The sequence below is a fragment of the Equus caballus genome, chromosome 12 (genome assembly GCF_041296265.1).
Source record: "Equus caballus isolate H_3958 breed thoroughbred chromosome 12, TB-T2T, whole genome shotgun sequence".
Lineage (NCBI taxonomy): Eukaryota > Metazoa > Chordata > Mammalia > Perissodactyla > Equidae > Equus > Equus caballus.
In genome coordinates this window covers 15,797,638-15,869,726 of record NC_091695.1, presented here as the reverse complement: position 1 = coordinate 15,869,726, position 72,089 = coordinate 15,797,638, and the positions used below count along the sequence as shown (strand labels likewise).

The window sequence follows — 72,089 nt, the reverse complement described above, 5'->3', positions numbered from 1 at the left end:
TTGTTGCATTTTGTCACTTTAATCATTTGTCATATATCCATGTTGTCACTTTTTTTGCTTCTTTCCTCATTACAGTCAATAGTATATAATGCATTTTATGAACCTAATCTTTATTGGTAGATATTTGTTTGTCTCCAAAGTCCGTTCTCATTACCGGCACTACTACAACACACAGTTCAGTGAAAAGCCTTGAGCTCAACATGCTAGTATGCTGTAAACATAGTTTTCCATGATAATTATTTTGCATATCTGCCTCTGTATGTGTTGATATGCATACAGATATACAGATCCTACACATTCACTCACCTGCACATCGACTCACACATAAGCACAAACACATTAGTGAGGTCTCTTGGAAGAGAAAATGTAAGAAGACATTTAATTTTGCTATAGTTCAGTTTGCTTGTTCCTTTTCCACCAGCAAATAGATGAGGTTCTTGGATCTTCAAATCTATGACAAGTACCAGAATTATATTCTCTCTCGTTAATTGAATAATATAGTAAAATGTGTGTTCCTATTATTGACTTTTTTTCTTGTTTTTGGTTTGATCTCTTGGCGTGGTTAGTAATTAGGTAAGACAACTTTATAGAGGTGCCATTGAAAATAATAAACTGTAATTCTATAAAGTTGTGAAATTTGATTCGTTTTGAAACATTTGTGTTCCTGAATATCATCAAAACAAGATAATGAACATGTCCATCACCTCTAAAGTTCTTGTGTCTCTCTATTTAATATTTCCATTCTAGTCCTTTTTGCCCCACACTGTCCCAGATAGCCTTAGATATATATTTTTTTTAACTTTTGTTTTGGAACATTTATAGAATTATAAGAAGTTGCAGAAAAAACAGCAAAAAGAGTTCCCGTGTCCCACTTCATTTCCTCAAGTGATAACAACTTGCATAAATGCTGTACAACATTATGACCATGAAATTAAAATTGGTACAATTCACTGACTTTTCAAACTTCACCAGTTTTGCATTCACTTTGTGTGTGTGTGTATGCTTATTTATATATGTATTTCTATGCAATTTCTTCATATGTGTACCTTTGTGTAAACACCACAACAGTCAACATACAGACCTATTCCATCACCACAGAGGTCCCTTATGCCCATCCTTTATAGCTACATCCCCTTTCTTTCTCTCATTTTCCTGCCTTTAACCCCTGTCAACCACTGATTCATTTTCCATCACTACAACTTTGTCATTTGAAGAATGTTGTATAAATGAAATACTGTTTGTCACCTTCTGTGATTGGCTTTCTTCAATCAACATAATTCTCTTGAGGTCCACTCTGTTTCTATGCATCAATTGTTTGTTTTCTTATCATAGCTGTATTATTATTGTTCTTTTATTATTTCATGTGACTTATCGTGCAGTTTGTTCAACCATTCACGCATTGAAAGATACTTAAATTGTTTCTAATATTCAACTATTACAAACAAAATCTCTGTGAACTTTTGTGATAAAGTGATTGTATGGGCATATGTTTTCATTTCTCTGGGATGAATGTCCAAGAGACTGATTGCTGGTTTGATATAATTTTAAAGTGCCATTCACAATTTGTACTTTTAAGGATCATATTTTTAATGTCATGTCGATCAACTGTTCACTAAGCATTAGTTCCTGGTGACAGATTTTCTCTTATGATTTCTCTAAAATTTTATAGTTTACACTTTACACTTGTGATGATTTATCTTCAGTTAATTTTTGTGCAAAGTTTAGGTCAACATTCTAAGTTCGTTTCTTTATTTTTTTTTATTTTTTGCCTATGGACATCCAATTGTTCCAGCACAATTTGTTAAAAGTGGCTATCTTTCTTTCGTTGAATTACCTTTGCACCCCATGAAAACTTAGTTGGCCTTTTCATAAGGATCTATTTCTGGCTTCTCAATTCTATTTTATTGATATATGTGTCTGTACCTCGACCAATACCACTCAATCTTGATAACTATGGCTATATAGTAAATCTTAACAGACTGATCCTTTCCACATTATTCTGATTTAAAAATGTATTTTAGCTATTCTACGTCTTTGGCACTTCCTACATATTTCAGCCTAAACTCATCTATTATCTACAAAAAATATTGGAACAGAATTGAAAGCCCAGAAATAAAACCACACATCTAAAGACAGCTAATCTTCAACAAAGAATTAAATGTGATTTTAAAACACAACAACAAGAATAATACATCTTGGAATACATTTAAGCAAGGAAGTGCAAGATCCATAAAATTAAAACTGCAAGACTTTACTGAAAGAAATTGATGATGAAATAAAGAAATGGAGACATTCCCTGCACATGGATTGGATGAATAAGCATAGTTAAAATTTCCACACTACATAAAGAAATCTGCAGATTCAATGCAATCCTATCAGAATCTCAACGACATTCTTCAGGGAAATAGAACAAAGAATCCTAAAATTCATATGGGACAACAAAATACCCCAAATTGCTAAAGCAATCCTGAGAGAAAAGAATAAAGCTGGATGCATCACAATCCCTGACTTCAAAATATACTACAAATCTATACTAATCAAAACAGCATGGTAGTGGTACAAAAACATACACATAGATCAATGAAACAGAATTGAAAACCCAGAAATGAAGCCACACATCTATGGACAGCTAATCTTCAACAAAGGATCTACGAACATACAATGGAGAAAGGAAAGTCTCTTCAGTAAATGGTGTTGGGAAAACTGGACAGCCATATGCAGATGAATGAAAGTAGACCATTATCTTATTCCAGTCATAAAAATAAACTCAAAATTGATCAGAGTTGAAGATAAGACCTGAAACCACAAAACTTCTAGAAGAAAATATAGGCAGTATACTCTTTGACATCAGTCTTAAAAGGGTCTTTTTGAACATTGTGTCTTCTCAGATAAGGGAAACAAAAGAAAACTAAACAGTGGGACTTCATCAGACTAAAGAGCTTCTACATCAAGAGATGCCAGAATTGAAACGAAAAGAAAACCCACCAACTAGGAAAAAATATTTGCAAATCATATATCCAAGAAGCGGTTAATCTCCTTAATATATAAAGAACTCACACTACTTAACAACAAAAAAATAAACAATCTGGTCAAAAAAATATACAGAGGACATGGACAGACATTTCTCCAAAGAAGGTATATAGATGGCCAATAGGCACATGAAAAGATGTTCAACATCACTGATCATCAGTGAAATGCAAATCAAAACTATACTAAAATATCACCTTACACTCATTAGAATGGCTATAATAACCAAGACAAAAAATAACAGATATTGGAGAGGTTGTGGGAAAAAGGGAAACTTCATACACTGGGAATGCAACCTGGTGCAGCCAAAATGGAAAACAGTATGGAGAATTCTCAAAAAAGTAAAAATGGAAACTATATGATCCAACTATCCTACTATAGGGTACCTATCTGAAGAACTTGAAATCAACAATTCAAAGAGACTTAAGCACCCCTATTTTCATTGCAGCAGTATTCACAATAGCCAAGACATGGAAGAAACCTAAGTGCCCATCGACCGATGATTGGATAAAGAAGATATGGTATATATATACAATGGAATACTACTCAGCGATAATAAATGACAAAATCGTCCCATTTGCAACAATATGGATGGACTTGAAATTATTATGTTAAGGGAAATAAGCCAGACAGAGAAAGACAAACACTGTGTGATTTCACTCATATGTGCAAGATAAATGACCACATGGACAAAGAAAACTATTTAGTGGTTACCAGGGGGAAAGGGGAGGAAGGGTGTGCACAAAGAGTGAAGGGGCACACCTGTATGGTGACTGACAGATAATAAAGTACAACTGAAATTTCACAATGTTGTAAACTATCATAACCTCAAGAAAAAGAAAAAAATTAAAAGAAGGAGGAAATTCAGCAGTCAAAAAAATTTTAGTCAGTACCAGTTTCTGATTTTTAAATTTTTATTTCCTATGGAAACTATAAAACTTTCTGAAATAACATGTATCTACTGAATAAGGAAAGAAAGAAAAACGTTTAAAATGAATGAAATATATTATTGATATTATTGTAAATCTCAAAACATTTTGTTCTATCTTTGGTTAATTACTTGAGGGACTATCAAAAGGAACATCAAGACATTTTAGTAGTGGAATATTTAATTATGTTTAGTCAGTTTATTTTTTCAAATCTCAATAGTAGAGACTTGTACTTTCTTCTGTTATAAAAGTCATAATTATTCACTGAAGATATTTTTGGGATGACAGATAAGCAAAAATATTAAATTAAACATTTCAATATTAGCAGCCGTCAACATCTAGTACTGCACTTCACTGTTTCTCTCTTCAACACTAATTTTCCAGTAAAGAAAAATAATTTCTTATATATATGTATGCATGGTTAATACATATACAATTTTTCCCAATAATTAAAAAAAATCTACTGTATGAACTTTTTAGAAATATTTGTCCTCACATGACAATATATATATTTTTATTTGAATGAAATAATTTTATTTAAATTTGACTGACTACATAGAAAATTTTATTCCTCGACAGTGGACTAAGAAACAACAAGGTCCATCTTTGATGTAAATAAAGTCCCATGAATCTTAAAATTACTTAAAATAAACAAAAAATTGGAGGATTTTAGGGAGGGTTAGGAGGACATTTTTCCATAAGACACAATGTGTATATAAATCGCTACGTATCATATCACACTTTCACTATAAATACAGCATAGACAAACTCATGGATTATCTCCTTTTACATCCTAAAAGTGGAATTATCAAAACTATGTTGTCAAACAATGGATCCTATTCAAAATGTAAAACACACCTATGTGAATCAATTTTGAGGAAAGTCACAAGCATGAGAGACAGGCAACCAATCCAATTCATCAAAAAGTAGATCACTTACATAAAGATTTAGAAACATTTGGAGCATGACTTTTAAACAAGAATTACTGTTTTTTAGAGAAATGGGAAAAAGTAACAATCCATAACATAAAAATAAGCATTTAAGACTCAAGACCAAGCCGTAAAGTACTGGAAGCTTACATGGGAAAACTCAAGAAATTATTCCTAACTGATATCCTATGTTATAGACAAATGGACTGATTTAGACAAAATTAGACACAGTGCAGCCCTTCTGAGTTGCTGAAAAGCCAAGTATGTTGAGTTAGTAAACTCTGTAGGGCACATATGTGAACTAATGGCAATGCTAAGAAAATAACAGTACCCTAAAATCCCCACACAGAATGGGAGAACATGAGCAATTTCAGATGACTGTTGACATCAAGTCATTGCACTACCATCAGTTTCTTTGCAACCATAAACACGTTTGATCTTAACAGACCACATAGAGTAATATGAAAGCTAAAACAGAAGAAATGTGCTTGCCCAAACCACACACATGCACAAACACACAATGAGAAAATAGAAAGTTTATTTAAAAGGTTGAGGATAACACAAGTTAGTTGAACTTCTCTTCCGTATCTACTATTCTTCCTCACTCCCACACAGCATACCCACTCTGCTTGCCTGCACTTCTGTACCATAGTCCCTAACCCATTCTACTGTACTATAAAATTTAGTTAGTTATTGTGTTTATATTTCATCTCTCCCCCACAAGGAAAGCAAAAATGTGTATTATTTTGTTCACTAATGTTTTACAGCACTTAGAAGTGTGACTTACACATAAAAAGCAATTTCTAAATACATGAAGAACTTATTTGTATTTGGTTTTTCTTCTTAAGGCACACATAAGAAGGCTTAAGGTCATAACCTAATGTATGGAAATCACATTAGACAGAGAACTTTTAAAAAAGGTATTACAAAACTTTTTTGAGGGTTTATGCAGGGCATATTTAACATCAGTGCTCCTCAAGCTATATATCAAAGGATTTATCAAGAGGATAACAACGATGTATAATATTGAAGCCACTTTTCAGTGTCAAAGGAATGACTGGGCTTGGGCTGCACATGCATAAACATCAAAGTCCCATAGAACACTGTGACCACTGTTGGGTGGGATCCACAGGTAGAAAAAGACCTGCACATACCCTCAGCATAGTTCATCCTCAGAATGGCTGTGAGAATGAGCAGGTAAGACACAAGAACTATCAGAAAGGATATCAAATTAAAACTCACTAATATCAGGATAGTCATTTCAATCATGTTTTCAAGTACAGCAAAGATAACAAGGGGAGACTGTCACTGTAGAAATATTGTATGCCATTGTAGCCACAGAAGGACAAATTAACAAGCTTTACGGTGAATAACAGAGAAATAAACATGCTGTAAAGAAATGGGGTTAACACCAGCACCCAACATACCCATTGGGACATTATGTCTGTGTAGAGCAGAAGGTTACAGATGGCCACATAGCAGTCATAGGATATTGCTAATGGTATAAAAAGTTCACTAATAATAAACACTAGACAGAAAGCCAGCTGTGCTGCACAAAAATAGTAGGATATTGTATTTTGACCCACAACAAAATTTTCTAATATTTTGGGTCCCACAGTTGTTGAACAACCAAGATCCATAAAATCCAGGCATCAGAGGAGGATGTACATGGGTGTTTGTAGCCTGGAGTCCATCTTGATGAGCATGACAATGGCTAAATTGCTCATCAACAAAATCACATAGATGGTGAGAAACAGCTCAAATAATGGAGGCTGCACCTCAGGGTGGTCTGCGATTCTTATGAGAATGAATTTGTTCAGCACTGTCAGATTGTGTTTTTCCATCCAGGTTGACTATAAAACCTATTCTGGATAGAGACATCAGCATAGTCAACAGCTTTCATGTAGTATAATCTGGTAATTTTTGAGTATACATAGTTGTGATAAAGTAAATCAAAAATTTCCCATTTTGGCTCTAATAAAATAATCTACCTCCCACAGATAAGACATACATATTTAGTAATAGAAACAGAGAGAGAAGTATAACTAGAGTTGGAGATACAGAGATATTTGTGGTTTTCCATTGGGGAAATGTTGCTCCCCCCAAAATACATTCTGATCGTATTTGGAAGCAGTTTGGTTGCCACATGTGGAGGAAGGGTGCTACTTACATCTAACGGGCAGAGTTCAACGGTATTGCTAATTATCCTGCTATATTTTGGTAACCCCCAACAACAAAGAATTATCCAGGCCAAAATGCTACTAGGGCCAAGACTGGCAAACCCTGGTATATGAATGGATATAGACGTAGATAAATATAAACAGAGATGAGGGCAGCAAAAATGGCAAAAATTTGGGGCATTACATTTGTAGGTGTTTGTTAAAATTTTCTGTTTGTCTTTTATACGAGGACAAATACATAATTACATTTACCAAGTTATAATCACATAATATGACAATGCATATTTTAACTACATAATAGAATTTGAGAAATCAAGATTTCAACTGAGTGTGGACACATTTACAAAGCCCTACTTTAAAACATATTTCTATGAAAGTTGTTGTTCCTACAGGTAGTACAGGATGAAACAATTAACCCACAACTCATATTGGACAGAGGTGTATAAATAAGGCAACGGTAAAGAATCAGAGTAGAGATTGTTTGTCTTTACACAGGGAAATATACATAGATAGATATAGTCTCTGCTATGCCTATATTTGTGGTGTATCCAAAGAAGTACTTTGGGCAAATGAAGTAAGATTTCTTAATCTCTATACACATCAGCAAAATCAACTGTTTCTTGCATGGTTTTGGGGAAGATAAGTGAGAATTAAATGTTTTAATGTGTTCATGGTACCTGGAAATAGCCCTCAAATATCAATATATATGGGTTATTTTGTGTGTCTATTTGTATTTGTTTAAGTGGAGACAGTATGTTACCTGAAATGGGATGTCCTCTTCCTAATCAGACATTAAGGTGTGATGGAGGCTCTGTGTAGTGAAATAGATTCTTTAATGTTTTGCTTTGGCCCCACCTCCAACTGGAAGTGGTGACTTGCAAATGACATTGATCCTTTCAATGATATTGGTAAATTTGGGAAACATATGGCACATTTGAAACAGAAATGTCAAGGATTATAAAAATACTGATATAATCCTTTTAATTTAGAGGTATGTATGGTTTTGATTTAACGTTTTGTCAGGGATCTAATGATGACTATATAGGGTAGTGTGTTATCCAGGTAAGTGTCTCCAGAGCTGTCCCTATGACCCAACTCCATGACTACACCTGGAATTTCAATGCACTATTCTTTTGGGTAACTTATCTTCTACCCTATTTAAAATATTTAATAAATATTTACTTCAAACCTAATGTACATTCTCCTCCCCAGGTGCATTTTCATTATAACTGACATACGCTAAGCTGTTTGTAACATATTAGGTATATTTTGTCATGCAGGAACCTAGGCTAGCATGAGAAAATTGAGCAACTTAAGACAAAGTGAGATCATTGATATAGGTTTTATATATGAACTTTCATAAACATTCCTTTTGGATAAAGAGTTTTTCTACAGAAAATATTGTTTAATATCTCTATATTTTACAACATCATACTGGCAAGATAAAATACACAAATATGTGTATGGATTCCACGAGGTTATTTTAAGTCTGTCTGCACATTAAGTCCACATACAACTCCTCCATAGTATGATATAGCATTTTTTTTTTTTGAGGAAGATTAGCCCTGAGCTAACTGCTGCCAATCCTTCTCTTTTTTCTGAGGAAGACTGGCCCTGAGGTAACATCCGTGCCCACCTTCCTCTACTTTATATGTGGGATGCCTGCCACAGCATGGCTTGCCAAGCAGTGCCATGTCCGCACCTGGGATCCGAACTGGGGAACCCTGGGCTGCCGAGAAGCGGAACATGTGCCCTTAATGCTGCGCCACCGTGCCAGCCCCTAATATAGCATTTAATGCAGACATAAATAAGTATAATGAAATAAAGCTGCATATAGATACCCCTATGACCCTCCAATTAAAAAAAAAAATACTAGAGTAATACCAGAGTAAAATGAGGATGGCAGACTAAGGTAAAAGAATTAGTGGTTGAAAAAATTATTCCTATGCTTCCTTAAAAAATTAAGAAATAAAGAGATTTGACCCTGGCTATAAGGAAAATGGCAGTTAGGAGTCCATAAGTAAGCTCTAAAAAAACCCAACAGAATAATACAGCATATACAACATTAAATTATAAATGCATTTACAGGAAATCCACACTTTCTCACATAAAGCATTGCATATAAGGTTGTGAGCTTCTGATATCATATCCTATCTCCATGTAAACACTTTTCTATGTCAGAAATACTGAACTAGTGTTAGGAAATAAATTTTTAAATCGATGGTATGAGAAGCAATATAAATCTTGTTTAGGTACAATGACAAAAAGCTAAAGAAAACAAATCACATTGCTGATTTCTTAGATAGGACTTTCTCTCACCAGCTTTACTACTTCACACCCCTTGGATGGCTACTGATAAAAGGAAAGTTATAAGTGCTGACAAGGGTGTGGAGAGATTAGAACATTTGTACATTGTTGTTGGGAGTGTAAAATGGTATAGCAACTATGAAAACTATTTTATGGTTACTCAATTAGTTTGCCATATAGTTATTATTATGACCTAGCAATTCTACTCCTAGATCTATCCCCAAAAGGATTAGAAACCACAGGTGCTCATAAAACCTTGTAGGTAAACGTTCACATCAGCATTATTTATAATAATCAAAAGGTAGAAACAACCCAAATGTCCATCAACTGATGAATGGGTATCAAATGTGGTATATCCATACAATGGAATATTGATAAGCTATAAAAGGACAGAAGTATTGATACATGCTACAACATAAATGAGGGTTTAAAACGTTATGTAACTGAAAGAAGCCAAATATAAAAAGCTACATATTGTAAAATCCCATTATATGAAATATTCAGAATAGGCAAATCCCTAGAGACAGAAATCAGATTAGTTTGGCTTGTTCAGGAACATTGAGTTAATAATCAAGAGACAATAGATTAAGGGACAGAATTTTAGTGGATCAAAAAACATTATAAATCTCATCTGACTGAAAAAATGAGATGTTGAAAAACTGTGCTTTTTTCTAAATCCAGGCAGGTCAATACCAGTCTCCCTCTATGTGAGAAAAGATTTGAGATATTTCTCTCACTATCTTTAGAGTTCTATTTAAAGCACTAAACAATTTTTTTACATATTTATATTTACATTATTTTATATGATTATTGAAGATTACCCGGTTCTGATATTTTAAATCTTTTTTTCCCCACTCAAGACTCTCAAAGCCTGTAAAAAATAAAATGGACAGAGGTTAGCATTGGAGCGTCACTAAGAAACTACCCGAAGTATATACGTTAGAGAAGTTAAATTATTCCCCAGCCTTGCCCTCTTCCCCCTGCCAAATCCAGCTTTCAGAACTAAAATAAGTGACAATATATGTATTCTACAATGAGATCAGTAAAATACACATGGAAATAGATATATTTAAACATCAAAATTATTTTGGAGTGGGAATAGAGAGTTTTAGAAAGATCTATTAAATAAACAAGGAGTGGAAAAGACACCTTAATTTTAGGTAAAATATACATTCCTGTTTTATAATTTTGCAAAGACTCTTTGTTGAAATCTGTGTTTTTGCAGATTTTAATCTTAGTTCCAGTCTCTATTAATGTGCATTTGATCTTTCAAGGGACAAATTGATGACGTTGCAAAGACTCTTCCAAGACTTGCAAGGAAAGCGGGAGAGCAGTCCTCTTACTGATCAGACATGAGGTGTGATGGAGGCTCTGTGTAGTGACATAGATGCTTTAACATTTTGCTTTGGCCCCACCTCCAACCGAAAGTGGTGACTTGAAAATGACATTGATCCTTTCAATGGTATTGGTAAAGTTGGGAAACATATGGCACACTTGAAACAGACAAATTTCAAGGATTATAAAAATACCGATATAATCCTTTTAATTTAGAGGTAACTGGAAAATTGTATGGAAATCTGTTATCAGTTGAGGTTAAAAATTCTAAAACACGGCTGATTAACTACAAATAAAAATATCATATTTGACATCTTGATTGAGGGTCCAAGGGAAAGAAAATAATCATGACAATGTTAAGGTCTTGGAGGTTCAGTTTCTTAACAACACCAACGCCCTTTTCAGAGGCTGCATTTTTTCACTATTAAAACAATACCAAATAACTGCATCAAAGTAATAAATGTATAGCTTTCATAAAAAATCATAATGGAGATGTTTACAACATTATACTAGCCCAGAAACTTCAGTTATCAAAGCAGATTGTTAAAGCTGTGGCTAAATCACCAGGGTAGGGTATCAGAGATAAAAGTTTAAACGTGAGATGGGGCCATCAAGAGTCGCTGGATCTCTGAGTCAAATGCAGAGACAGGTGCAATCTGTTCACCTCTAACGAATCCGTCTGTGCTCCCTCTGTGTTCCTAACGTAACCCAATAAGAACAATGTATGTGTTTCTTTCCTCCTTTGAGATCCTCCCTGAGGCAAAAGGATACAATTTGTTAATTATATCAAATTTATTTGAAGGTTTCAAACAAAGCCAGTGGGATATCTGCTAGCTATACAACACATCTTTATATTTCCATACAGATGAAGTTATGTTATATACCTTTCCAAGTTTCTCTTTGTTAATTCTTTCCTACTGCTACCTAGAGATCTGGAATCAAAACATTGTATCTGTAGGACAGGTGTTTTAGTTTTACTTGCAACCCTTAATCATCTCCTTTTAATACAGTGGCTTTTTATGACTTTATGGCTGAGGACATAATGGAGAAATGTTTGAACAATGCTTATGGCATTGTTTTGAAAATTCACAAGGGGAAATAATATCTATGTGTCGCTGTTTTCTCCTTTGTGGTATCTTATCATTGAATAATAGTGTACATATTAACAAATGCATTCATCATGAATAAATTCTTACAAACTAACCACATTGTATAATCAGAATCGAAATTAAACACTGCAACAACAAAAATAAAATAAAATAAAATAAAATATTATCAGGACCCCAGAAGAATCCTTCAATAAATTTTCTACCATAAACTGTCCCCTTACACACGCACACACACCTGCCCACCCACGCAAATCAATAACTACTATTCTGACTTCTAACAGCCTAGATTATATTCAAGTATTTTTGTTACTTTAAATAGAAGTAATCCCATACATGTTGGGTTTTTTTTTTTGTGCCTGGGTTCTTTCACCTACTATATTGTTATAGGTAGTTCTAGATTGCTCGTTCTCATTTTTGTGTACAATTCCATTTTATGAATGTACCACAAATTAGTTATCCATTATTCTATTGTTGAGTATTATAATTGGTTCCAATTTGGAGGTTAGATAACTAGTGATACTGTAAGCATTCTAATCCAAGTCATATTTTGATGACCATAAAACTTTTTGTTCACATTTTTGGGTCTTTATAAAATAATAAAAATTGGCTTTTGTCATGTACTTATTAGAGATGATCATTTATAATTTATAAAAACTGATGGTTACAAAAATTTCCTGACAGTAGTAATTAAAGACAGTTACTCTTACACCCGTCGTCACCATGTCCACACCAATATTCAATCTAGATTGGTTTAATCTTGAATGTATTTCTATTTGGGTGTATTCCTTGCCCTGAAATTGCTAAGTCATGGGATATGCATATTCACCATTAGTAAATACTGCCAAGTAAACTTCCAGAGTGCTTATATCAATATGCATTCATACTAGCCGTGGAAACTAGATATGATTGTTTAATACCTTTGTCAAGATTTAGTATTTTCTATTATTTTCTTTCTAGCCGTTCTGGATGCCATCTACGGGTATTATTTTGGTTTTAGATTGCATTATCCTAATGCTGAATGAAATTGAGAAACTTTTCATATATTTAATGGCTATTTAGATATTTTATTTTGAAAAGTGCTTGTTCATGTCTTTTGTCATTTTTGTATTGTATTTCATGTCAACTACCAATTAATTTGTAAGAGTTGTTTTTGTATTTTGCATGAGTCCTCTAACAATACGTCTGATTATTGTAGGTCTGATAAAAATATCCTCTCTCACTATGAGAGTTTCCCTTTTCGCATTATTAATTTTGAGGAACAGAATTTCTTAATATAGTTCAATTAATCTTTGTAAATCTTATGTATTTATTGCTTTGTGTGTTCCGTTTAAATATTTGTACAAGTTCCAATATCACAAAAATGTCCCACTATGTTTTCCTCTAAAATGTTTATAGTTTGCGTTTCATATTTAGAATGTTTATCCAGGTAGAATTCATTCTGTATAGGGTATGGGTCGATATCCAGATTCCTTTTTTCCCTCAAAATAAATATACAAGTTACCTAATAGCATTTATTGAAAAGATCATTTTTTCTCTTTTGGAAAATAGTTACACTTCTATCATAAGTTAGGTAACAGTATATATGTGCATCTGTTTGTGGAGTCACTATTCTATTCCATTGATCAGTCTGTCTGTCCTCAGGAAAATGTTTTAATTATATAGGGTTTATAATAGACCAAGATGCCTGGTAGCATAACTCCTGAAAGTTTATTCTCTTTCTTCAAAAATTGTCTTTGCTGTTTTTGGTGTTTTGCCTCTCTGAACTAATTTTACACTCAGCTTCCAAAGTTCTAAAAGGAAGAAAGACATAAAAGATGGAAGGAAGAAAAGGAGAGAGGGAGGGAAAGAGGAAGCTATACAGCAATCTAAAGATATTAAACTTTATTACAATATTAAACTTTCCATTCCATGGACATATTTGGTACAAATTTTCATTGATTTATCTGTTTTAAATGCCTTGTTAAATATTTATACCTATCTTTACTGAGGTCTTAGATTTTTTGATTGAGGTCATGATAGTTTCTGACATTTTGAAACTTCAGCTGTACATTATTATTTGTCAGTCACTCTATAGGTTTGCCCCTTCACCCTTTGTGCACACCTCCCGCCCCTCTTCCCCCTGCTAGTTGCTAAATAGTTCTCTTTGTCCGTGTGTTTGTTTATCTTGGACACATGTTTGAAATCATAGAGTGTTTGTCTTTCTCTGTCTGGCTTCTTTCGCTTACCGTAATACCATCAAGGTCAATCCATGTTGTTGTGAATGGACAATTTTGTCATTTTCTATGGCTGCATAGTATTCCATTGTGTATATATATATATATATACACCCTACCTTGTTTATCCAGTCATCAGTTGATGGGCACTTGGGTTGATTCCACATCTTGGCTATTGTGAATAATGCTGCAATGAACACAGGGTGCATAAGTCTCTTTGAATTGCTGATTTGTTAAATTCTTTTATTAGATTTATTCCTAAACTAGGTTTCTTTTTTAATGCTGTTGTTTGATAAACTTTATACTTCAATTTCATTTTCTAATTGTTGTGGGTAGGATGTAGAAATAAAGTTGATTTTTCTAAACATATTTTGTATTGGCAAATTTGCTAAATTCACTTATTTCTAATAAGTTATTTATGGGATTTTTCTATATAGTTAATAATAACTTTTACCAAAAAAATTAAAAATGCCAGTTTGTGATTTGATATCTTTATATCTTTTATTACTTTTCTTATCATAGTGAACCAGCTACAATGTCCAATACATACTGAATATAAACGGTGAGACTGGGTCTCTTAGTCTTGCGGCCGGTTTCAGAAAGAAAGCTTTCAGTCTTTCACTGTTACAAGATTTATGTAGTTTTTTTTAAATGTAATGATATGTATCCATCAGTTTAATATCATACAGAGCATTTCACTGCTCTAGAAATCCTCCATGCTCAACTTCTTCATCCTTCCCGCATATGTAGGATTTTTATAGATATCATTGATAACATTGCTTTCATCTATTCTGCTCTACTGAGCAGTTTATTACAAACTAGTGTTGAATTTTATCATAAATCTATTTCAGTTTTTCTTTTAAGTTACAAAAATATTAATTTATGTAATTGGTTTTCAGATATGAAGTCCACCTTGCATTCTTGCTTATATGCATTACTCTAACTGTATCAAATATTCAAAACCAAAATGTATAACATATAAAGTGCCCTTATCTTATAAGTACAGCTCAGTATCGTTTATATTTTTATATATGGACGTAGTTTTTGCAGAGTGTGATGTCTCTCACTTAAGATTATGTCCATTCATCTTCTTCTCCTTTCTCCTCCGCCTTCTCCTCCTCCCCCTCGCTTTTCTTCTTGCATTGCTGTATAGAATACATTTTTTGAAAATGCCATTATATATTCACCCATTCTACCCTTAATAAGCATTAACATGTATAATAATAACATTTGCTGAAAACATTCTTATCCTCCAGTGGACATAATTACTCCAGAATGAAAGTGCTGCATCACAGAGGACACAAGTACTAAATTTAGTATTTATCAACCTTTTTTCCCCAAAGTTTTTATAGCAATACATACTCCCTCAAGCAAGTAAAAGATATTTAGTTTCTCCGCATTCTAACCAACAATTTGAATTGTTGTTCAAACACACTTTTGAATTTGAGCCAACCTGGTTGGTGTGTAGTGATAACACAGTATAGTCTTAACTTGCATTTACCTAATTTAAATGATTTTTTGAACACTTTTTTTGTCCTTTATTTTTGGCTGTTTTGATATCCTCTTTTCCAAAGTATTTCTTCAGGTGTCTTGCCTTTCTTTTTCTTTTCCTAATAGGTTAACTGTCTGGTTCATACAATTTCAGGAGTTAACTAATTTGTTGTTGTTTTGGGCTTTTTCCTTCCAAATTACTGACATCAGTACATTGTAGGGTGTATGTTTTTCAAATGTATTCTCTCAGAATTTGCTTTTCACCTTCCTTTGATGCATTTTGATCAATACCAGTTTTTATTTTGGATAGAGCGCTATTCATCTAATTTTTAGTGATATTATTTTTGTACCCTGTTTAAGAAATCTTTGCATTTCCCCAGTCATGAAAATGTTATTTTCCCTTTCTTCAAGAAATGTTGTTGTTTTTGCTTTCACATGTGTTTCACAATATACCTCAATTAATTTTCACAGATGGTGCAAATAAATGACTAAGGTTTATGCTTTACACAGGAATCCTAATCGAAATAGGTTGGTCTTCTGAGACATCCTCCTCTCCTGACCTCATTGTGTGGAGTTTTGTTTCAAATCAAGTGAAATTATAAATCCGAATCTATTTTTGAACTTTACTTTTATTTATTTTATTGACGTATCTATGCATACATGCTCTGATGATGCAATTTTTTGAATAATTGAGCTTTATTAAAGGAATTAATATATGTTATTGGAAGTCCGCTGTATTCTTTCCTCTTCAAAGATATTTCCCTGCCTATTCTTGATCCTTTGAATTTTCACATGAATTTTTATATCAACTTGAATATTAAAAAAATATTATTAGAATTTTGATTATTGCCACATAAATCTATAGCAAAATTAGGAAGAACTTACCTCATTGCAATATTTATGTCTTCAACCAATGGACATAGTATATTGCTACATTTATGTCTTTCCTTGATTATTCAGTAGTGTTTTTATAGTTTCTAGCATTGAAGAAACACAAATTATTCATTAGATTTTTCCCAAAGTATTTTACAGATGTTTTTCGGTGTAATTAATGTTTTAAATTTTCATTTTTACTCATTTTTTGTAATATATATCAAAATAATTGATCTCTTATATGCTGACGTGATGTCCACTGACCTTGTAAAACTTTAGTTTGAAGATTCTTTTGGATTTTTAATGTACACAATATGACACTTGAAAATAATTACACTTTTATTTCTACTTCCCCAAGCATATACATGTTCACATCATAATTTAACAGAAGTCTGAGATTCCACCCACCACAAAGGAGATAGAGTTAAAACATCACTAAGTCAGATATTTTGTTGTATTCTTTATTGCTGTACATTGATGCCCAGCATGTAGAACAGTAAATGACATCTCCTGTTTGTCTGTATGCCAGGATTATGGGCACTGATATTTAAATGACATGTGAGACACAAAGAAAATATTTTATTAAAGGACACAAGAATGCCTTTTTAAAAAAATTATCAAATGGGTGATCCATTAAGAAAGACTTCCTTCCATTGTACCATAAGCACTTGGCAATGTGAGAATAGTCATCCAGATTTCAGGCTCTTGCACTGAAACTTGAGGACAAAAATCAAAGTTGATACCAGAAAGATGATCACTACTTTAACAGCTATAAATTGAAAATAAGAAAAGCATTTATAGTTTCCCATGCTTTTTACACAATATTGCTTTCTAAATGCTTTTATATATAATAAATAGATATCTATAATCTAATTTATTGTATATACATTCTCTATTGAACTTTACATATGGAGTTTGCACAGATTTTTCCATATCCTATGCAGGGCACCTTTTACCTCTTTGTTCCTCAAGCTGTAGATCATGGGGTTCAGTGCGGGTATTACTAAGGTGTAAAATACAGAAGCCATTTTATCAGTATCAAAGGAATGACTAGACTTGGGCTGCATGTACATAAAGAACAGAGTTGCGTATAATATAATTACCACTGTCAGGTGAGATCCACAGGTGGAGAAGGCCTTGTGCCTGCCCTCAGCCGAGTTCATTTTAAGGATGGCCATGAAGATCAGTATGTAGGACACAAGGACTATTAGAAGAGATGAAACTAAATTAAATGATGAAAAGATCATTATCATCAACTCAATTTCACGTGTGCTTGAACACAGCAACGTCAACAAGGGAAGACTGTCACAGTAGAAATGACTAATGATATTATAGCCACAGAAAGATGAAATAAAAATCTTTATAGTAGTCATCAGAGAGAGAAATGCACTGTAGAGATAGGGAACTACTACCAACACCCAACATACCTTTTGTGACATGACAACTGTGTAGAGCAGGGGGTTACAGACGGCCATGTAGCAGTCATAGGCCATTGCCGATAGAACGAAAAGTTCACTAATGATGAAGAAGATGAAGAAAGTTAGCTGTGTAGCACACCAATTATAGGAGATTTTATTTTGATTAGCTATAAAATTTACCAACATTTTGGGTCCCACAGCTGTTGAATAACCAAGATCGATGAAAGCCAGGTGTCTGAGAAAGAAGTAGATGGGTGTTTGTAGCCTGAGGTCCATCTTGGTGAGGATGACCATGCCCAAGTTGCCCACCACTGAGATCATGTGGATGATGAGGAAGAGCCCAAATAATGGAGCCTGCAGCTCAGGACGATCTGTGATTCCCATGAGAATGAATTCTTTTAACACTGTTATATTTTGTTTGTCCATCCAGGCCATTATGAAAAATAACTGAGGGAAGAACCATAAGAAGAGTCCTTGGATTTCAGGAGATAACATCTGTTAAGCTTTTAGTATACAAAGCCATTATATGTAAGATAAATCCATATTTTTTTAGATGCAATGATTTTTTAAAAACCCATTCCCATCATTAAATCTAGATCCAATTTAAAAACCATTACAATATAAGATATATGGTAGTCATTTGATATTTTGTGTCACATACTGTTTATCATTACAAGGTGCATATAGTCCCTTTATGGTTCTGTCAACAATACATTGTTAGAAAATTTTGGCCTAGAGTACGACTCCTGATATTATTTTCAAAAATGCTTTTCATTTAGAATACACAGAATTAGGTTAAAAATATCGAGTTTTAGAAAAATTATAATAAAAATAAATTGTCCTCTGCTTCTTGCACCCACAACTTCGGTCCCAATCTCCAATGAAAACCATAATTAACTCATTTAATAAACTTTGATTTACTTCTCTTCATTGTAACTCTGCAAATCTAAGTGGTATTCTCATTCCACTATCAATTTGATTTCTTAAAATCGTATTCTTATTCCATTGTGCTTTTATGAGTTTTAAACATTGTTTGACGATTTTTATGATAGAAAATAACTTAACTGTCTTGCAAGTGTCCTCCACGTGCCCACTCTAAATCACATAAATACAGTGTATCTGAATCTTCAGTACTTGTGTGCTGACTTATGAGGTTTCTGATTTTTGCTATATACATATCAAGTAAGGCCTGCATCTATAATTTATTCAATCTGAGAAAGAAAAATTAGCAAGTATTCCCACATTTGCTTTAATCTTAGCACAGACATCTCTGAAATGATAAGTTTGATGCTTTAGTTTATTTTTCTAACTCATTTAAAGACAAGGAAAAAGATTAAAACATATTTCTTCATGTACCACTTAAAACCATCTGGTAAACTACTATGAGTATACTTATCCAACAAGGAGAAACATCACTCTAAAGTAGAAAATGCTGTCTCAAATGCCTCAGGGGCTGGCAAACATTGTCATTGAATGAAGGATGAGGATGAAAGATAAAGAAAGAGATGGAGAACAAGGAGGATATATTGTGTGATTCATTTGAAATTCACTCAAAATTTACCTGTTTAGATCTACATGGACAACACAAATAATTATTTGATCCTCATAAAGCCTATTGGATATGACACTGATAGAAATGCAGTATATGCACTATATTTTAATTTGAATACTATTCTTATACCTTTATTTCATCTTGCATCAAGAATACACCAAATGTCTTGAGTCAACATATTTTACATTTTAATTTAAAGATTACATTTTCTATACCTCTACTTTCCCAACTCCTTTCCCCTTCAGTCTGTTTTAAAGGCACTTACTTCCAAACTTTCATGGAAAATCTCATCCATATTTATTACAAATTCTTCTAGAGTATTAAAAATGAGGACCACAATGCAACTAATCCTAGGAGGCCAGCAAAATCCTCATTGAAAAGAGATATAATAAATAAACAATGCATTCAGACATATAATTTCACTTATATAGACATAAAAATCCTAAACAATATTACCATATCATTAACATCAATTTTTAAAATGTATAATAATACAGTACATTATGTTCAAGCTGGGTTGATCCCATATTTTACTGGATGGTTTAACATTGAAAAATCTGGAAATATAATTTACCATATTATCAGACTGACTTAGGTAAAAATATATGAGCACTTGAATAGGTGAAGAATACCATTTAGATAAGACAAAAACAATAAAAAATTAGGAACAAATGGGAAATTCTATAAATTGATAAAAAATCTTATAAAAAGTAGACCAAACCAACTCTTAAAAGGAGAATATGTAAAACTTTATTAAGAAACATTATAGAAGACCTAAATAAACTGGTAGAAATTCTATGTTCCTGGACTGCACAACTTGGTGTTATAAAAATGTCAATTCTGCTCAAATTAATCTATTTACTCAATTCTTTTCCCATAAAGGGGCTTTTGTAGAATTTGACACTAATTTAAAATGTATTTATGAAATGCAAATTATAAAGAATAAGCAAGACATTTTTTAAAGACCTGAGGTACCAGGTATTAAAACTTATAAAGCTAGAAGTATTGAGACAATGTGGCATTGGTACAAGGATGCGCAAATACATCTGTGAAACAAAACAGAGAACTCAGAAAGGGCCATGCTTATATAGAACTTTGATGTATGACAGAGGTGGCATGTTAGGACAGTGAGGCAAAAATGGTCTATTCAATAAATAGAGCCCTCCATAAGGGAACACTAACTCTGCAATTATGTGGCATCAGTAAAAGTCATAAAATCGATATAAATCTTTTCTAATTACAAATTTGGAATCTGAAAAAAATGTGCTACTTGGCCAATGCTACTTAGCAAATACCAAAATTTTGTAACTTAAGATGTGCAGTGTTATACTAACCAGCTTGTAGGATTCAATGCCAATCCCCAAATCACTATTATGTGGCTTGTCATGATCCTCAAAGATTTTTTAAAACTGCACTTCTTCATTATAGTTATATCCCACTATGATAGATCCTCAAACATGTGAGCAAAATTCTATGAGCTGAGTAACATGATTTGTGTCATCCCTGCGCTATATAACTGGGACCTGTATGGAGGTCTGGGAAGGTCTCCTACACTCCTCTTCCCATCCTTCAAAAAATAATTCTCCCTATTCACTTGTGACATGAGCAATTCATAACATGAAAAATGACAGATCCGGAAAAAAAATTCTTTTAAATAATTAAGTATATTATGAGAGAGGAAAGAGAATATGCAAACCTTAAAAGACGAAATGCTTGAGTTGTGGCAAGTTCACCAATACTGAAAGCAGAACATATATACCAAATTAATAATTCTTCTAAGGATTGATCTTCCTTGACTCTTTAATAGTACTAGTTTAAAATTTGGTTTTGCCCCAACTATAAATATCTTAGGAGATCCTTTCAAACCTTTAGCCCCATTATCCAAATGAAAACAGATTTAACACAAAGACAGTAGGGACAAAGACATCCTAGTATTGTGGTGTTGTGGTCATATTAGCCTAAGTCAAAAAGTCTATTTTATATTATTTTGGCTTTGCCAGCACCTCAGTATTGCAAATGTGACTATATCAGACATATATGATTCCCTATCCCTCGTCACTTTGGACCATGACTGACTTAGCCTACAGCCATGGTAGACTTTTTCTGGCATGGTGGCAGCTTCCCCTCTCAAGTATTTTACTTCTTTTCCTGAGGGTAAAGTGTCTTGAGAGCTTGCTCAAACCAGATGCAAGGTAGTCTGGAAGTGCCTGAGATGTCATGTGTCAAAGAACAATACGCAACAGTGAGGATCAGGAATCAATGGATAAACACTCAGGCGTTCCTGGCCTTCTTTTACATAATTCCTAGAAGAGTTCTGAAGGATACATCAAAGCTTCTTGAGCAATGGAAACTTAATTGCTTACAGCAGATATCTATACTTTATTGTACCCTTCATTAACTTTCTCCCTTTTCAGTCTCACATTCTATGTTTCCTCATTTTTGCTTCCTGGAACCATCTACCCAATAAACATCATAAAGCCAAGTCTTTGCCTTAGGCTTGGCTCTTGGGGGAAATTTACACTCTGACGATCCCAGTCTCTTGTACGGTATTAGTAAAATGAGGCCACACACATCTATAGTGCAAATGACACACTATGGATGCATGACAATAAGAGATAATGATAATACTGTAGTGGTGGATAAATGGAAGCACTAACAGAAACTATTAGTATTTGACCATCAGTATCTTTGCTTAGACAACATTCTTGGTGTATCTTTTAAAAAATGCTTCCTCCTCTTCAGAATGTTTATTGCCTAGAATCTCAGTATAAGTATAAAAACAATAACAAATAGAAAGAAAGTCCCTTACTATCCACAGAGAATATAGTAATAGTGGTAAAAACATATCATTATCGAGCAAATATAGTTATGAAAAGAGATTATTAATATGCATGGTAAAATGCACTAATTCTGGCATTGGTGACTCTACTTATATTTATAATTTAAACTGAAGACAGGCATGAAAAATAGTCACCTAGTAATCATGATAACGAGTGCCAACTACTCACCTAAAATGAGGACTGAGTTCTGGTTCCCTCATGTGATTAACAATCTAACTGCAGCCGGGAGAATATATCAGTGTCTTCCCTCTTTGAGACACTCCCCTGGAGCCTTGGATGCAATTTCTTGTTTATTCTCAAAGCACTTGAGAGCAGGAAATGATGCCTCTGGTGTTTGTTAATTATCTAGTGTACCTCTGATTTTCCTATTGAGGAGATATTATTTTATGGACTATTCACCTGCTTTCCTTTGTTATTATTTTTATTGCATCCACTCAAATACCTGGATGTAAGTATATTTGTTGGATACGTGTTTTAATCACCCAGAAATTACTTCAACATTCTCCGTTTTCTGCAATGTCTTTTTCCCGAGCCTTATGTCTAAGTATAAAGACAAAACACTTTAAAAGTGTTTATAGTGTTTTAAAAAATTCAAAAGGAATAAAAATTATGAATATGTGCATAGCTCTTATTTTTAATTCTTTTTGTGACTTAAAGGACTAACTTGAGTTAATGATATCCTAATTCCATATCCCATAATCATCATCAGTCCTCATTCCCCATCCTTGCTTCAATTTCCCTCCCCCACCGGGTACCTCCTCCAAAAGGTTGATATATGCCCTTAAAAAGGAATACAGCCTTATAAAGTAAATATAATGTGTGTTTTAACGTGTACACATATGTTATTACATAACTCATTTTGATACCTAAAGGTTCTCACTCAATTATACGTTTTTAAACTATATTCATTTTACTACATAAACATGAATATTTTGCTGACTTTCGTTATTATAATCTGGATCTACTTCCATTTATTATTTGTTTGTTGCCATAGTAATAGGCATTTATTTAGTTACCAACTCTTCACTTCTACATGTATCACCACAATTAACAACATTTTGTGTGGTCCTCATTGATCTGTGAATGAACATCTGCCTGAAGGATCTCCTAGAGTGAGTCCCTGATACGGGAAAAATAAGCACATTTAATTTATTTAAATAGGTATGGATACATTTCAATATTTATTTTATCTATATGCATTCCACCATCAGAACACAAGGATTTCATACTCTGGACACCCATCTTTTAAATATGTACTGCTTATACATATAGTAAGGTATTGTAATAAATAATTGAATCAGATTTAACTTTATAGAAGTAAAATTGTTTCTCTTGTCTCTTTTTTTTTTTTTTGAGGAAGATTAGCCCTGAGCTAACTACTGCCGGTCCTCCTCTTTTTGCTGAGGAAGACTGGCCCTGAGCTAACATCCATGCCCATCTTCCTCTACTGTATATGTGGGACACCTACCACAGCATGATCTGCCAAGCATTGTCATGTCCGCACCTGGGATCCGAACCAGCGAACCCCAGGCCACCTAGAAGCAGAACGTGTGAACTTAACTGCTGCGCCACAGGGCCAGCCCCTGTTTCTTTTGTCTTAATACATCATTTGTTAAAATAATCCAAAAACTGGTCTGGATTTGAAATAAAAAGATATACTAAGCACAGTTCATGTCAATCAAAAATTTCAGAGATTATAACAGAGACCGATAAAAACATGATTTTAACATAGTTTTAATATTTGAATGTCTATAATAGTGATAAGATGGACAATTTTGGATAACACTGATGAAGCAGTTATTAAAGTGACACAAAAATGTGGCACATTCTCTAGCAGAGGTTGCCTGTCTGATCTCCATATCTTGTTGCTCTTCTTCCTGTGCACATGGCTAGACTATTCCTCATCCTCCTTGCAGTAGGTGTGGTATCACAGCCTCTTCCTCTGTAAGCCATTCTCTCACCTCTGTGTGTTTGTCCTGAATGGTGTTTCACAAAGCCTTTCTGTTTTAGAGCTCGTAGTTTCCTATTGTTGACCTGTAAAAGGTTGATAGAATCTTGAAAAATTGTGAGAGAGGAAGCAAACAATGAGAAAAGTGATTACAAAAGAAGCGAAGGTGCCACAATAATCAAGGAACTGTTTGAAGCCATATTGATTATTCAGTGATCAAGAAGCAGTATTTACACATTCATTTTTGTTAATTTTTTAAATTTCTTTCAAAGACTGGCTCCTGAGATAACATCTGTTGCCAATCTTCCTTTTTTTCCCTTCTTCTCTCTGAAGCCCCCAGTACATAGTTGTATATTCTAGCTGTAGGTCATCTGGTTATACTGTGCAGGATGCCACTTCAGCATGGCCTGATGAGTGGAGCCATGTCTGCACCCAGGATCTCAACCAGTGAAACCCTAGCAACTGAGTTGGCAACTGAAGCAGAACACGCGAACTTATCCACTCTACCACAGGGCTGGCCCCCAGGAAGCAGTATTTGAAGCCTCCATATCTTAATATGAAAATTTCTTACCTGGATATGTCATCAACAGTTTTAAATTAATATAATCTCATGAAACTTTGTCTTAAATTAATCACATTTTATAATTGTGTAAACATTAACAACCTTTAGTGTTCAGTTTCAAATTTGGTTTAGTCACACTAATTTGTATTTGAAAATTACTCAACTTAAAAACAATTAGTTAAGTACAGGGATTCTATTAACTTTAATGTTAACAATGGAACTATGCATTTTCCTAAATTGAGACATGCTTGTTTTTCATAATGAATATTAAGTAGGAACAAAATTAACTTTATATATTCACATTAGTCACTCTTTATTTTTGCCATAAAATTTTCTTTTCTTATAAAATTGAAACCCTTTGTACACTCTTTCCTCTTCCTATTAATCCTGGTGCTGATCTTACCAAGTTATCTTCTTTATCAGAGGTAAGCCCTATCTACAGATTGTTATTCGTACACAAGTTGTAATTGGTTAACTACATATTTATGTACTCATTAAGAAAAGACTATAATTTTGCAGATATTTCAATTAATTTATATGATACTGAATATCTTGCTCTGCAAAATTCTTTTCTTTTTTACTCAGATGTATGATTTTGGTCTTATTTGTGAAAATTAATTTAGAAATATATTGTTCTCTTATTTTCCTGGGTAGATACACTTATTAGCCTTTTAAAAATTGTTTCCTAAAGTGATTGAAACTTTTACACTTCCACCACCAAATTGAAAATAGTTCCTTTAATCTATCTGTTCACCATGACTTGGCCATCACAGACGTTTCAATTTTTTTCAGTATCATGAGTGTGAAATAGTTTTTTATATCATTTTACATTCACCTTCTACAGATTATTATTAAAGCAAAGTGTATACATTGGCCTAAAGAGGTTTCGTCTTTTGTGAGTTGTCTGCGTGTATTCATTGTCCATAGTTCCATGGAATTTTGGTCTATTATTTATTAATTCAACATATACATATTACACCTATTTTCTTGAGTCTATGGCTACTTCTTTTACTATATTTGTGATTATTTTTTCATTCAGATCTTTACAATTTTAAAGCATGAAATTTATCTAGGTTTGTGATTTTAAGTTGTGTTTAAAGATCTATACAGCGCTGAATCATACACACACACTCACACACACACACACACAGCCATGGGGGTCAGTCCTCATTTACATGGTTTAGATATGCAAGGATAATGAATCAGTGACCAGGGTTTGATTTTAGCATTTGAAGAAAGGAATAATTTGAAGAGCAGTAGGGAGAAACTTTCAAACTTGAGAAAATATAAGCAGAGAAATTATGGTAGAATTATATGATGGTAAGAGATGTTCTGCATAAGAACTCTTGAATTGTTATTAAATTTAATAATGCCAAATTAGAGAAATATCCTTAGGTTGTATTCTTAATTCTAAGGAGATTGTCTCTTTCAAATCAAACAATGATAGCTCTTGGGGAAGAAAATGAGTTTTCACAAAATAATAGTTAAAAATTAATAAATAAAGATTAAGGAAGGAAGAATGAACTCTACAACTTAAAATTATCTTTGAGGAAGATGTGTCTTTGCAATGAAGGGGACATCTGTTGGAAGCAGGGTTAAACAAGTGCATAGGAGAGACTCTTCTGTACCTTGGTTCTTGAGCTGGGGCACTGAGAAGTGGTGGGATCTGCAAGGATATCACAGAGGGGAAAGGGTCAAAGGAAGAGAGAGGTAAAAGTTGATTGGGGGCCAGGTCTGTAAGAAATCCCATAAAGATGGGCCAGGGCTTAGTTGTGGGAAGAGGCAACCTGCCTGCCAGTTACATCTTACTCTCTGAATTGTGCTTTTCTTTTGTTATTCTTGAGTTTAAGTATAATCTTCGTAAATCTTAATGTCTAGACTTTCTTTTCTGTGAGAATTTAAAGATAGGCTTAATGTTCATGAGTGCCCTCACAAATCAGCATGGTAATGACACCAGGAATTTGAACACATTCTCTGTGTTCCCTGAACCACCATCTGTGATTAGATTGGTGTCAAAGCATAAAGCTAAGGATAGAGGCAGAGTGCTTTGAACTGGACTCTGCGAAGTGTTCTTAGAGTACCTGAGCTGTGTTTTTTCTGTTTATTAGGTGTCATTTGATCAAACTAGTCAGATATAATTATAATGCTACTTATAATTGCAACTATGGGAGTATATAAATTTGAGTTATATGGAGAAGAAAGAAAACAATACACAACATTGGAAAGTAAAGATAAATACATATAATCTTGTGTGTGTGCACTTGCGTTATCTAAATCATAAGCTTCTTCATACATATATGTGTATGTATATGTGTATATACATATATCGGTAGAAACATATTAAGAAGCAAATCGATGATACATTTTTTCCTCATACAAAACCAGCATAGGTAGAGGTTTAACTATGATCTTTATTTTAAAATATCTAGGAAAAGAGAAATACATTAATATACTAAAACAAACAATTTTCATCATATATTGAGGCACAGAATATAACTCTCAATTTTTTAAAATCAATTTTTACTGTGAACATTTACTTTACTGATAAGCCATTTTTTCAAAACATTTTTTCCAGTGCCTGTTTTTCATCTTTTTTCCTTAATCTATAGATGATGGGATTCAGCATAAGAATCACAATAGTGTGAAATATTGACCTCATCATGTCATGATCCAAAGCATAGTTGGAACTTGGTCACACAAACATGAAAAGTTTACCATGAAAAATTAGCACTCCAGGTAGATGAGAACCACATGCAGAAAATACTTTTATCCTCCTTTTAGCAGAATGTATCCTTAGAATCAGCAACAGAATGCAACCATAGGAGATGAGGACAACCAGGATAGAAAAGACAGGAGCAATGTCACGAAAGACATATGTAATTTCATTGGATTCATAGGATAGACTAAAAGTAGCCACTGTGAATAAAGCAGCATGCAAGATACCTCTAAATAGGAAGCAATGTTGAATGGCACATCGACTCAGGGTGACATGCTAAGTAAACACAGGAAAGGGTTATAGATTGCCATATAGTGATCATATACCATTGCAGCCAAAAGAAAGCAAAAGTAATAGTGAGAAACATCTGTGTTGCACATCCAAGGAATGAACCGGCTTTATTCTTTGACAGAAAATCTATTAACATATTTGTAGTAATTGCTGAGGAAAAGCAGGCATCCACACATGATAACACACTCAGAAAATAATACACGGGGTTGTGTAGCCTGGACTCCCCAATAACCAATACAATCAGTCCCAAATTTCCCATCAGAGTAAACAGAAACATTGCTAGAAACAGGAAGAAGATGTAGCTCACAGTTGTCTGTGAAGCCCTTCAGTACAAATATAGTAACTTCAGTCACATTCTTCATGTGGACACTTTACGGAACAAACTTGAAAATATTCATTAAATTATAATTCATTTACTACAAAAAGAATAAATAAAATTGTGACTCAATATTGTGATTCAAGGGACGGTGAGCTGTGTTTTCATATTTATTTTTTGGCATGTATAATTTCCCAGTTATGGACCAGGAAGCAGTGACAATACAATGGGTCGAGTGTTTATGCCACTTACTGCAGAATCAAATGGAAAATATGAGTGTTCACTCACTGGTTGACCTCATGTAATTTTAAAACCATCAGGCGAACTGGTTAATTTACCACCCTATTCTGCTAGTTGTCGTCATATTAAATCACGTTACAGCACCAAGTGACTGGCTGAAAAATACTTTCCTTCTGACATCCAAACTTGTGAGATTGTCTACCTGTATCGAGCATTGGAACAGAATATCAGCATTTTAGACCTTTCAGCAATTGTGTAAAATTATTTACTATAATCTACTCACCTGTAGAACAAGAACGTTAATAATTATACAATATTGGAGTAAATATTAAAAGATAAAAGGTGTTAACGAAATTGAATCTTTATGATGTTAAATATAAAATGTTCTGAATTAAGTTTGTTCTACAGAGAAGCAGCCTCCTGGATTATCACATTTTCTGAGCTAATCTCTAAACACTTTCTATCTCTATTAGATTTCCTGCAGTATATCTGGAAGAATTAATCAATATTTTTCCAGGATGATAAGACATGATTAAATTAAGCAATCGCTTAATAATGACAACTTATATTTCATTCAAATTTGTTTCTTAAATACTAAGAATTACCTTATCCCTTTTTTGACTAAATAATTGGTTATACTTGTTACTTTTAGATATCTAAATTCCATATGCTTTTCTACTCCCTCAAGAGCTGTGTTCAAAAAGGGAAGAAATATTCTTAAAAAGCATATGATATAGTTCAAGGTATTATATCTGTTTAGGTGGTGTTTATTGTGGATTCAGTGAAATAGCAACTACATAATTATTATCTGAGTCACAATTAAAGTCATTCACAACAAATAGCAATTAAAATATAACAACAAAAATAAAAAAGTTACACCACGACATAAAACTCAATATTAAAGAGCAAAAAAGCAGAAAGAAATGAAAGAAGGAATACCAGAAATCTTTCTTGGATAATCCCATTGTCAAACAAATTAGGAGTCAAATGTCCAATGAAATCCAAACTTTCAATTACTAGCTCATAGTACAGCACGAGGTGAAGGATAGATTTTATTCAATTATTATTATTTTAGTTTTTGTATAACCACCCACAGGAAATTTGAATCTGTCTTGGAGGCACACAATCTGCTGCGTATACTAGTCTGTGCATTATTTAAATTTATAATGCAAACCAGGCTCCACATCCAATATTTTGACGTGGATCCCACCAGTAAGTGAAATTGTCATTTGGATTAGAAATAGTGACAGAAGGAGAACAAAGCACAGACCAACAACTTTCTGGGAAAGACAAAGTCAGGATTCACTAGAAGAATTGTCAAGATCAAGATAAAATATTTTTATAGAATTACTGGAAAGAAAACAGGCAGAGAAAACCAGAAATACTCATATGAGATGTCAGAGAAGGCAGAATTTAGTTTGAATCCTATGTATTGGAAATGAATTGACAACAAAACAACTTAGGGTTCTCAAACCACTTACTCTAATTAACTATTACTGAGTGACTCTCACAGTATAGAATGCTTTTAAATATACCATTTAATTTCAAATGTGTTAATAATTTGATTAGAAAAACTCTAAATATGTGGGCATTTTGTTATTTTAACTGTCATGGGAAGGAATATAAACTGAACAGAGGTTGAGACAAGTGATTATATAGGGGTGAGGAGATTATAGATGTGAGGTAATAGGCAAATTAAAAGAAATAAAATAAAAAATTTTGATGAATATGATGTAATTTATTTTTTTAAATGTGACCAGGAGTCACAAGAAAAAGGTCAGCCCCAATACAATTCTTGACATCTGTTCAAGATGAATAACAGGATTTAGAATCTGAAAGTATGTGTTCGTCAGCAAAGCTTATGACTAATCCACGTGTGATGGTAGACTTTCTTTCCAAGTAAACTTAAGCTCACTGTAATTTAACAAATGGAGTTGTGGTGAGCTGAGAGTATTTTCGGAATCAGCAGATCACATAGTTCTCAAAACTTCTTTATTCTCTAAAGAATAGTCCAGAGACATAAAGAGTGAGTAGAAAAAAAGAATCATAATCAAAATACAATCCATTGGATTTAATCCTTATTTAATTCATTGGTTTTGGTGTATACTAATAATCACAAAACAAACATATTATAACGATTAGTTATTGTATTAATTTTGTGCCCCAATATTTGCTTATGTTGTAAAAATAAATACATCTGATGAAAAAAGTTCAATTTTATGGTCATCTTAAATTTGTAACTAAAAATGGGCATATTTAAAGGAAATTGCTTTATATATTTATTGCTTTATACATTTAATTAGTTTACTAGGCTGTATATTAATTTTTGTTCATAGTCCTTCAAATATATTACTGTTTAAAGAGGAGTAAACTTTGGAGAGAAAGTCATTGAAGTTTTGACTTCTATTTGTCTAATAATTACTGATGTTGAACATCTTTTCATGTGCGTCTTGGCTATCTGTATATCTTCTTTGTGAAAATGTCTATTCAGGTCCTCTGTCTGTTTGTAATTTTTTTATTGTTACAATGTATGAATGTTTTATGTATTTTAGATATTAACTCTTTATCAGATGTATGAATTGCAAATATATTCTCTTAGTTGTTAGATTGCCATTTCATTTTCTTGATGATTTCCTTTGCCATAAAGAATCTTTTTAGTTTGATGTAGTTCCGTTTGTTTACTTTTTATTTTGTTTCCCTTGCCTAGTGAGACACAATATTCAAAAAAATACTGCTAAGACTGAGGTTGAAGTCCATACTACCTATATTTTCTTCTAGAAGTTTTATGGTTTCTGGAGTTACATTCAAGTCTCATCCTTTTTGAGTTAATTTTCATGTGTAAGATGTAAGATAATGTTCTACTGTCATTCTTTGCAGGTGGCTTTTCATTTTTCCAGACACCATTTATGGAAGAGACTTTCCTTTCTCTGTTGTAGGTTCTTGGCTCCCTTGTCAAAAATTAGCTGTCCATAGATGTGTGAGTTTATTTAAGGGCTTTCAATTCTGTTTCATTGATCTGTGTGTCTGATTTTGTGTCAGCACTATGCTTTTTTGATTACTATAGCTTTGTCATTTATTATGAAGTCAGGGATTTTGATACCTCCAGCCTTGCTTTTTTTTCTAAGGATTGCTTTGGCTATTCAGGGTCTTCTGTTGTCACATAGAAATTTTAGGATTCTTTAGTCTATTTCTGTGAAAAATTTTGTTGGGACTTTAATAGGGATTGCACGGAATCTGTAGATTGCTTTAGGAAGTATGAACATTTTAGCTATGTTAATTCTTCCAATGCATGAGCATGGAATATCTTTCCATTTCTTTGTGTCTTCTTCAATTTATTTCAACAATATTTTATAATTTTCAGTGTACAAGTATTCTACCTCGTTGATTAAAGAACAAAACAAAAGAACAAAATTTATTTTTAAAGAAATGGATAAATTCTTAGACTCATACAGACTTCCAAAACTGAATCAAGAATAAATAGAGAATCTGAATAGACAAAGCACTAGTAAGAAGATCAAAACAGTAATCAAAACCTCCCAAAAAACAAAAATCTAAGGGCTGGCCCCGTGGCCGAGTGGTTAACTTCGCTCGCTTCGCTGCAGGCGGCCCAGTGTTTCGTTGGTTCGAATCCTGGGCGTGGACATGGCACTGCTCACCAAACCACGCTGAGGCAGCAACCCACATGCCACAACTAGAAGGAGCCACAACGAAGAATATGCAACAATGTAGTGGGGGGCTTTGGGGAGAAAAAGGAAAAAAATAAAAAATCTAAAAAAAAAAAAGTCTAGGACCAGAGGGCTTCTCTGGTGAATTCTACCAAACATTCAAGAATACTTAATACCTCTCCTTCTCAAATTCTTCCAAAAAATTGCAGAGAAGGCAATGCTTCCCAACTCTACGATGCCGACATTATTACCCTGATAACAAAACTAGACAAGGACAACAAAAAAAGGGAAAATTACAGATCAATATCACTGATGAACACATGTGCAAAAATCTTCAAGAAAATATTAGTAAATTAAATGCAATACATTAAAAAGATCATACACCATGATGAAGTGGAATTTACTCAGGGATGCAAAAATGGTTCAACATCTGCAAATCAATCAACATGATACACCACATTAACAGGATGAAGAATAAAAATCACATGATCATCACAATAGATGCAGATAAAGCATTTGTCAAGATACAGCATCCATTTATGACAACAACTATGAATAAAATGGGTGTAAAAGGAAAGTACCTCAAGATAATAAAGGGCATATATGACAAACCCACAGCTAACATCATATTCAATGCTTAAAAATTGAAAGCCATCCCTCTAAGAACAGGAACTAGACAAGGATGCTCACTTTCACCACTCTTATTTAACAAAATATTGGAAGCTCTAGATAGAATGATCAGACAAGAAAAAGAAATGAAAGAAACCCAAATTGGAAAGGAAGAAGTGAAACTCTTACTATTTTCAGATGATTTGATTTTATATATAAGAAACACTAAAGAGTACAGTAAAAACTATTAAAAAAATAAACGAATGCAGTAAAGTTGCAGGGTGCAAAATCAGCATACAAAAGTTGGTTGCACTTCCATACACTACCAGTTAAATAGCAGAAAGAGAAATTAAGAACACAATCCCATTTACAATGGCAACAAAAGGAATAAAATACATAGGATTAAATTTAACCAATAGATAAGAACTCTTAAGACATGAGACATAATCTCACGTCACATCTCTGAGTTATTACGTAACTTCTCGGAGTTTCAGGTCCTAATCGTGGCAGCCTAACTTTTTTATTTCACAACAAGTCAGTTTACATGGAAAAGATCAAAGGTAAAATTACATTATATTCCTTACAAGGTACAGCATGTGTATTTACAGTCACCCAAATTCATTAAACTTCCACTCCATCCAAATTATAAAGTGCTCTGTTTGAAATGAAAAAGACATAAATTTTGAACTTATTGAAATGTTTATTATTCATGTGATAAAATGTACAAAATGCTATAAGCATGTGGAGTAGGAGACAGAAAACATTGAAAGTTCTGTAAGACTTCAGAAGTCATGCAAGATTATGATTCTTGAATAGTAATCTATAGCATATTTGAAAGACATGCTAATATCTATTTATGTGTATATATACACACACACACCCCTAGGAAATAAGTGCAGAAATTCAACACTGATATACAAAGGAGATAGATACTTAATATTTTTACTTTTCTTCAATTATCCAGATGCTCCTGATAAGCAGTTGAGTTGGAAACAACATATCAAGTGAACAACTTCTCACTTTATTGATAAGAAAATTGAGCCCAATTTAGTAAATCGATTTGACAATCATTCATCTATTTATCTGTTCAAAAATACTTTTGAGAGCCTCCTATGTTGGGGAGAAACAGAAAAATAATGTCAGGGACTATAGACACCATTAACAGAAGCAATGTTGAGAGGGGGATAAAGTATAATGTTGTTGTAAGGATAGGACATATTTTAGAGGTGGTACAGTGTATATCTTTATGATGATATGATGGTGGAAACAAATCTGAATGAAGCAATGTAACATGGCATCAATAATTCCTTTCAATGACCCACTTGTAAAGATGGGCAGACAACATATATTACCAGAAATTTGAGTAAACTTTCTACTATAAAAAGGAGAAAAAAAGAAACAAATCTTAAAATAAAAATTAAAAAGGTCCAATTTCCAGTTCTACATGTAAGGAGCTTGGAAGTTGCCACTCCATCCTATCAACAAGTGAAAAGCTGAACACACTGAAAACTCAGCAACACTTTTTGAATTCTCAAAACACTGTCCTCTTATTGGAGAGACAAACAGGTGAATATAGAGAGTCAGGCTTTCCTGAGCAGAGACTCAGAAGCAGAAACCACCATGGGAACCACTGCCTGAATGGGAACCTGAACTGTAACAAATTGCTGGAGGCTCAGTGTGGACAACTCTGAGAGTTAAAATTTGGAGGAGAATCCAGTCATAGGAGGGCCCCCAAAATATTGTGAGATTTACCTCCAGGAGCTTGACCAGGTTCCCACAGTATGTATCAGATAAATCCCTTATGTTTCCAGCAGAAGGAAGCAAAAGGAATCATTTTGAAAGATGCAAAGCATTCTATTTTTAACAAAGCCTGCCCTCACGAGAAACTGGTAAACCAGAGACTAGCCTGCTGGGATATTACCTCAGTCTAACTAACTTGGGAGAAGGGACATACCAAATTTCAGCTCACTCTAGCGATCCAGTCCCAACCAAGGGCAAAGAAAAAGACTAAGACGTGTTTTGAAGTTCATAGTTCAGAGGCATAGGCTTACTAAAGTACTGAGACCAATCACAAGACTGCAGAACACTTTCCCAACTCCCACACCTCATCACACCATTAATAAAGGTCTATGTATAGCAGTTCCTTTTATCCAGTACATTTTGTCTGGCTACCAAGAAAAAGTGACAGTTCATACTAAAAGGAAAAAAAAAACATAATTTGAAGCCAAAGACTAAGTTTCAGACTCAGAAATGGCATGGATATAAGAAGTAAATATCAGATCATGAATTTAAGATGACTCTGATAAATATGCTAAATATTCTAATGAATAAAGTAGACAACATGAAAGGACAGATGGGTAATAAAAGTAGAAAGACAGAAATCCTAATAAAGAACCAAACAGAAATGCCAGAGGTGAAAAATATTTTAACTGTAATGGACAATGCCTTTAATGAGCTTACTAAGTAGACTAGACATGGGAGAGGAAAGAATCTCTGAACTTGAGGCTATATCAATAGAAACTTCAAAAACTGGAAAGCAAAAAGAACAAAGATTGGAAAAAAAATCATAGAGAATATCCAAGGTCTGTGGGAAAAGGAAAGAAGAAATATTTGAAAGAATAATGAATGAAAATTTTCCCAAATTAATGGCAGACACCAAACCACAGATCCAGGTTCAGAAAGCTTAGAGAACACCAAGCAAGATAAATGCCAAATAAAAACTACACGTAGGCATATCACATTCAAAGTACAGAAAATCAAAGATGAAGAAAAAATCCTGAGAGAAGCTAGAGGAAAAAAAGATCTCATCTATAGAGGAACAAAGATAAGAATTACATCCAACATCTCTTCAGAAACCAATCAAGCAAGTAGAGATTTGAGTGAAATAACAGAGTAGTCGGAAGAAAATGTATATGTTTATGTGTATATCTTATGTGTATACTTGCTTATGTATGTTTAAATATAAGTGAAATAAATGACCAGCAATGACAAAAGAGAATGGACGAATGAATTACAAAACTAAACATACTTTTACTATATAATACATTAATTCCACTCCTTGGTATTTACCCAAAGGAGCTGAAAACATATCCACATAAAAAGCTGCACACAGATGTTTGTACCATCTTTATTGATAATTGCCAAATTTGGAAGCAACCAGCTGTCCTTCAGTAGGTGAACGGATAAATAAGCTGTGGCACATCCAGACAATGAATGATCATGCAGTGCTAAAAATAATGAGCTATCAAGGAAGGAAAAGACGAGAGAAGGAAACTTAAATGCATATTACTAAGTAAAAGAAGCCAATCTGAAAAGGCTACCTACAGTGCAATTCCAACGATATGACATTCTGGAAAAAGAAAACTATGGAGACAGTAAAATGGTCACTGGTTGCCAGAGGTTTGGGAGTGACAGGATGAAGAGGCAGAGCAGAGAGGATTTTTAGGACAAGAAAAATACTCTGCATAATACTATAATGATGGATTCATGCCATTATATATTTTTTCAAACTATAGAATATACAACACCAAGAGTAAACCCTAAGGTAAATGATGGACTTTGAATGATTATAACATGTCAATGTAAGTTTATCAATTGTAAAATATGTACCACTTTAGTGAAACGTGTTACTAATGGGGAAGGCTATACACTTGAGGGGACAGGGCGTATATGAGAAATCTCTGCACCTTCCTCTTAATTTTTCTGTGAACCTAAAACTGCTCTAAAGAAAGTAAAGTCTTAAAAATAAAAGAAAATTACGTAAAACTGAAACAAGGCAGATAGAGAAAAATTACAGAAAATTCTCATTAATAAACCCAGAATTTGCCCCAAAACACTTCCTTAATAAAATATGTACAAACAACAGCAAACAAATTAAAAATGAAAAAAGAAAAAAGAGAAAGAAAAATAAATAGATGACTACTTTGACAAATTATATCACAGAAGACCTCTATTAATACCACAGCAAGGACTTTTAAGGTGTCAAGGCACCCCAAAGCAGCTGAATCTTGTTGGAGTCAGTGCTTTCTTGGCAAGTACATGGTAAACATGAAAAGGGAAGTATTAACAGGATCTATGACCCTTGGGACCTAGAAATTTAAAAAACCCAACACCTCAAGAAGAGGACAATTTACAGAGTGGGCATCTCAGCTCAATCAAGCTGAGAAAGTAGAAAAGCCCTTACTTGCTCCGAGTGGCACACACATCCAGGCTCAATGAGGGATTCACAAAGAGACTGTAGGAGTCCAAAATGTTTGGTGGTGCAGGTCATGGAAGATCTTAGAAAGATGCAGTACATACTCCCTTCCAAAATGGCAGGACTTCACCTTGAGGAAGAACATTCTAAGAGACAAATGTCAATGAATAGGGAAGAAACTCTGGGAAGGAAAGTTTGAAATAAAGAAGGGGCTTCTGTAAGATGTAGGTCTCAGAAAGTACTGTTAGAGCAACATATAATATCTAAAGCGCAGAGTGTCACTTTGAAGGTAAGGTCTATCTGGTTATGGGACTCAAGGAATTCAGGTAGAAGTGCTAATGACTTAGGCTTAGCTATGAGCGTCTAAGCAGTTATATAAGACAATATTTTAAGACAATGAAAATATGTGAGTGAGTCTTTGAGCATGAAACTGGAAAAGCCAGCTTGACCCATCTCCAACCTACACATGTACCTTCTTATGATAGTCAGAATGCCCATGACTAAGAAGAAGCATTAAGTAGAAGACATGAGGTCAATAGAAGTGTAGAGAGTCTTCCAAACTGGAAAAAAGAACTGCAGAAAAGTTGTGAAAGTAATATATTGTGTAAGAGGTGCTGTGTAATGTATTGTTGAGGTAATTTAAAGTTAATAATCCTTTAATGGGATGCCCTAAAAATAACTCCCTAAAATGAGAAAAGTCCTTAGGTTATATTTGATGTTTTAAGGAGATTGTCTTATTGCAACTAAGGTGATTTTACACACACAAAAAAATTAATGATAATGAAAGGAAGGAAGAAAGGAAAAACACAGCCATATATAATTAACATTAAATGAGGATTCTTTGCAATGAAAATGAGGTCTGCAGGAGGCAGGGCTAAACATGGTAGAGACTCTTCTGTATCCTAGTTCTTGGGCCTTGTCACTGAGGAGAGGTGACATCTTCAAGGGCATCACAGAGGGATAGGAGTCAAAGAAAACTGGAGTCCAAGCTGAGTCAGGACCAGGCCTGTAGGGAAACCCACAAACATGAGCCAGGGCTTAGTTTGGGAAGAGCCCAATCTGCTGGACTACTGCAACTTATTCTCTGAATTGTGCTTGTCTTTTGTCATTCTTGAGTTTAAGTATAATCTTCGTAAATGCTAATGCCCAGTCTCTGTATTCTGTGAGGAAATAAAGAATGGGTTTAATGTCCATGCTCTGGATGAAATAATAAAATAATAAACGGGGGAGAAATGTACCCTTACAAAAAGCATGGTAATGGCACCAGGAATATGAACACATGTCTGTGGTCTCCAAACCACAGGTTGGGATTAGATTGCTGTCAATGTGTAGATCTAAGGATGGAGCAAAGTTCTTTGAACTGGAGTCCAAACCAACAATTCCATGGAGAGTGCTCTGAGATTCTGTGAGCTGTGGTTTTGCTATGGATTAGGTGGTACTTGAGCAAGCTAGTCAGGTATAATTATAAAGTTACTGACAATTGTAAATATTGAAACAAACAATTTGAGTCATATGAGATGAAAGTTAATACTATACATTTTAAAGTAAAGATTACATGCATATCTGACTCTATGTGTATATACCTGTACAATATAGGCCAATATTCATATGTTAAAATCCTAACCCATGTAGCTCAGAATGTCAGTATGTTTGGCAGTACTGTCTTTTTGGAGATAATTAACTTAAAATGAGATCCTTGGAGCCGGCCGAGTGGTGTAGTGGTTAAGTTTGTTTGCTCTGCTTCGGCAGCCCAGGCTTCACAGGTTTGGATCCTGGGCGCAGACCTACACATCTCACATCAAGCTATGCTGTGGAGGTGTCCCACATACAAAATAGAGGAATATTGGCACAGATGTTAGCTCAGGGACAATGTTCTACAAGCAAAAAGAAGAAGATTGGCAACAGATGTTAGCTCAGGGCCAATCTTCCTCACCACACACACAATAATAATAATAATGAGATCCTTTAGAGTGGACCCTAATTCAATATGACTGCTGTCCTTATAAAAAGAGTTAGAACAGAGAAATACATGGAAGAATGATGATCTGAAGACAGAGGCAGAAAATTGCTTTCTTCAACCCATGGAGAAAGGCCTCAGAAGAAACCAACCCAGCCATCACCGTGATCTCTGACTCCTAGATTCTATGACAGTGATAAATAAATTTTTGTTGTTTAAGCCACAATTCTGTAATTTGCTATAACAGCCCTAAGAAAATAACACAATCTGTATCAGCATATATGTACATATAAGTAATTTTATGTATATACGTATGTATGTGTGTGTGTATATCTGAGAGTGAATTAAGTAAGAAGCAAATAGATGACAGTTTTTCTGCATGTGTGGAAACTGCATGGGTAGAGGTATGACTCTCATCTTTATGCAAAAACATGTAAGAACAACAGAAAGATACTAATAAACTAAAACAGAACATTTTCATCATAACTTCTTGATATGGAGATAATGAACATCATTCTCAACTGGTTTCAATTTAATGATTAGTGTGAAAAATCTGCTTTATTGACACATTAATTTTTACCAAACACTCTTTTCATTGCACCTTTTACATCTTTGTTCCTTAAACTGTAGATGATGGGATTCAACATGGGAATCACAATGGTGTAAAATGTCGACACTATCATGTCATGGTCCAAAGAGTAGCTGGAACTTGGTCTCACATACGTGAAGAGGATTGTTCCGTGAAATATTGACACTCCAGTTAGATGAGAACCACATGTAGAGAATACTTTTTGTCTCCCTTCAGCAGAATGAATCTTCAGAATGGCCACCAGAATGAAAGTATAGGAGATCAGGACAATCAGGATAGTGACTATCTCAATAATGCCCACAAAGTAGAAGAGTAAAAACTGGTTTGTGTGAGTGTCAGAACAAGAAATAGCAAGGAGAGGAGGAATATCACAAAAGACATGTCTAATTTCATTGGATGCACAAAAAGATAGGCTAAATGTGGCCCCTGTATGCACTGAAGCATTCAAAATGCCACCAACATAGGAAATAATGATGAGTGGCACAAAGACCCTGGTTGACATGATAGCTGAATATAGCAGAGGTTTGTAGATTGCTACATAGCGATCATATGCCATTGCAGCCAAGAGAAAGCATTCTGCGGTCCCAAAGGTAACAAAGAGAAACATCTGTGCTGCACATCCAAGGAATGAAACATCTTTTTTCTCTGACAGGAAATTGACCAACATTTTTGGGGTCACAACTGAAGAATGGCAGGCATCCAAGAATGATAACACACTTAGAAAGTAGTACATAGGGTTGTGGAGCTGGGAATTCATAATCACCAATACAACCAGTCCCAAATTGCCTATCAGAGTAAATATATAGATCGCTAGAAATAGCAAAAATAGGAAGACTTATACCTCAAAATCATCTGTGAAGCCCATCAATACAAACATGGTGACTTCAGTTACATTTTTCATCTGAATCCTGTATAAATCTAAATCTGATGTCAACTGTGACATTTCAGTTTTATTTATAGGTTTTAAAGCAATATTTTTGAATACAGAACCCACTCTATTATATCCTCTTGTTTGTTTCTTAGAAAGGCATGTTGAAATCCTTGGCAGTAAAGAAATAGGCAGTGGTGAAGAAGTTGGGTCCAAGTGAATGAATTACCCTGTTAAATTAAAGAACTATCTTATTCAGGATTGACTAAATTTTCCATGTTAAAAACATGCCAATTTATGCAGTTTAATTTCCAATTTATTTTCTGTTAAATTTACTACCATTTAGTTTCATATTGCAATCTGTTAAAATTCGCGGGGATAAATGAATATAGGAATTTTTAAATGCAAAAATATTATCAGAGAAAGTAAACATCTGAGTACAAATCCTAGATTTTCTACAGTGTGTGTGAAATAACTTTCTTTAATGTTCAAAATTATTAAAATGGGAGGAACCATAATTATATCACAAAATTTTGTTGCATTTAAATGAAAAAAATCAATGTAAAAGTTATTTAAGTTTAAAATCTTTCCAGATAACTAGAAAGTGGGATAAATTAGATTTACATTTCAACCTGTCATGCACGATACCCTTTTCTGACCAAACCAAGGCAGGTTCTCCTTTCGGCTATGATCCCATTCCACTAGGACTTCTGGAACACTGGAGAACAGACAGCAGATGTTATTCTGGATACAGATGTACCTGCATGTAAACAGTAACAGCATTGGTTTTGTTTTTTAGTTTTCTCTCTTGATCTGCATATCACTAAGTTGTCCATTTAGGCCTCCATAGTTCACTACACTCTTAATGTTTTTCCAAGTTTAACTCACTATCAATGTAAGGTTTTTCTCTATTCATATACTCATCCTTTCAAAGTCCTTGAGTGTATTGTTGAGACCTATTTCTGCCAAATCACGGCCATTCCTTTAATATATTTTAGTTTCTTAGGGAGTTTCTAAAATTATTATAAAAGAAAAACTACATGATCATAAAATTTACAAAAGCTATTGCTAAAAGAATAACTGATTACATAAGCCACAAAGTAGTGTTTTATTTCTGGTGTATTTTCCTACACCATCAGACTGTTTCTCATTCAGTGGAATACGAAAAAAGAAAAGTGCATTAAAAAAAAGTGGAAGAGTCACCTGTATGTGAACTGAAGGCTACATTACTGAAACAAAATGAAATCCTTCGTCTACCATATTTAGGAGAAAGTTTTCAGGACTGGGATTCTTGTTTTTCCTTCAGTGTGGCATAGACCAAATTCTATTTAAAGGAGTGAAAAATCTGCAGTATACACAGCCAGGGACATACAAATGCTTTATATGCATGACAAGAAACGCATCATATTTTTGTCGTATTGAGCTCTCCACACATCAAGGAGTGAGAAAATTAGCTTAAGAGTATCAGAAGAAGAAAGCTGCAGGATTTTATTTTCCCGGAAAGGTCTTCCCAGATCCATGTGGAAGATTGTTTTTTTTAATCCAGAGAATAAAAAGCTTTTCAAATGTGGAGAAATTAACCCCCCCCCCCAAATTACCCATTTAATCCTTACAGAATTCTAGACTAAAAAAAAATAGTTAAGCTAAATTTTGACTTCTGTATAAATACAGATAACTCACACATTACTCTTGACAATGCACACACACAAATGTGTCCTAACAATTTCTGGTTTAGTTTGAATGGTTACATTAATAAAATAACATAACTTTCAATTAATTATGTAAATATGTATTAATGTATTATTTGAGCATTAAAAAAGTCATTTCTATTTAAAAAATTTCTCATTCTCTTTGTTCCCCCCTTCCTCTCTCTGTCTCTCTAGAACATATGGGTTATATACAAAAATATTAATAAAAGGCAGTCGGGGATAAAGTGGGAATTAGGCAAATAAGAAGAAACACAATGAAAACAAAACAAATATGCAAGCAAATTTTGAAAAATGCACCTATAGACCTAAATACATAAAGGAATCCATCACAAAATACATGTTGATTGTTTACAGGTGAAATTTCAGTGACATTACTATTCTAATACTTGCTTAACTGTGGTACAAGATTAAGAACATTATATCTGGAAGCTAAATTCTGTATTAAAATCTCTGATACAGCATCTAGTGACAGTGTAACTTGGAAAATTAACTTTATCCTTCCAAACCAAAGAATAACTAAGGTTGACCAACTTTTCAGGTAGATCTTGTTCAACTGCATGAATATGGTATGATTGCAGAGTGCTTATATATAACATACATTAAACTTATATAAAATTAAAGTGTTTTAATTATATCTATTAAACTTATATAAAATTAAAGTGTTTTAATTATATGTGAAGGATGAATACTTATGAAATATGACTTCTACATCTGAACTACAAAATATTAATAAGGAGTTATAAAATTACTTCTTCATCAAAACATTGAGAAATAAATAGGCACCAGACCATAAGCTAAGTATTTCTTCTTTTAGTTATGCATTATGTTATATAGCACGACACTTAAGATATACTAAAAATCCTTTCTCATGACATTAAAACCAGTGAATCCCGATATTCTATGGTATTGGGCACCTTCAAAATACATCTCTGTCATTGCATTCTGACTTTGGGCATGACAAGAGAATAACAGCATATTTGCTTAAATTCCCCTGATAATTTTGTACATAATTAATTTCTCGTAACTCCTAATTTCTCTTATTTTATCTGTATTATAAGAAGATGATGCCTGAATGAAGATATATCTTATTCCCCATTACGTCCCATTAGAGCAATTATTCCTTTTACTGTAGGGAATTGAAGAAGGATAGACAAAAATTTTTGGATTTATTTAATTCATCCAAGATGTTTCCTAAACAGGCATTTTTGTTAGCTAATATTTAAGGAAATTAGAACTGTTTGCTTTTATGTCTGAATGATTTCACTGTAAGAGATAGAGTCTAGAAAGACAAGAATATAGATGTTGAATTTTTAACAAAATGTGACCATTTTGCAAAACTAAAATCAAATCAGTTCCTCAACTCTCATACATTAAGAAAACAGACAGCCAAGAGAACGCTACCGCAAGCACCAAGCTTGAGAAGAAGGAAAGCTAAGAGAGCAGCTATCACATGTTGTTAACCGGCTACTAGAGGGTACAAGTTTTGTGAACATTTTCTTATGTAATTTACATAGCAAACTGCAAACTAATTCAGTGTCCTTTTATAGATGAGAAAACTGAGAACCAGCCTGACCTATAACTTGATCAAGGTCACAGTTATTTACTATCTGAACCAGGACTCAAGTCCAGGTTTCTCTGTCTCCAAACTGTAAGCTGTTTCCACTTGACCATATTGCAGACCTATTGTGATATGCCATAAGTCTGGAAATGTTATCCCCTAAAAACAGCACGAAATAATATCCTCATGTATTTGAACTCTTTTATAAAGCCACAAGCTTAAGCAGACCATTATACTAAAAAAACATATTGAAGTATCTTCTAGACCAATTAGCAAATTAGTAAAATATATATAAATTCATTTATATCCTTCCATGAGAAAGATAAAATTATGATCCCCAAATGGCATATACTCAACGGTTGCTTAATAGTTAAATTTTTCTCCATTTAATAATTTTCCTAATATGAACTATAGCCCCTTATTTCTACTACCTTTATTTGGACTATTATCTTCAATCAAGCAATTTAAATCAAGTTCCTAACTTGCAAATCTATAGACCTAAATACATAAAGACTATTTCCTCTTGACCCTGCTATGTTGCCTGGAGTTCTCTCCTTCAATTTTTAATTCAACTCTGAGTTAACTAGAAATTTCTATCTCATATGTAAATTTTAAAGCATATAATCTAGTTTGAGATTCAAGGTTATGACTTCTGAAATATTTTGCAAGTGTTGAAAAACCTTTCCTCTTACCTGTGGAAATGAACTACTCACTCAATTAAGGTGTGGGATGAATACAAAGCATTTGGACCCTTATACCAGGTTCCTAAACTCTTCTTAAAGTCCACAGGGATGTTCCAGGGAGAAAACATAATAATTCTCTTCTGGGACAGAAAAGTAACAAGATAATTTTGTTTTTTTCTGTGGTAAACAAGAGAATGGTTCTGGAGCAATGAACTACATGATACAAATGGTTACATGAATGCACTTTGGCCTCTAGTATAAAATGTTTCTTCAGTGGAAAAAGAATATGTATCAGAAGGGGAAAAAAAAATCTGATGATACAGAACATAGACTTAACTGTGATACTAAATATCTATGTGCCATTGGGTTGATGATTTAAATTCTTTGAAATCCAACGTCCCCTTCCTGGGACTATAATCTGTTTACTTCTCTCAAAATCCTTTAAACATGTACATAATGAAAGAATATGAAAGCCTAAGCTATGACAGAATTCACAACCACTTAATAAACAGTACTAGACTTAGTTAACTTTTAATGTTCTATGTGCTTCTAGGTGGTATGAGAGATATATTTAAGTTCATTAATTATTTAATAGAGGAGATAAGATAAAATATATAGATAGGAAGCATTGGCAGAGGAGATGGAACAGTATAGAGATAACTATAATATTCTATGTAATGGAACATTAGAATATTAGAGATCTGACAGAGATAAAGGTCAAAATTTGAGCTGTGCAGGGTCTTGTCCTGTCTTGGCGACCCTATATAATAATCTGTAGACTAGTACTAGGATATGTACTTAAGCAAATTCTTCAAAAAATTATGAAAAATACATAGATGCCTAAGCTCTACACACAGAGATTCTAAATTAGTTCATAGGGACTGTTGGTCATGGAATCTGAATTTTAAAAGAAAGAAGAAAAGAAGGAAGGAAAGAAAGATGATACTGATAAGCAGCAAAACTGTGAACAAAGGATCTATTAATTAAATGCAATCTCAAATTATCTATACATTCATTGCAATCCTAATTAAAACTGAATAAGCATTTTTTTCCAAAAATTCACAATTCTACAATTTACAAAAATGGCAAAGGAACTAAGATAGTCAAAATAATTTCGAAAAAGAACACAGTAAAACTCACATAATTTGATTTCAAGATTTACCTCAAAGGTAAATAATCAAGGGAGTGTGGCATTGGTGAAAAGATAGACATTTGGATCAATGAAACAGAATAGAATCTTCAGCAATAGATTGACGCAATATAGTCAAATGAATTTTGATGAAGTTCCTAAGGAAAATCCATGTAGGACGGATAGTCTTCCTTTTTTATTTAATGATGTTGAATACGTCAAATAGCGTCATGCTACAAAAAAGACACATTGACTCATTCTTTGCAGTTGTCTCAAAATGAATCTTAGACCTCAATATAAAATCTAATACTCTACCATTTCTAGAGAACGAATAAGTCATTTGTGTTACCAAGGGCTAGTCACCAATTTTTGTACAAAACACAATTGGAGCAAGAAATAATAAATTGAACAACTGGACAATTGGAGCAAGAAATAATAAATTGTACTTCATCACATGTAAAATCTGCTTTGTGAAAGAGACTGTTGAGGGAATGAACAAACAAATCACAGACTTGTACAAAATATTTGCTAAACAGATATTCAATAAAGAACATGAATCCAGAATATATAAAGAACTCCAAAAACTCAACAATATGAAAATAAAAGGAAAGATAAGCAACCAAAAATGGAAACAAACTTGAACAAACACTTCAACAGAGAAGATACACAGATTGCAACTAGTCACATAAACAAATGTTCAACAACATTTGCAAGTAGGGAAATACAGTGTAAAATTACAATGTGATCCCATGTGCCTATCACTCTGTGTTATTGACCTGGATAAAAGAAAGAATATGGATACAATAAGAACTGTATGCTAGTAATTATAACAGCTCTATTCACATATTCTAAAACTGGAAATAATCCAAATGTCCTTGAACTACTGAGTCAATAACCTGTGGTACATCTTTACAATGGAATATTATTTGGCAATTAATAGGAACATACGCTGGTATTTTCAGGTACAAGGATGGATCTCAAATACACCCTGTTAAGGGGAAGAAGGCAAACTGGAAACCTCACCTTCAGTGTGATTCCACAGCACTGAGCAAGGAGAGAGGGCAGCTAATGCTGAAATCCCAAACTCCCTGAAAAGCTAAAAGGAAGGGTTTTTATTTGGGGTTTTAGGTAGGGGAGGGGGAGCATATGGCCTTGCTGGTCGGAGCTTTCCCACCAGCCTGTCTTTGGCCTTGAGACACTTGCAGAGAGGAGGGAGCTTTGACCTTGCTGGTCAGCAGCTTTCCCACCAGCTCCTATCTCTTTGTGGGGAGGAGATGGTCCAGGTGCTTGTCCTTGACGGTGTCTGTCTCCATGGAGAATAGTGGATTCTGGAGTCAGGAAGCCAGAGAGTAAGCAGGGAATGAGTGTTTTGGTTTTAACCACATATATGCTGGGTTTAATGTGGGGAAACTGATACCAGGGTCGGTATCAGTAGTAGAGCCACTGAAAAATATTCAGTTAATTAGAATAAGTGATTTGACTGCCCTATTTTTTTTGTTGTAACTTTTATTTCTAATACATAGGATTCAACTTAAATTCTGCCTTCTCCGATGTCTCATAGGAATATTTCTTATTTTCTTTGCCTTTAATCTTTCCAATAATTCTATTAAAATATTTTTTCCTGATATTGACAATTTTTCTAAGGAATCCTGACTTTGTCTTTCCAAGAAGATTGTTGGTCTATGCTTTCTTCTTCTATCTCTATTTCTAGTTCAAATCACTCTTTCTCTTCCTGATTGGATCCATGTCAAAGTATTGAAGCTGGAGCTTGATTGTATTATGAACTTAAATAATGTATTATTCGCAGCAGATTATGTGCCTTCAAGACTGACTCAAATTTTCTATGGGTGGATATATAAAAAATAAAATAAAGAGCTGTAATAAATAACTTGAATAAAATCTATCCTCCACAGGCTGGCCGGTGGCCCAGCAGTTAAGTTCACATGTTCCACTTCAGCAGCCCAGGGTTCGCCAGTTCAGATCCTGGGTGCACACATGGCACCACTCAGCAAGCCATGCTGTGGTGGGAGTCCCACATATAAAGTGGAGGAAGATGAGTATGGATGTTAGCTGAGGGCCAGTCTTCCTCAGCAAAAAGAGGAGGATTGGCAGCCAATGTTAGCTCAGGGCTAATCTTCCTCAAAAAACAAGTCTATCCTCCAACTTGTGCCGTATTATGGACTAATAATGGAACTTTGAATTCGGGTTTAAGTAACACTTTAACTCCTAATTTGATTAACCATGGGATTATACAGGAATGATTTTTTTCTATGCCTTCTAACTTTAATTTTTTACTATTTTTTTACTCTCAAATGCTAAGTTTTATGCCTAGATGCAAAGATTGTTTTTTGTTGTTATATTTTTAATTACAAATCTTTATGAACTTATTTGTTACTTTTAGATAATATTTACTTGTTATTGCACTGAATCCAAAATCAACAATATACAATCAAGCATAACACTCTGAAAGAAAAATCATATTTTTAAATTTTTTCCTGTAATTCTCTCAATTTTACCATAGAATTTTGAAAAAGTAGAAAAACATAGATTAGAAAGAATTTAGATTTACAAAAACAATACATATGACCGAACATTTACCTAAACAGGACAAAATAATGCTAAGCATATGAAAAAAATAAGACAATGTGACATTAAAATGCAGAAGAATGAGAAGTCTAGCAGTAGACAAACACATATGCAACTTGTTCTACAAGAGTCACTGATATGCAGAAGAGAAAGATGCTTTTTATTTAATGAATTTTGCTAGAGAAATTGGATAACTACATAGAGAACAAAATGAAAACTTATGTCCCAGGACTTCCCCCTAGATATGAATGTGTATGTCCACAATAACACATGAACAAAATTGCTCTTAGCAGTTTTACTTATGATTTATGTTATCAACTATAAACAAAAAAAGTCTATTATTAAGAGAACAAATAAATAAATTTTGATATAAAGAAGTTAAATTCCACTATGATCAGAAAATATACTCTATATGATTTCAATTATTGAAATTTGTTTTATGATGCAACATAAAATAAATTTTTAAATATTGCATATGTGTCTTAGAGAATGAATATACTGTAGTGCATAATTTTCTAAGCATTTCTACCAGGTCAATTAAATTGATCATGCTGTGATTTCATTTTTATTTAATTGTTGTATAAATTACTCAGAGAGCTATTTTAAAACCCCAAGCTATATTTGTGAATTTTATTATCTCTCTTCCATCAGCTTTCCTATAAGTATTTTGAAGGTATTTTTTCAGGCAGATAAAAATTGAAGATTATTTTTCCTTCCTATTTAAGTTGTTATTTTACCATTAAGAAATATTCCTTTTTATGAATAATAATGTTTTTACCCTTTAATGTTTGACTTTTCTGGTATTAATATAGTGACATCAGCTTCCTTTAAGCATGTGTTTACCATGGTGTAACTCCTTGCATCTTTTCATTTTCAGTCTGTCTGTGTCCTTGGAACTCTTGTAAACAGCATATATTTGGCTTGTGCTTTTTGTTATTGGTTGGTTGGTTGTTTTCTTAATCTACTCCAGTAGCACTTAACCTAGGCAAGTTTGACTTCCAGGGGAGATTGACAATGTCAAGAAACATTTTTGGTGTCCTAACTGGGGAATGGGAATACTGCTGGCAGCAAATGTTAACCTCCCACGAACAGGACAACCTCCATAGCAAAAAATCATCCAGCCCCAAATGGCAATAATGGCGAGCTTGATAGACCCTGATTTACTTTGGTAATCTTTGTTTTTATATGTAGTAATTGTCATGGCTGATTTTACATGGAGCATCTCACTATTAGAGTTATATGTTTTCTCGGAACTTTGTGTCTTCCTTGTTGTGTACTGTTAAGTTAATCAAGATTTCCTTACTCAGTTTTGTCTCATTTATTAGAGACTTTTATCTAAATATTTTGATTATTTTATTGGTTACAAGAGAAATTACAACATGTACTTTCCTTATTACAATCTTTTAAAACATCAGTTATTTACCACATTTTACACTGGAAGAAACTTACAGAAGGTTAATTCACTTATTCCTTTCTATCATTTATGTTATTTTGTCCTGTATTTACTTCTCCACATGTTGTCATCCCCTTAGAAAATCATTTTTGGTATGGCTTTAAACAGTCAATGTTGTTTAATATTTTTCAGGTATTTAACCTTGTGAATTTTGTTCTCAATTATATTCTGTATTTCCATTGGGATAATTTCCTTCTGCCTAAAACTTCTTTTGGAATGTCTTACTATATAGTCTTAAAGATTCTCTCGGTTTATTTTTGTTGATAATAGCTTTATTTTTTCTGTCTATTTTTGAAAAGTTTTTCCCTAAGGATAGGCTATTAGGTATTTACTTTATTTTTCTTTCATATCTCAAAAATCTCAATCCGTTTCCTCTACGTTTTACAGTTGAAAAGTTTATACTTTGACTAGTTTATCTAATTCATACTGTTGTTCCTTTGATCGTGATGATCCTATGTATGGGTTTCTCTGCATTTTTTGACTTTTGGGATCTTCTTCCCTTCTTGAATATGTTTGTTGAGTGTTCATCAGTTTTGGAAAAATTTTAGTCCTGTTATCTTAAAATATCTATTCTATCCATTCTCTCCTTTTCTTCTGGTACATGTGTACATGAACTACACGTATTTCACACCATTTCATTGGGTCACACATATCTCCTATGCTCTGCTCTATCCTCCTAATTTTTTTCTCTCTCTCTGTGCTTTAATTTAGATAATTTACATTGTTTTGTGTTTGAGTTTATCAATCCTGTCTTCCACTTTGTCTGCTATGGTCTTAAATCCTTCCTGTGAGTTCTTATTTTCAACTTTTGTGGGGGTGTTTTAGCTTTAGAATGCCTTTTGTTTCAGTGTTTTTTAAAAAAATGTTCAATGAGATACAACTGCACAGAAAAATGCACATATTTAATGTATACAATTTGATGAATTTGGACATATTATATATTCATGAAATCATCACTGTAGCCAAGGTAATAGACATATCCATCACCTTGAAAAGTTTCCTCCCACTTCTTTGTTTTCTTTTTTTTCTTGTTGCTGTGGGAACACTTAAAATGAGATCTACCCTCTTAAATGTTTAAGTGCACAAAACAGTATTGTTAACTATATTATTCATAGTTATTATATAGATAGAATATATGTATACAACATAGAATATCGTTATTCATCCTGCATAACTGAAACTTTATATCCATTAAACATAGGTGCTCATTTCTCCCTGCCCCCAAGAGATACCTGCACTCCCATGTCCACTGTGACATTATTCATGATAGCCAAGACATGGAAACAACCCAAATGCCCATCATCAGATGAATAGTTAAAGAAAATATGGTATATTCATACAATGGAGTATTATTCTGCCTTCAAAGAAGAAGAGAATACTATCATTTGTGATAACATGATTTAACCTGGAGGGCATTATGAAAAGTGAAATAGGCCAGTCACAAGAGTACAATACTGCATAATTCCACTTACATAAGATATCTAAAATAACAAACTCAAAGAAGCAGAGAATGCAATGTTTCTATTTTATTTAATTCTCTCTTGAAGTATTTTATCTTAAACCATTTTTCTAACTTTTCTCTATTTTCGTTAATATGTTAATCACAGATTACATAAGGACCATAGAAACTAGAGATAATGTTACTTTTCGGAGATGAGGGTTTCATTCTCTCTTGTAGACACAAAGGATAAGTGGCTGACTATGTCAATAATTCAATTATTAATCAGGCTGGTATTAGACTGGTGTGGAGTTAGACCTCATTTTTTCTTCTGGCTTGTCCCAGTTTCAGTAGGGAAGGTTTTCCAAAGTTTTGATTAACAGATAGGCCTTTCTGTCTCTCTCTCCAGCCCTTGACCACTGCTGAAAATTTGGTTTTAACTCTTTGGAGTATGAGCTTAGCTTCCTGCCCTTCCACCTTCAAATCACAGCAAATATCTTGAGAGGGCTGCTGGCCTTGTGTTTGCTGCAGGCTTCTACCTCTGGTGGGACGTTATCAATCAAACAGGCAGAGACAGAAAGATGTCACTTTATTTTTCCAGCTCAGTCTGAATCTCCTTGTGCTTCAGAAAGTAAATTCTATTCCTCTGTGCCTGGCTTCCAGCAGGATCAAAATCTGGCAAACATTTTGAGAAAGAGATCTACATTACATTTGTTTTTGACTCTTCCGTCTACCAGAAATTTGTGTCTTCTAAGTGCAGCAAGAGTGGCAGAAATTTCACTGTGCCTCTGTGGCCCAGAAAGAGCTTCTTACAGACTCCACCCTGTCCCATCCAATTTCCCAGGGGGAAACAGTTGGATGTTTAAGGTCCTTTATAATCCATTTCATCTTGTCAGCCCACATAACTGCTTAAAGCTCCACTGTTTTCTCTTTCCCCCAAAGCAGCTGCAGGGTGCATATTCAGAATCAGTAGCCCTTCTTTTGGTAGCTCACAATCTGTAATATTTGTATTGTTTGGGGCACAATCAAAAATTCGTCTTTATAGAAGAATTTTGTACAGAAAACTTCTGCTTTACCGAAGTTCTCCACCAAATTCTATCTATCTATCTATCTATCTATCTATCTATCTATCTATCTATCTACATATCTATCTATCTATCTATCTATCTACCTATCTACTAATCTACCATCTATCTATCATCTATTGTCTCTCTGTCCCTCTATCTATTTATTTACTTACTTGTACTCCAGGCCTGATCAGTCTCAGAATATGCATAATGCTCTGAGAGGAAATGCAAGCAAGTGTGGTAAAACCTCCAAAGTATCTGCCAAAACTCTACTGGTTCCCCTGAACATTTGCAGAACCCACTATGAATGACGTCTGTATTTTCAAGTGTTCCCTGAACTAGTGGGACAAAACTCAGCTCATTTCTCCAAGTTTACATCCCTCTGAATTTTAAGCCACTGCACTTCTCTTTTCCTTAATAGCTACTCACTTTTTTCAAGAGATAACTTCTGTATCTTATCTTGCTTTTCTTGTTATTTTTGCGTAAATGCTGTTTTCATCATAAGGTCTTGAATGCATCCAGAAGTAAAAGTGCTCCTGTCATTTTATAAGCACTTTTCCTTGTTTTCCTAACTTTATATTGAAATATTTCACACTTATAAAAGAAATTCAAGTATATCTTCAGGACATTTGGTCCTGTCCAAAACATCCATAAGACATTTGGTCCATAAAATATTTGATCCATAAGATATTTGGTCCAGGCCAAAAAGTCCTTAATGTTTGGTCTTGTCCAAAATATCCTTGAGCATATTTGGTCTACGCTGAATGGTTTTGGACATGACCAAATCTCAAGGACCTTTTGGCCTGGACCAAATGTGTTAATGGCCATTTTGGACAGGATCAAATATCTGCTAGCCCAAGAATAATACAAACTTGATAGAATAGTTAAATAATCACTTACATACCCCTTATTTATAACACTAATTTTAATTGCTACATTTGCTTTAACACTCTCTCAATCTCTGTCTTACTATATGCACATATATATACATATATTTAATTTCATGTAGTAATAACATAATATTATTTTCTAATATCCAGTACATATCCATGCTTTTCCAAAGTTTGAGATCTAAAGTTAGGTAATACATTCATTTTCTCACAATACTCTGCAAGCTTTGTTTAGTGTGCTATATCACAAAATCATGTTTCTTAACTTTGAAATTTTTTTAAACTCATGTTTTTTAAATGTCTGATATCCTTAAACTTGACAGAATTATTCATCTTTTAATATTTTTCTATCTTGCAGAATTTCAGCTCTTAGGAGATACTAAAATCACATTAAACTGTGTATCTACTCTGTATTTATCTATATTTGTCCATATATCATCATCATCATCTGTCTAATCCATCTACCTATCTACGTATGAAACTTTTTGAAGTGGTATAATTATTTCCTCTTCACAAGTGTAAAAATTTAATTTAGGAAATTTAAGTATCTCATCTACTGTTAAAGAATTAGTACACATCCTTCGATGCATATTGAGGCTTTTTTTTGGTCCTATCATACGATCAACTTTGCCAGTATCGTATATTTGCTTGAAAACATACACATATTGTCGATTTTTGGTTGTGTTATAATAATATTTTGTTAGCTCATTTTGGAGTCATTTTTGACTCTTCTCTTTCCCTCACAATCCTGCCAGGTCTAGCCCCAAAATATATCTCATATCAGCTTTTCTCAAGAATTTCACTATGATAGCTCTGGTCTGACATGCCATCAACTCTTGGCTGAATTATTGTGCAGTCTCCTGCCTGGACTTCTGTCTTCCACTTTTGCCGTTCTATGGTCTATTTCTTATCAATACAGTAGCCAGCGTGAACTTGTTAATCTGTAAAGTGGATCATACGACTCTTATGCCTGACTGTCCCTGTGCCTTTCTCTTCACTCAAATTCAGAGCGCCTACATACACCCTACATGATCTGGATCCCTTTTCCTCTCTGGCAACATCTCCTGCTATATCTCTTCTTGCTCTCTGCTCCAGTTTGGATCTTGAACACTTCATGAAACCTCTCACCTCTTTGACTTTGTTATTGATTATGCTCTCTTCCTAGAAAGCTCTTCCTTCAGAAATTCTAATGACACACAGATTCTTAAGTTTCTTATTATTTCTCTTAATCAATCCATCTTATTAGGCACATGGGTTCAAAACCTTCCAGTCATGTAAACATTTGCTTCTCAAAGAAAAAATACTCTAATCATTTCTCAAGTCCTATTGATGATTTTCGCGAACTATCATTTAAATATATCCTCTTCTCCATGTTATTCATGTATAACATTTCTTACCTCCCTCTGAGTATTTTTTTCTCTTCACATTCACAATAATTTTTTCCAAATTTGTTCTTCTACGTTCCAATATACCAATAACAGTGGCATCACAGGAATTTTCTTAAAGTGTGCTATTTGCATTTAATTTAGGGTTTAAAATATAGCTATTGAGGGAATCTTAAAACAGGTTATACTGGCACTACTAAGCCTTCATACATATGGCCCTAAATAACTTGCCAGCCTTATTTGTTAATGCTTTTGGTTAAAAATTCCATGCTGGAGCCAAATTCATATATATTCTTTAAATAGTCTTTCCCATTTACCATATTTCTCCATTTCCTGTTCCTCTAACATCTTTTGCTCTATACTTTAAACCTCTCTACTTTTGGATCACACAGAGGAACTGGTACAATAAAAGTACTCAGTAGAAGTACATTGAATGAATAAACTATAAGTAACTAGAATTACTTTTTCGATAGCCATTTTTATAAGATATGGTTAAGATACGTAATTTAAATACAAAATTTAAGATACATATTTTTACTTAAATGACAGCATTTGTAGAACAAAAAGTAATGGTATGAGCTAAGAAAATCATGGCAAGGGAAAACTTAAGTTTTTCTCCAAGATAACAATGCATTTAATAAATGCTTACTGCTGGAGTATTCTTTTGATTTAAGTCAATGTCAGATTCCTTTTAAATCCAAGGTGAGCTCTGTTAGAGTTTATCATGGGGCTTTGTTGGAAAAAAATATTTATCAGCTCTTGAGAGAATGAAACTATTAAGCTACCAAACAGTGAATAGTGAAATAAAGTGATATTTAGTCTTCAGATCAAACTCAACCCTCATGTCTCAAATTGCTTGAGAGTATCCTCATTATGGTTTTGCTTGTGATCGTTTCTGTGGTACAATTTTAAACAAAGTCTATCTGTTTGTGGGCTAATGTTAGGTTAACAAAGCTGTAGAAAAGAATGAGTCAGGTGGGAGTTCTCTTCCAGAATATTGAACTTTTTGCTGTATCTTTCATATCCTTATTCCTTAGGCTGTAAATCAGTGTTTGTGGCATGGGAATCGTCAGGTATAAAACACGCAGAGGCCTTCTCCTGTTCCAGGGAATACTGAGAGCTTGGCTGGATGTAACTAAAGGTCACAGACCCATAAAACAAGGTCACGTCAGTCAGTTGGGAGGCACAAGTGGAGAAGGCTTTGTGCCTTCCCTCAGCTGAACAGATTCTCTGGATGGCAATGATAATGTGAATATAAGAGACCATGATGATAATGAAAGTGAACATTCCAGTGACCGCAGAGAATATTAAAAGCAAGATTTCATTGTTATAGATATCAGAGCAAGAGAGTCTCAGAAGAGGGGGAATGTCACAGAAATAGTGATTCACAATGTTATGACGAGAGAAGTCTAGTTTGAGCAAATATATTGTGTGTGTCAGTGAGTTAATGAGGCCACCCAAGCAAGATGCAAGGACCATCTGAATACAAAACTTTTGGGTCATAATGACTGTATACAAAAAGGGATTGGCTATTGCTACATAGCGATCATAAGCCATCATAGACAGGAGATGCCCTCTGTGGTCACATACACTGCAAAAAAGATACTCTGTAGGACACAGCCAGAAAGTGTGCTGGACTTGTGTTTTGATAGGAAGTTGGCCAGCATCTTAGGAGCAGACAGTAGAGTAGCAGATGCCACAAAGAGAGGTTGCTAAGGAAGAAGTACATAGGAGTACGAAATTGGGCACTTAACCAGATCAATATGATCATCCCACAGTTACCTACCAGAGTGATGAAATAAATAAGCATGAAAAGCAAAAGGAGAGGGATTTGCAAATGAGGATTTCAGTTAGACCTACCAGAAGAAATTCTTTCACCTCTATATGATTCCAACTGGCCATAGATGCAGGTCTATATAACTCTTTAGTTGCAGAACAAGATGATATCACTCAGATGAAAAAAAAAAAATGATCTCCTCCATGACCTTTAGTCCATAATAGCATGGAGTATTTAAGTTTACCCTGTAGTTGGATGAAGATAAAAATTAACTTCAGGGGCCACCCGGTGGTGCAGCAGTTAAGTTCCCACGTTCTACTTCTGCAGCCCAGGGTTCGCCACTTCAGATCCCCGGTGCAGACATGGCACTGCTTGGCAAGCCATGCTGTGGTAGGTGGCTCACATAGAAAGTAGAGGAAGATGGACACGGATGTTAGCTTAGGGACAGTCTTCCTCAGCAAAACGAGGAGGATTGGCAGCAGATGTTAGCCCAGAGCTAATATCCCTCAAAAAAAAAAAATTAACTTCAGCAGTGGACCACATGTGTACTAGACAATTCATTTATAGTGACTCAAATGTTTGGAATTAGAGAAAATTTATTTCCTACTTTTCATTTTTCACATATAAAAATTGGGATAAGTAAACTCTCACAGATCAAAAAAGTATTAATTGTCAGAACTGAAAGTCACCCAGATATGCCTTGTACTAAAGCTCTGATTCATTCTATGATGTACACAAGTCCTCTGCTTCCATGGGCTGCAAACTGTGGCACCCTATGACAGAAATTATTTCCTCATCCTCTGGCTATTTTTCTCCTATATTTTCACAACTAGTTAACTCACAACACTGACTTTCACAGTATGCAATGCTCTTCTTTTCCAAATCTCAAACACAAAAACTTGTTTTTGGCTGACTTTCTGCTCAGATTCCCCAGATGGAGAATTAATTACTGTGCCCTCCAAAAGAGTTGCATTAGGAGAAAGAGATGGAGAAATCTTTTCATTTACTACTTAGTATTAATGATAATCCAAAAATAGCAATGGAATTTAACTTGAAAACCCTTTCTTTTTGCATCTTTGTATAAATTCACTTTTACATCTCTGTTTTTTATCCGCATTACAACAGGAAACCCAGAAACCCAATGCAGAGGCAAGGTGGGAGTGTGAGCTACCAAAACTCTATTGGATATGTCCTACTTTCAAAAATATAGGTTGTCACCTACTTTCACTTCTTTTTTTGACATAGCAAAACACCAATTCAACAATATTTATGGTTAAATATTAATACATTCATTCATATATGCTTTAATACATTTAATAAATATATATTACTTACTACTTGAGCCAAGAAATATGTGCTAGAGATGAAGCAGCTCACAGGACAAATGTCATACTTTGAAGGAATTCACATTATATTAGGGAAATAAATAAGTGCATACTGATATACTATATATGTATTGATATATTGTATACAATAATGTTGAATTTTATAAAGAAAAGTAAAGCAAGGAAGGGTGAATAGATAGAGATGATAGGTACTCTGTTATATAGTATATTCATTCCTATTGCTACTTTAACAATATACCAAAAAAATCATGGCTTAAAACAACAAATATGCCTTTCCTGCAAGGTACTATGTTAGGCATTAGAGACCTCAAATAAGATATATGGTTTGTGCTCTCATGAAACTTGATGTCCACTGAGGTCAAAATTTGGGTAATCTTGTGATGCAATCTTCAAATATTACTAAATCAAAACCAAAATCTTCATTCTATGGGTATTGTCATGTGGGGGACTGGAATTGGCCACCCCAAGATATGTTTTTTTGGTGTGAGGATTATTTTGGACTCGTTACTTTTAAAAAACTGCAGACAGGAACGAAACTCTGAAAAGTAGAATTTACTTACCCTTTGCTAACAGACATTTACATTGTAAAGGAAATCTCCATCTGTAAAGGTGTCTCCCTCTCTGTACCAGAAAGAAGGGGGGATGATCTTATCTCTAGAAACTCTTCATCAATGTGGAAGGCAAGGAAATTAGATCTGCATAATAATCTTACTCTTGTTTACTGTACTTGTCTGGTAACCTTCCATAACTGACTTCCCCCACCCCCAACATTCTATTTTTCTTTAGCTGAAGGTGATACTTAAGGTGGTGGCTTCAGCCATTTTGGCAAGTTGCTCAGTTTGCCTGAGCCTCTCCCGTATATACATGTTATAAAGCTTTGTTTGATTTCCTTCTGTTATTCTGTCTCATGTGAATTTAATTCATTCTCTGGCCAGAAGGACCCAGAGTGGGTAGAGGAACAGTTTTCCTCCCCAACAGTCCTATCCCTCGCAACCTGAGGTTATGTATTAGATCCTGTCTATATTTTAGATCAGTGGCCTTGGGAAGCACAGTGAATCCAAGTCTAACTGTATCCAAGAAAAAGAGGGAATAATTTGCTGGAAATACCAAGGAATTTTTTTTCTGTTAACAAAACAAGATTATAAAATATAGATTCAGAATTTTATAACTTGAAATAAGCTCAATTTAAAAAAAAACTAGAGATTAAGGGATATTTGTGTGTATTTCCTAATGGCAAACTTTTCCTTCTGCAAGGCTATTTAGTGTAATAGAAACATCACATCACTGGAGTATATTAGAACTACGATGACTTGGGTTCTAATATGACTCTGTCCTTGATTTGTTACATATGGTACTTGTCTAAAGCAAACCATATTGAGGAACCAATACACCAGAGTTTGTATAATGTTCCCATTTATCATTTAGAGAAAGAGAGGAAAAAATGGAGTTCCTGCTAGTTTGACTAACATAAGATTTCACGAAGTGGATGTAACAATGATATGACACATGATACTGATGGTCATGTCTCAACACCAGGACACAGAAAAGCAGAAGCCATGTGGAGGAGGAGAAGGAGGAAAGGAGGAAAACAAGTGTGACTCCACTAAGTTAACAGTAGGATTTCCAGCAACAGCTTTATCTTTTGAATTCATAAAGAAAACTATAAATAGAGAAAAGTATTACCAGAGATCAAGGAATGATTTTTTCTCATGCTGGAACACAGATTCATTCTGTCACTAAATGTGGTGCTTTTGCCATCACTCCCTGTCTTCTTCCTGATAAAGTAAGAGGCTACTTTAGAATATTAACAGCATGACTGTTCTCTTAGGAAAATAAATACTGGAAATATCATTTTTATAACCTAATAGTATGCTCAAATGCAATTTTTCCAAATTTCACATCAATATCTTGAAATGTCAGGACAAAATAAAGGTATTTTTTTGTTTAAAATAATAAGAAATCCCTTCACTGTAATTTCTTTTTGATTTACAACTCCAAAGGGACATTAGAAAATACATGATCATCTTTGATCAAGGACACAGTTGGTGATAAGGATATTGGTGAGAGAAATCACAAAGTTAAAAGCATTTTTATTATAGTAAAAAAGGGAACCCAGCCAAATGCATATCAGAAGAGTTAATGATTTTCAAGATAGTGGTCTTTCCACATTGTAACAACCACAAGTTGTTAATTAAAACTGAAATATCTCACTATATGCTCTTATGGATCTTTGCCCATGAAATATCATTATGTTGACAAAATATTTATAAATAAATACATTATAATGATTTTATGCAAATTTTATATTTCATTCATTGTTCATATTACTGTTCATGTTATTATATAATGTTATATACAAATAGATATATAATTGATTAAGTATGTGGATTATGTCATATATAAATTCATGATTCTATAATTTCATAAGTATATGCATGTATATATAACTTAAAATGATATATACTGAATAATTTATAACTAAAGATTATTTGTAAGAAAAAAGAAGCAAAATTCCAATAAACATACACAAAAACAAACAACAATCACAACTCAAAATTTTGAAAACCAATTTCCCACAACAACAATCTCAACATACAGAAAGACCTGAAACAATAGTTTAGATGGTCTAATTTAAAAACAATATGCATTGATTTGAAGACTATTTTATTCAAGCACACTAGTGATAGCAGTGAGAATAAGTAACAGCTTGTAGCAAAGCAGTCCTGAGCTCTGGGCAAGTATCTGAGTGAGGCTTGGTTGTGTTATACACGGGATATAGTGACAGACTAAAGAAAAATAGAAAGAAATTCTTAAGATGTTATTATTGGAATCATAGAATAAAATTAGGTCTCAAATACTTCCAAAAACTATTATGAATAAGATTGGGAGGAAATGATTTTCCTTGTGATATAGCTAAAATATATTACAGTTCTCAGATATCCCATTTTAAGTAATTTTCCATAAATATGCAAGCAGCCTTATGTTATAATATAAACCAAATATTAAATTCCTTAAACACACACACACATATATACATACACAGGAAAATATTGAATACAGGTATTATGTAAATATAGACCTATTTCTATAAATGAGAAGATCTTTCAAAGATAAATAAACCACAGGTTAGGAAACTGTTTTCTGGCTGTTTGAGAACAGTACTGAAATCATACAGCTGGTAACAGATTATTTTAGTGTGAGTAGATAGGAAATATTAAAAGTTTAAAATAAACCTCCATTATCATCTCCTAAACATACTCACAACTAAGCAAAGTCCAGAGAAATAGACTATCAAAAGACAAAGACCAGGTTTTCACATTTCTTAAAGGACTCATCATTGAAAGGAGAGACTTTTTACATTTGATTTCCTTCTTTTGGGAAGACAAACTGCAGCTCATGGTACAAAGGTGAATCTCAGACCTCCACAGGTTGGATGAGCATCCTTTCTGGTTTCTTGACACTGGAAATCATCATAGACATGCCGGTGTTCTCAGTCACTGCTCAGTAGATGCCTCTGCTTTCACTTTGATAGAAAGTACTTGCTTTCACAAATAAAACAATTTTAAAATTCAATATGTTCTCTAAAACTCAAACATCTTGGGATAAAGGCACAATACAGACAGTAAATGCAAGTGCAGAAACTAAAGGAATATGGGCCCAAATCATCAATTCTACTCAGAAAAGTCTTCAAGTGTTTTAATGATGGAACAGCTGAAACTGTCTTTCTTCCCTTAAAATGAGAATATTTGTATACGCTCTACCAGCTTCATTGATTCATTATGAAATTGATGTAAGTTAATGCATGATATCATACTCCAAAAACTTTAACAATCACTCATATTACATTTTTATGAGAAATTTCACATACACACACAGAATAAAATTGTATGTTCTCCTTTTGGATTATTTATATAAAAATATATGCTTTCTTCTCTCCAATAATTTAACAGTCACATAATACAGTATGTGTCTACTTTTACTTAGCTCTACTTAGCTTTTCACAGAACTTTATATTTAGCTCTCTTCAATCATACAAACATATTCATTATTTGTGTGTTTGGGAGAAGGTGGCAGATGGTTTTGTTAAGTTCTGTTGTTAACTCATTAGCTATGTCTTAGGTATTTCAGCATAAAAGAAGAGTAAATTACAATATATGCAGATAAAATAATGAAGCCATAAGTCAATCAAAATCTACACAACTCAAGGAATTGTCAGAAAATTATACGCAGTTGTGAAAACCTCAATACGACAATATTAGAGTGTCTTTAGACACAAATTGGAAGCTACTACGATGTAATAAGAGAAAAAATAGTTTCAAAATCCAATAAAATGGTCAGTAGAGGAATGAAGTTAGCTACATGATGGATTAGGGTTGCAGATTAAAAGCAGGAAAAAATATGATTAAATGTAGTGAAATAAATGGCACATATTGTAATCCAATTCCTTTATAATTTATGAAGTCCTTCTTATAATAACTCTAACAAGGGATGTGTTAATGGCAAGAAAACAATTCCAGATGATAGCCAAAAGTCTCTTGGCTGATATACAACTTGGGTCTTCTGAAATGGAATCATGACATTCTTGAGATCGTTTAATTGCTTTGTAATGAGTATTTTTGACTCCAAGAAGCTTGTATTTAACATAGAAATGATGAACTGAAACACACTAATCACAGTGTTTAAGATAATTAATAGATTAGGTCATCTGATTGGCCATGTTTGTGAGAAAAATTTCAAATACATAATTCAGAAATTGACTTTGAATTTGGTTTTTTGTTGAAAAGTGAAGGGAAATTTCTGTGTTTATGCATATTATCAAAGTAGATGTTAGAAATGAATCAAAATTAAGGAATAATGCACAAGAAAATAAATAAAATCACATCTGAGATGTTCTTACCAAATTATTTTTCTGACTTATTCTCAGGATGTGACTCACTCTCATGGATTTCATTTGCCTTATCATCTTGAGCAAGTTTAATGGTTCTCACCCAGGGATAATTTTGCCTCCAAGGAGATATTTGGTAATGTTTGAATATATGTTGTTTGTCATAAATAAGGAGGAAGCTGCTGGCATCTAGTAAGCAGAGACCAGGGATGCTGCTAAACACCCTAAAATGTACAAGGTAGGTCTCTCCCCACCTCAACAAAGAAATATTGGCTCAAAATGTCAGTAGTGCTGATTTTAGAATCTCTGTGCTAGATAAACTCTTAATAATTGTATAGTTTACAAATACATTGTAAACTACTTATCTTAGGCTAACTTATTTTGCAAAATTAAAGCAAACCTTAGCTTTAATGGGTGTCTCTTAAGGAAGTTGGTGGATTTCTTCATGCAAACTTATGTCCATTAGCACCATGGAGTACACTGTACTTTGTACTCTGACAAAGTCTCCTTAGTAGGGCAGATGTTTTAACATGATGAAGAATCCTTAAGTTGTATATTGAGTTCTTTTTTGGTTTTTTTTTTTTTTTTTTTTTGCTCCCTGTCAACATCTCAGAACATTTGGAAAGCTTCATAGATATTTAAAAAATGCCTAATTTCTCCTAGGGAATCAACACCTAACTGTTGTCTTGAAATCAAAAAATCACATAACAGTGGTAAAATAATGAACAACAACACCACATTACATTATAATAGGCATTTTCTAAGAGCTTTACATACACTCTATGAGATCATTTATGCATATTTGGTCACCTCTCAACTCATACATATACTAGGATCTTTATATATATTAGTTCATTTACTCTTCAAAGTAACCCATTACAGTGGGCAGTATCTTATTGTCTCCATTTGCAGGGTTACATCCAGTGTAAACTAACCCAGTCATTTAAATTTGCATAATTACTACGAAATAAACAATATTGTATATTCACGTGTTTACAGTTTATTTCTTCAAATTTGTCAAGATAAAACAAAAAGAAAATGGAGACTGAAGGATCAAAAGCAAGCACAGAAATAGTCTGATAATTTAATCATTGAAATCCATCCCAAAGAGAGAAATGCTTGTATTTCAATTAGTTTGCAGTGTCAATTTATGGAATAAAATGATTGAGGCAAATATTCACCTGTTCTTAAAGATAGAGTCTCAAAGATTATGTCAGTAATGTTTGTGCAAATAATTAGTAATGTATATGGTTTATAATCTTGATGCTCTTCCCAAACTTGTTTGGTTTTCACATGCCCCACTGGAATGGAAGAGTAGAGGATCTCTTACAGTAATCACTCTAGCCCAGAGGGAAACAGTGTCTTATAACTTCACGCAGTCCTGATATTAGCAGACTATTGCTATGGGCCTTCTATCTGATTTCCTGAGAGCCAGTGAAACCACCATCACCCATCATGAGTAATATCAGATTTTCCTGATTGCAGATGTTCTGTAAGTGCAGAATATAGACTTATTTTCCCAAATACAGAAAGCTGCATTACTCATCCATTCATCCATCCATTCATCTATTAAACACATGTGTAATAAGGATGTGCCATATACCTGGTACTATACAGGTATTGCACAAATAAAACAAGAAATATATTCCCTGCTGCCAAAGAGTTTCTAATATGGGAGAGCTGACAGACAACTCAACATATACCTTCAATACAACATGATAAACAATATAATGAATCAATGTGCAAAGTATTTTGGAGAGCTAATTGGGGAACGATTATTACTTATTTTAATTCAGGAATTTTTCACAGAGTAGAATAATTTTGGAGAGAACATTTCTGCAAGAGAGGACAAATATTTCAAAGTATTGAAGATGAAATATTATCATTATTTCTGAAAAATGGTGATAAATTGAAAATATTTGACATATAAGGCTTTCATGGCATGGCACTGATAATGAGACTGGACGGGCAGGCTATGACTTGAATATTCTTAAATGATTTAAATTCGTATTCATTTGAAAGTCTAGTTTCTTTCTAATAGCTTTTTGAAGGCGTTTTTTACATCCTTGTTTCTGAAACTGTAGATTATTGGGTTCAACATGGGAAAGACAACAGTATAAAACACTGCAACTATCTTGTCAGTGTCTAGGGAATAGCTGGTGGTGGGACGTAAGTACATAAACAGTAGTGTTCCGTAGAATAAAGTGACTGCTACAAGATGGGATGCACAGGTGAAGAATGTTTTGCTTCTACCACCTGAGGACTTGATACTCAAAACAGTGATGAGGATGCAGAAGTAGGAGATAAATATGAACACAAAAGTAGTGGTCTGAATGAAGCCACACAAGGCAAAGAGCAGAAGCTCATTGAAATGAGTATCTGCACATGATAAAGCCAAGAGAGGTGGGATATCACAGAAAAAATGGTTGACAATATTGGAGTCACAAAATGGCAGCCTGAATGTGAGGCAGACATGTACCATCGAAGTCACACTTCCACTGAAGTATGCCAACACAATGAAACAGATACAAACTCTCCTGGATATAAGAGTAGGATAGAGCAATGGGTTACAGATGGCTGCATAGCGGTCATATGCCATTGCTGCCAGGATAAGACACTCAGCATCAGCAAAACAACCAAAGAAAAACATTTGTAGTGCACAGCCATAGGGAGAAATGCCTTTCCTGGATGCTAAGAAATTCACCAGCATTTTAGGAGTGATTGCTGTAGAATAGCTGATGTCTAAGAAAGACAAGTTGCTGAGAAAGTAATACATGGGGGTTTGAAGGCTTGAACTGATACTAACTAGGATTATTAAACCCATATTTCCTACCAGAGTTAGTGTGTACACTATGAGAAATACCAAGAATAGTGTGACTCTGAGAGGTAGAGAATCTGTGAATCCAACAAGTAGGAACTCCATTGACATGGTATAATTACTCTGCAGCATCTTCTTGATTTTCTCATTTTTCTCATCCAAAATAGATGGGATCAGAATACGACAGTTGCCTTCAGTTATTGATGAATGAGGAATATCTTTATTCTCCCTTCTAAGAATGCAAATGGAAAGATAATAAAATCAGTTATAGCAATTTCTATGACATATTTGATTTGTTTTGATTTTTGTCATTTTCCTTAAAAGAGATAATCTTCACTGATACCAGAGGATGCTATTCAGAGATGTTGTTTTGAGGTGCAGTAACTCATTAAAAGCTGTGCACATTGAGAAATGATATTAGTTCCTTTCAGGCTGAAAGGGGATGGATGTGACTCACTTGGTAAGTCCTGGTAGAATCATGAGAATTGATAAAATCTTCAGGGGTAAAGCTTTATTTTCCAGTCCTAAAATCACATTCTTTCATGTAAAGGAAAGTAAAGTTGAGAAAAATTCTAGGAAAAAATTATCCACAGGTAAACTAGATAACTCCATAGATGAATATCTGTGATCTTGGGAGTTAGTTCAACATAACGGTTAAAGCACAATAGTTATGCAATAGAAGACTAGGTTCAAATGTTAGCTTTGCTGCTTACTGATTGTGTGACCTTCATAAAGTTATTTAACCACTCTGTGATGGTTAGAGAAATAAATGAATAGATATTTGCAAAACATTTATGTAACTGACATAATCAACACTAATATGAGTACTTATTAAATAAAATCTGTTAAAAGAAATAAATTGACTTTTTTGTTTCTTTTTAATTGCTTACTCAATGGCATGAAATACTCAGTTGTCTCAAAATTCATTTACATTTGTCATGCTGGACACATGATCTGTGGTCTCTTAGAAAGGAAAGCTGTGTGCATGTGTTCTATTCTATCCAAATGCATTGTCTGGCAGAAGAAAATCTTTTACATGTGCCTTATAATTATTGCTTTTCTCTTTTTAGGTTTATGTCTCATATCTGAGGTAAGACAATGCCTGGTGTGAAGTTCCAGAAACATTAAGTGTTTTGAAAAATAACTCTATCTCTACACTTACTAATGAACTTCTAAACTGGGGCTATATGAAAAAATGTATATTATAGAGTCTGAAGGAGAAATAATCAAGGGAACAAAATGATGGCTGCAAATAAAAAATAAATTATAATGGGATGGAATATTTAGTGAGAAGTTAAAGATTTGTAATTTTGGAAGTGGTTTAAGTGAGTAACAGTACAGTGAGTAATAAGGTAAATAAGTAATGGAGAGCAATTCTCTGTGTCACACCTGGTGAAACCTCAGAATTTCTCCTCCTCCAACAACATGACCTGCGACCTTCTAGGTGCACTGAGAAATCAGCTTTCTTTGGGTACCAGATCTTAAAAAAGAAAAAATTAGATTGGGAAAAGATGGAAGGTAGGTGGTGAAACTATAGTGAAGAAATTTAAAACTCTTAAGGGAGAAAAACCTTTGTGTCCATGCTGTGCAAATGTCATGTCTAAGCTTTACATAATATTCAAATTCTCACTCTTGAATCCTTTTCTTTTTTATTCTTCTTTTTTCTGAAATAATGATTAAAAAGCAATTCAGTGGTTAAATAATCTGCAATTAATTAGTCATATATATTCTATATTAAACTTTGAATAAGGAATTCCATGGTTAAAGAATCAATTAAATAATCATAAAAAAGGTTCCTCTAAGTCATTTTTGTCGAATTTCTAACTAAAGAATTAATATTAGGGTCCGGCCCGGTGGCACAGTGGTTAAGTGCACATGTTCTGCTTCGGTGGCCTGAGGTTCGCCGGTTCAGATCCTGGGTGCAGACATGGCACTGCTTGGCACGCCATGCTGAGGCAGGTGTCCCACACATAAGGTAGAGAAAGATGGGCATGGATGTTAGCTCAGGGCCAGTCTTCCTCAGTGAAAAGAGGAGGATTAGCAGCAGTTAGATCAGGGCTAATCTTCCTCAAAAAAAAAAAATAATAATTAATATTAAAGAATCTATAAACACCAAAGGTATATCAAATCTAGGAGATTCCATGTCTTTGGTTCCCAAAGATTATATCTAGTGAGATATCACTACTAGCATCAGCCTTTTGATTATGAGTTAACACTCTACACTGAGGCTTCCTGATTATCATGTTTGCCTGCTTAATGGGCTTGATTTGTTATCACCGATACAGAACAGGCAGCAGCAAGGAAGAGTAGGAAAGAAGTAAATGGGTGTGTGGAGACCTGGACTCCAATTCTGATTCTACAAGTACAAATCACTTCACCTTTATGTCATCATATGCTCATTCATAAAATCAGACCTACTCTATTTATCACAAAGAAGTGCCATCTAAGCAAATGAGACTGTGCATATACAAGAGCTTCATAATTGCTCAGTAAACTTTTATATTTTTTAGAGATTTATTAATAGAAATTGTTAAAATCCAGCACGTTTATCAAAACATGCTTTATTTCCTCACTAGAAACAACAAACAAATGAACAGACTTGCAAAAATTAAAAACTACGCAAGCTCTCACCAGACAGAAATAAAGTATAACCACCATCGCCACAAAGGGAAACTGTGACTTTTCTTTTCCTTGAACAGTTTTCATTTGGGTTTTCTATGAACTAGAGTCCTAGTATATTCTGCTATATTGCCTAGTTATCTGCATTAATGACAACAACAATGATGATGAAAGCAATCAATACTAGCACAAATTATGAAAAATGGCCCAAGATATTTTCTGAGCACTTGACATGCATCATTCTACTTAATCCTCATACTGTCCTATGAGATGGATTTTATTATCCCTGTCTTTACAGATGATAAAACTGAAGCATAGGGATGTCGTTAAATTCCCAAGTATACATAGACAGATTCTAGGTCTCACTTCTTAACTACAATACTATGGTGCCTCTAATGTAGAAATATTTTCTCCCTCTGTAGGAATTTTTTGATACTTTATTTAAATATAGAGTCTTAGTGCCAAAAGGAATTATCAAATTCACACCTTTATTTTTCAGATGGGGCGACTAACTCACCTTCAAAAGATCATCCAGCAAGTAGCATGTCTACTAACGATTTTATTAAGTGTATATCTTATATCCATAAATAAGTTATGAGGTCAAAGTTTGACTTTCCTTCCTGGAGTCCCCATAAAACCTATGAAACTGTCTAGAGGGTTTCTGTAGTCAATTGTTGAATGTGTGAGCATCACAGAGCAATTTCACTTTTCTTGAAGGATTCATCTCACACTACATTAGACTGAGATCAGAGTAATCTCCTAGAATAAGTTGAGCCCCACCGATTCTCAGGGAAATCCTATCTGACAGAGCTGCTATTTCTAAAAGGTGCCCTTGAATGGATTTTTATTTGCTACTCTGTTTGAAGTATGAATGTAGAATATAGAAGAGAGAAAAACAAGAGCTAAATGTACACAATTTGCTGCCTCTCCTTTTCAAATGGCGTTGTGCTGTAGTCGTTAAATACACAGGATTTAGAGTTAGGCAGGATTGAGTTTATCCTCAGATGTGACATCTAATGTTGTACAGGTCATTGAACTTCTCTATGCCTAAAAGTCTTTGTTTAATTAGCATAATAATATACCATAAGGTTAAAACCAAGATTAAACTAGGTAATTCATAACACTGTTTACAGAGCTTGCTATATTATAGATTCTAGCATGAAGATGTACCCATTATTATCTATTATTACTATTGATGCCTTTATGATTATTTAATAATTCAATATATGATCTCAAAATCATAAGTTCCCTGAGTTGATAGTTAGAGGAAAAATCACAAAACAGTCATTCTGAATGTGAATATGAATATGTGCTCATAGAAACTGAGGTTTGGATTACTGATGAGGTTTAGCGTAATTTAGCCTACTAAATTAACTAGACCGTTGAATTTCCTCAAATTCCAAAATAGGCAGAGTCAGCTTCCTCGTCATGGCAATAAGGGGCACAAATGAAAAGACAGTGATTCTTGGAAAATGCCTTGGATAAGATAAGGTCAGATTTATGCACCCACCGACTCCCACTCATTCTCCCAGCCCATGCACACACACAAACTAAGAAAATCCCACACAAAGTCAGTGAAGATACATTTCATCTAAGGTAAATCCATTCTCTTTGCAACACTCACAACAGATATTTTGTTGGTGCTTTAGGGAATCAATCACCTACCTTTGCACCATCTGGAATTTTGAATTATAGAATTTATTTTGTACAAGAGGCTGACAGCATTTCTCTCCAGATTTACAAATAGGTCTTACAAGGGATGAGTATTTATCTTCCAGTCTGCGACAAGTGGGACATTACCTCAAGATAATCCCCACCCCCAGGAGACCTTTGGACAAGCAATTACTGTCTTTCCAGTGATGTGACATGAATTATTTGTTTTACATGAGAAAGATGAAGAATTGTAACATAATGGACTATAATGAAGCCAGTTACAGCATAACATACATCTCATAACACCTTGCCATTACTGAGAGATCTTTGCTTAAAAAACAAGAAGAATACAAATTCATTAATTATAACAATGGAGGAAAATGGAGGAAAGAAAGTCTCTTCAACAAATGGTGCTGGGAAATCTGGACAGCTACATGTAAAAGAATGAAAATCAACCATTCTTTTTCACCATTTACTAAAACTCAAAATGGATCAAAGACCTAAAGATTAGGCCTGAAACAATAAGTCTTCTAGAAGAGAATATCGGCAGTACACACTTTGACATCAACTTCAAAAGCATCTTTTCAGACACCATAACCCCTCAGACAAGGGAAACAATAGAAAGAATAAACAAATGGGACTTCATCAGACTAAAGAGCTTCTTCAAGGCAAGGGAAAACAGGATGGAAACAAAAACACAACCCGCTAATTGGGAAAAATTATTTACAAGTTATTTATCCAACCAAGGGTTAATCTCCGTAATATACAAAGAACTCACACAACTCAACAATAAAAAATCAAACAACCCAATTACAAAATGGGCAGGGGACATGAAAAGACATTTCTCCGAAGAAAATATACGGATGGCCAATAGACACTTGAAAAGATGCTCATCATCACTAATCATCAGGGAAATGCAAATCAAAACTACACTAAGATATCACCTTACACCTGTTAGAATGGCAAAAATATCCAAAACCAAGAGTGACAAATGTTGGAGAGGCTGTGGAGAAAAAGGAACCCTCATACACTGTTGTTGGGAATGCAAACTGGTGCAGCCACTATGGAAAGCAGTATGGAGATTCCTCAAAAAGTTAAGAATAGAAATACCTTATGACCCAGCCATCCCACTACTGGGTATCTATCCTAAGAACCTGAAATCAGCAATTCCAAAACACCCATGCACCCCTATGTTCATCGCAGCATTATTCACAATAGCCAAGTCAAGGAACCAACCTAAGTGCCCAGCAATGGATGATCGGATAAAGAAGATATGGTATATATTTACAATGGAATACTACTCAGCCATAAAAAAGACAAGGTTGTCCCATTCACAATAACATGGATATACCTTGAGGGTATTATGTTGAGTGAAATAAGCCAGACAGAGAAATACGAATTCTGTATGACTCCACTCACAGGTGGTAGTTAACATGTGGACAAAGAGAACTGATCAGTGGTTACTGGGGTAAGGGGGGTCGGGGGAGGGCACTAGGGGTGAAGTGGTGTACCCACAACATGACTAATAATGATGTACAACTGTAATTTCACAAGGATGTTAACTATCATAACGTTAATAATAAAAAAAACCAAGAATACAAATTCATTAATTATAACAGCCAATGAAAAAGAATGATTTCTCCTATAAATTCTTCCATTTCTTTCATATACTTAAAGATACTTTACAGCATTTAGTTATATCAGAGAATTCTAAAGTACAATCTCAATATTATTGAGAAGAATCCAAGACACTGCAATTTTTGGGTTTTTTTTTTTTCCAGTTATGTGGGTTATTATAAGGAAATAGGCCTTAAATGATAAGACTAAGATGCCAAGTAAGAGCTTATGACTCAGGCAATCTGGATTTAAATGTTAGTTTTGCCATTTCACAACTGTGACACATTGAGTTCCTCATTTAATCTTATTTTAATAATTTTTTAATTGTGAATAATAATTGATCACCTCAGATTCTCGTGAGGATTGGGATAAAACATGTTAATATCAGCCCCTTGTTCAGCAGATTGTACTCATTTAATGAATGTTCACTTTCTTATGCAATTATTGCACTATGTACAGCAGTATTTCTTATTGTTTTTAAATGTATTCTAAATTTTAACTTTCTTTAAATTATTGACAATGGTGTAGACTCTATACTTTAAGATAAGGGGGACAGAGTGGTGAATGGATTAGTACAGTTTGCCAGACTTATTGCAAACAACTGCCTTCTTTCCTAAATTTGGTGGAGAGATTGAAATAAGTTTCGTTGTTATTAGAAGGCTTCTTATGAGATGAAGATCACTGTATTTAGAAAAGAAGATCATCTTTCATCAATCAAAACAGAAATGTGTGTGAAAAATGAAGAGCTGGAAAAATACAGCTCAAAAAATTTCAGAGTGAGGGGGCCAGCCCTGTGGCTAAGTGGTTATGTTTGCGCACTCTGCTTCACTGGCCCAGGTTTTCTCTGGTTCAGATACTGCCCGTGGACATGGCACCACTTCTCAGGCCACACTGAGGTGACATCCCACATGGCACAACTAGAAGGACCCACAACTAAAATATACAACTATGTACCGGGGGTATTTAGGGATGAAAAAAAGCAAAAGAAAGAAAGATTGGCAACAGTTGTTAGCTCAGGTGCCAATCTTCAAAAAAAAAAAAAATTCAGAATGAGAGAAGTTGCGAAAATTATTTTGCTTTCTTTATTTTCTTTCTTTTTCACTTAATAAATCTATGCATCTGGCAAAAATAAATAGTAAAAAATAAATACTAATGTCCTAGTTGTATTTTTTTGAAATGTAACTATAAAGACAATTTCTATTTCAATAAGGAATGCATGTGTTATTAAAACAAGAGGTTTATCCCTAACTTTAAGGGTACTAGCATATTTTCTTAAACAGTGATATTGGCACAGACCGCCATCAACCAGTGTTGCTC

General features: G+C 33.9%; 3 protein-coding genes and 4 pseudogenes across 3 annotated transcripts; all 7 read right to left on the bottom strand.

The window, feature by feature from the left end:
• Nucleotides 5,820-6,729, bottom strand: OR8K89P (olfactory receptor family 8 subfamily K member 89, pseudogene; annotated as a pseudogene).
• On the bottom strand, nt 17,296-18,246 carry OR8K76 (olfactory receptor family 8 subfamily K member 76). Its single transcript, XM_001490917.4, has one exon. The coding sequence runs from the start codon at nt 18,244-18,246 to the stop codon at nt 17,296-17,298; it is 951 nt and encodes a 316-aa protein (XP_001490967.4).
• On the bottom strand, nt 27,271-28,076 carry OR5T38BP (olfactory receptor family 5 subfamily T member 38B, pseudogene; annotated as a pseudogene).
• OR5T32BP (olfactory receptor family 5 subfamily T member 32B, pseudogene) lies at nt 39,245-40,234 on the bottom strand (annotated as a pseudogene).
• OR5T32C (olfactory receptor family 5 subfamily T member 32C) lies at nt 39,272-40,234 on the bottom strand. The gene is given in 1 exon segment (NM_001391851.1): nt 39,272-40,234. A coding segment is annotated over 1 exon segment (963 nt).
• On the bottom strand, nt 55,029-55,959 carry OR5AQ9P (olfactory receptor family 5 subfamily AQ member 9, pseudogene; annotated as a pseudogene).
• On the bottom strand, nt 64,089-65,015 carry OR5AS1 (olfactory receptor family 5 subfamily AS member 1). Its single transcript, NM_001391761.1, is given in 1 exon segment — nt 64,089-65,015. A coding segment is annotated over 1 exon segment (927 nt).
• Between the last annotated feature and the right edge of the window lie 7,074 nt (nt 65,016-72,089).

Bases quoted from the DNA above. Each gene is read 5' to 3' on its own strand.
- OR8K76 (XM_001490917.4), bottom strand. From the start codon at position 18,246: ATGGCCTGGATGGACAAACAAAATATAACAGTGTTAAAAGAATTCATT.